Below are 52,059 nucleotides of genomic sequence, written 5' to 3'. Positions count from 1 at the left end.
ACCCCAGGTGGTAGCAGGGGTGGGTGTACCCAGCCAGTAAGGATGGCTTGGGCCTGGTCCTGTGTAGTGTCTCTCTGGCCCCCATAGTGTGACCGCTGTGGTCTGTTCCAAGGAAGTGTTGGGGTGTGATCTGGGGTCTGAGCTCACCCCAGCAAGGGTCAGAGGAGAGCCACACACACACTCTGGCCACCGTGAATCACTGATTTTATTACAAACCTTGCCTTGGTCCTGCCCTGCTTCCTGCCTGGCCCAAGGCTGCCCTGAAGCCGAGGCAGGCTCTGCCTGACACGCACTCACACCTGCACACAGATGTAGACACCCAGAAGTGCACAGACAGGACGCCAGATGCACCACTATGGAAAGGCACTTCTGCCCACACACAAGCATGCACACAATCATCCCCGGAACTCGGGAATCTAGACAGGAGGGGACCTCCCCTCCTCTCTGCCCTCGACCTGCTCCAGACCCAAGAAGTCACTGGTGGGTGGGCAAAGAGGAGCCCTGATGTATCTGCATGCCCACAGACTCAAGTCTTTGTGAACTGTTGGGTGGGCCAGTCTAGCCCATCTTGGACGTCCAGGGGAGCCCACTATCCCATAGGGTCAGGCCTAGGGGTCAGATGCCCCAGGGCTGGTTCAGGTGTCAGGAGGGTCAAGGGACAAGAGCTCAGCCTATCTCTTCTGCCAAAACTCCTTCCAGTGCTCCTGGGACTCTCTGTAAAAGTGAAACACAGCTGTTCCCTCTGGAACTCTGCAGGTATGCCTGCAGTCCCCGGGCTTCAGGACTGGTATGGCGCCAGGCTGGGACACCCATGCTCTGCAGAGCCGATAGAGGCCCAACAGGAAGGCTAGGGCCGTGGTGTCCAGCAACAACTCCACGTCGTCCTCCTGCATGCTCACGGCCCCCACCTCCCTTGGTTCCTGCCCCCTCCTGGGGGAACCCAAGCTCGCAGGCCAGCTCAGACTGCCCTTTGGAAGAGCCCCTCCTCTCCTCATCCCTGGGCTCCCAGTGACTGGGTGTCCCTTTGGAAGTCCTGGCTGGGCACAGCATAGGTCATCACCCAGGGCCAGGCTTCAGGGGACTGTGCTCCGGGAGAAGTCCCAGGATTGAAGAGACAGGGAGCCCAGCCCTCAGGCCGACACCCGCAGGTCCTCACTGGGGTGAGTTCCTGTCGCCCAGGGTGACTGGGGGAAGAAGAGCTGGCGTTCCGAGTGCATGGACACTGTCATGATGACTGGGTGGTGCCAGTACTGCTCCAGCAGAGCACCCCCAGGGTGCCCAGAAGCAGCAGCCCCCAGGAGGTAGTCTGGAGATGGTTCCAGCAGGAGCAGACCGGGCAGACCAGGCCATGTCGGTGGCATTGGAGCAGAAGGAGGCCAGCAGGTCTCTGAAGGAGGCACACAGCTCCACCAGCCACCCCCCTCCTCCTCAAACGATGGCAGGGACGGCTAGCTCTGGTGGCGCTTCCAGGGCCCAGGCCCTGCGTCAGACGCTTGGGCCGTGGTTCCACCCTGTGTCCAAGAAGGGAACCTCAGAAGGCCCCTGCCTGCCACCCAGGTGGCTCCCTGCCTGATCCAACCAGCAGCCACCCCCCACTCCCAGCCCAGCCAGGTCTCCCCACCCAGGATCTGGCAGCTCTCTGATCTTTGTCTCTGGAATATCTGGACATTCATGTCCCTTGGCCACAGAGGCACAGCCCAGCCTGACAGACTTTGAGGACTGTCCACATCTTGGCCTGAATTACTTCTTGTGCCTGGGGTGTGGCCTGCTGGGGCCCAGCACCCCCCCTCTGCCGAGGCTTGGGCTGGTACCTGCTGCAACCCAGCCTGCCTGTGCCCTGTTGGGTGTGCCCAAGCAGGCTGCTCCAGTGTGCTCTGGGAACATGCACGTCAGGGCCAGCCAACTAGCTTTTGGGGGTCCCTGGAAGCAGGGGTGGAGGCCCCCATGTGCCTGGCAGTACTGAGTGCCTACAGTGGCCACCCCAGTGTCCTGCAGTCATGCCAAGCCCTCACAGGTAAGCCAGGAGGGGGACTGCATGTTATAGGAGGCCAGGGAGGTCCAATTCTCTTAGGAACAGAAACCCCTGTTCTGAAGGGTCCAGAGAGGGGACTGGAGGCACAAGAAGTGGGCACAAGAGGTGCCCTTGCAGATGCCAGAGGCCTCTGTCACCGCAGGAGATCAGGTGCAGCCCTGAGGCACACACAGGTGCTTACACTCACACATGTCTGCTCACACTCACCAAGAGTGCTGCCCAGCATGGGAGCCCTCGGTCAGCAGGCCACACAACAGAGGATGAGCTGGAACTCTGCTTCCTATGGCTGCACACCCTTCCTGCCCTGGTCCTTCACGTCTGAGTGTGTGAGAGAGGACCAGGCCAACCCCTCTGCCCTGCCTGGCTCCATGCTTACAGCGTGGCCAACACATGGCTCGCATCGTGTGTATTCTGAATGGTTATTGGCGCCGGGACACACGCTCTTGGGGGCGTTCCCCCAGGTGCTGTGCCCACGGTGTCTGTAGTGTTCCTTTGGCTTCTGTTTAGCAAACACTGTACACCACAGTGCGTGCAGTGTCCTTTGCTCCAGGCCAAGTCCACCCAAAAGACGACCTACCCTGATTGCCACCAAGGGCCCGCCCTGACCCCCAGGAGCCAAGTGCAGGGAGTGGAGCCCGTGCCAAGCATCTTCAGTCTGGGGACTTCCTGTGCAGGAGCCTCCATTCCTCATCAATGGTGTGGTATATGACCAAGATGGTGATAGCTTCAGAGCTTCCGTAGGTCACTGAGCAGGATGTGGCTCTAGGTGACAGCTGGGCAGCTGCCTCTTTAACAAGCTGCTGGGTGTGGGGTGGGGCTTCATGGGCGGGGCCCAGCCAGCAGGGGCAGCCATACCTGCTTTGGACTGGAAGCTGAATTCGACAGGAGGTAGAGATGTGGGGCCCCTCTGCCAGGTAAATCTTTCTCAGCCTGAGCTATGCAGCGCAGGCCTGGGCCCCTGACCCTGGCTGGGGTGAGGGGTAGCCATTTTTGGAGGGAGAGGAGAGGCCCTTGTTGGGCTGGTACCCTCTATCACACTGGCCCCTCAGACTCTGTCTGGCTCTCAGAGGTTTGGGCCCCTCCCCTCCTGGCCCACTCTCCTGCCAGGCCTGGAGGAAGGCCCGCTCATCCCGGCTTGCCTGGCTCAGGCCTCCAGCCCTGACTATAGGTGTCTGTGGCCGAGGGACCCTGGGTGGGGCCTCACCCTCTCCCAAGCTGAGGTTACCACCAACCACACTGAGATGACAGGTCACATGCTAAAACCATATACCGCCTACTAAAAGCACAGCACAGGATAGGGCACCCACAGTGTGGTTGTGCAAGGCGGAAGGCCAGACGACAGGAGCCCTGTCCGGTCTCTACAAGGGGAGCCTGCATTTCCCCAGGTTGACCAGTGGTCTCTGCATTCCAAATGGCCAGCGCTGCATCATGGTCCCAGTTGGAGGGGTGGGTTCCAGCCCTGCTGCCACCTCATCAGGGCAAGCTCTGGGTTCCTGACATTTCACCTCAAAGGACTTGGGTTGGGATGAGGAAGGGAGCCCTACTCCCATGGGGTCCAGATTGCATAGCCTTGACTCTAAGGCACATTGAGGTCCTTGGTCCCATGGCTCTGGAAGCAGGCAGAGGCTGGGGTGTGACAACTCGGGAGAAGGAAGTCAAGCTGGGGAAGGGCCGGCCCTGGACTGGCCTGGGCTGGTGCTGATCACAGCTCTGTCATTCACCAGGTTCATGGCATTACGCAAATTACTCCACCTCTGAGCCTATTTCCTCAATGTAACGTGGGGCTGAAGTTTCTCTTCCAGCCCAGGGATGGACTAACTAATGCAGCTGGTGCGGCCCCCAGACTCAGCACAGGCCTGGGGTTTCTCAGGCCCCAGTCCTGATCCTTTGGAGGGTTGGGCCTGTGTGAGGGTGCCATTTCCATATTCCTTCCCAGCAGCCGGGGAGGAAAGGTGAAGGGCCCCAGGCTCTCTGGGGGTTGTTGACGTTGAATCAACTTGTGTCTTCCAGCATTGCAGGGGCTGCAGAAGGGAACACCGAAGAGGAGCTGGGCTGGGAGCAGGAGCATGCCTTCAATGACTCAAATTGGGCTGTGAGGGTCCTTGACATCACAGGAAGGGACTTCAGGACCGGTCAAAGTGAGGCACAGAAGGATTTTATTGACAGAAAGCAAGAGATAGGGCAGTGTGGGCCGCTGGAGAGGAACCATGTTGTGTAAACACTCTGCTGTGTGAATTTAAACAGTCCTTCATGGAGTCATATTGGGGGTCTGATTGAGAGCGTGACAGTGACATACAGAGCATAACAGAATCCTAAAATAGGAGTCACAGGAGTTATCTTTTGGACCCGCTTTTCCTTACGCAGGGGAGGTCACCAGGACTGTGCGTGGGCGAGGGTGGGTTTTAAACCTCGCCCCCTTCCCACCTGCTCCTTCTTCCACCCCAACCCACCACCTGCCGCCCCTGCCCCACCGAGCTGCGCCCCAGGGCCAGGGAGGGGCCGTGGGAGCGGAAGTCCAGCCTGGGCCCAGTGTCCATGGGCATAAAGAGCCCATTCACGGGCTGGGTGGGAAGCTCTGGCAGGAGACACTGGAGCTATTTTTATGAGGACGGCAGTCCCCGCGGTCGGGGCGGGCCGGCTGGCCCGTGGCCCTCGCGGGCCCCGCGGGAGGGGCTGGGGCGGGCGAGGCCGGGCTGACTGGCAGGGTGGCTCGGAGGACGCGGCACTCGGGAGTTAGTCTGGACCCCGGGCCGGGGGTCCCTCTCCAACTGGGCCTGTGTGGAGGGTAGCGCGTGGTGGGGGCCGGCGGCCACTCGCTGACTCCTGGTCTTCTGCGGGACAACGTCCGCGCCGGGCGACGCCTGGGAGGAGCCGGGAGGAAAGATTCTGGCGGCCCCGGGGCGCGGCCCAGCCCCACGGCGCTGTCCACCAGTGCGCACGCGCCCGTCGCCCACCTCGGAAGCCGGAGACCTAACCTAGCGGGGCGGGGGTGACATAGAGACACGGGCGCCGTCCTCCAAGCTGCCTAGAGTGGTCGCTATGGCGAACCGCGTACCGGAAGCGGAAACGGGGTCAGGGCCCGCCTCGCGAGCGGCCATCTTGGAAGCTGAGGCGGCGGCGGCGCTGCGGCGGGTGCTGTGCGCTCGGTCCCGGCGCGGTGCGGCTCTGCGGCGTGGGCCCTTTTCTTCCGCACCCTGCTCCGGCCTCGACCACGGCGAGCCTGAGCGCGGCGGCGGCCCACCTGCGGCGACGGGGAGAGGTGAGGGCGCGCGGGCTGCTCGGTGGCCTCGGGCCGCTCGTCCGCCCCGCCGGAGCCGGCCACAGGTCCGGACGGGGGGCGCGGGGCCTCGGGGTCACCGCACGGCCCTTCCCGGTTCGCGTCCGCCGCCCGCGGGGCCCCGGAGCCGAGGTCGGTTACGGCGGGGCGCCCGGGGTCCGGGCCGCGGGTGGTCCACCGTCCGGCTGGGCGACTTGGTTGACCATACGTCAGGGTCTCCCGGGAAGAGGCCTCCGGTTTGGGACGCTGGCGGGTACTTGGAGGCGGAGCTCGCGTTGACGTTGGTTTGTAAACGTGTCTGGAGAGTCGTGAGCTTGGAGGGCGGCTGTCGTTGAGCCCGCCGCCGCTTCACTCCCAACAGTTAGAACCTCAGCTCCTTGGCAGCTCCCAGCAGAGCGTGCCAGCATCGTGCCCTGGGCGTGGGGGAGCCGAGGTGCGGCTTGAGGGTGGGCCTGCGCTCACCCTGTGCCCGGCCTCCCTGCCCCTCTGCACCATCCCCACCGGTGACCTTCCGGCCGCCGCCTCAGTGAATACCACTTAGCAGGTGTGCGGGTAACTCCTTCAGTTCCCTACGTCTTGTCAGAGTCAGGTAGAAGGCTGGTAAAGAGCAACCCAGGGGGCAGGCAGCTAATAAGTATGGGACAGTTCGCACATTTATCTGTAGGCAGTGGTACAGAGCTCTGTTCAGTCCAGGTGGTCTGGTATAATGTGGCTTTACAAGAGAGGGACTTCAGGGTTTTACCTAATTGAAAAGTTCACTTCCTACACTTCAGGCATGTTAGATCTGGGTGCCTGGAACTTGTAGTTGGTGATCTGCACAACTTGGCCTTGTGGACTTCTGCAGCAGCTCTTTTCTCAGGCTGTCTTCGTCAACCCCTGGATTTTCCTTTCCAGCTTATGTAGCAGTCTGGAAAAAGACTGAGTGGAAGTCCTGGGCCTGGGTATGTCATGTGCTCAGTCAGACCAAGATCTCGTGCCACACTATCACCTGAGTTTTATGCACTCATGTGAGAGGCTAGAGGAGAAAGGAACGGGGAAAATGGATGTCGGTCAGGCACCACCTTGGCATAGTGACCCCCCCCCAGCCTTGAAGGTGATTCAGGTTGCTTTCTGTCAGTTTTTGTGTTAATCTATATATATTTTAATTTGTGCCACATTTGTGTTTTTTTCTGTGTGCACTCTTTCCTTTATGTGACACACCTGGGTGCTTTGTGGGAACTTGGTTGGAAGGGAGCCTGAAGCACATACACTTCTTACTATGTTTTCGTGTTTCCACTTCTCTGTGGGACTTTCTCTGTCCTTGCCCTGACTTATTTTGGTGGAGAGAATTGAGAGACAGCTGCCTGCTGTCCCAGGGGATGGAGACCATTGTCCTGAGTGAGGCAGAGGAGGGTAGTTGGGGAAACTGAGTAGTTGAATCATAAATATGACTAAAACTCATGCATCTAAAAGCAAGTACGGGGCTCAGGGGTAAAGCACTTGCTTAGTATGCACAAGGCCCTGAGCTCATCTCCACACTGCAAAAATGAATGAATGAATAAATAAAGGCAAGTCTGAGAGAGAAGTTTTTCTTGTGACTAACTTGGCGGGATCTGCTTTGTTCATTTTGTATGGCTGACCACTGTCATTAAGGGTCTGACCCAGCTACTCAGCTGAGTCTAGACAGAGTTTGTATTTGAGCTACCCAGTTAATTATTTTGTTCATGGTGGAGTGTTAATCACAGGAACGAACATTTCCATCTTGGGTGGTGGACCTGCTTGTGGATTGTCAGGTTTCTCACCAGGTGCTGGTGTGAAGTAGGCTTTCTATTCTAGGGCATCCCATTCCAGGCCTGGGAACAGCGCTGTGTGGAAGCACTCCTTTCCTAGAAGGACTCTACCCTTCTCTTGGTGCTGACACTCTTGGGGAAGGTCAAGCAATGGAGCCTGTCCTCCCCTTTGCTGATGCCTAAAAGGCCTCTACTGGGTGTGGTTTGGGCTGTGGAGGCTGATGGTGAAGGATGGGGTGGTGCATTTGTCTAGAGCAACTGGGCTTGTGAGGGGCATGTGGTGAATGAAATGAGTAGGGCCTAGGTGTATTTTCAGTCCTTCAGACTGGGCTGGGAAGCAGCCATGAGAATGGGTGGGTGTGTCAGGCTGTATCAGGAGCCTTGAGAGGTAGGAGAACTGTCTGGGCTACTTCAAGGGATTGGCAGACAGGGGAGCTGTTGGTGTTTGTCTGCTTGGCTGTGGGGAATACTGAAGGACCTTTGTAGGGAGGTGATGATCAAAAATATTGACATAAGTGCCTCAGATGGATTGAAATGGGGGAGACTAGAACCTTTGTGACTGACAGGAAGAGTAATGAGGTCCAGCATTGGGGTTAGTGTAGTAGGAACAGAAAAGAAGTGAATAAGGGTTACAAGGATTGGGGACCCCCATTGGAAGCTGGGTGGGCATTTGTGCTGAGGCCATGTCCATGGAGTAGTGCAGTGGTGCTTTGGCTGAGCCCTGCTTTTGCAGGCTCTGAGGGTACAGAGGAGCTAGCAGGTGGGGAGGCAGATACAATAGTTTGTGGTGGTGGTGCTCTGGAAAAGTCAGCCAGGCCAGGGACCAAGAGTCTGGAGACCTCTAGATAAGATGACACGTAGGCAGACCCTGAAGAGGATGAAGGAGCACGCAGCCCTCCAGGGGGAACCATACCTGCACGTCCCCAAACCTGAGTTGACTTCTGGTTTGTACTCCCTGGGAGATTAGGATGGACATCACTGGTTGTTATTGATGTCCTCTGGTGTCTGGGTTATTAAAGTCTTTGACCTGTGAGCACTTAGGAGAGATGACTTGGGGACACAGTGGCAGTTTTTGTTAGTGGCAGGAGGAGGAGGAGGGGGCGAGTCTGAGCAGTGTAACGAGGTATAGCCATGGCTCTCTGACTGCCCTCCTCCAACCTTTCCTAGTCTATCCGTGCGCATCTCCTGCTTCTTCCTGTCCTCTTCATCCGGTGTATCCCCATGTATCCCCTCTGTCATATTTGAGCCAGTGGTTACCATACTTTATTTTTAGCTGAAAAAAAATTTTTTATCTTAATTTATGAGAAACTCCAGTGTAGAAAAGAGAATGAATAAGAGCTGTTCTGATGTCTATGTCAGTAGGGAGCCTTGTATACCTCATTGCTGCCCTCTCCTCACCTCAGGAGCATGACTGAGGGGTTCCAGGGTCCATGATCCACTCTGTTGTGTTGTGGCCTCGTTCCCCACGCACAAAGGTGCCATCCTGTATGTTCCATGCTCCAGAGTGACATTTCCCACAGAAGACCCAATCTGCTTAAGGCTGGGATCTAAAACCCTTCTGGGGTTCTGCTTGGCAGCCTGGCCCACCTGTCCTCGCCTTGCCTCACCAGCTAGTCTTGTCCCCCAATGTTTTGCTGTGCTTAGGTATCCAACACAATGATCAGTGCAGTCCCCTAGGCATGCCTTCCCGCTTACACAGTGAGTGCTTCAGAGTCTTTTCAAAGTCCTCGTCTCATGAACCTCAGAGCTTCTCTTTTCCTGTCTCTTATGACCAGTGGTAAATGTTAGATCTTTGGACTGACAGGCTTATAGGGTGGGAGTTTGGGGCTGGTCTGTGATGCTTGCCAGTTTTCCTTGATATGAATACTCTCCATTATTGAGGCCTTGCTGAGAAGAGTTGGAATATGTGCCTGGCTACTCTTTGGAGCTAGTCCAGGCTGGCTTCACCACATTTACCTACAACCTGTTAAGTGAGTTGTCTTTACTCACATAAGTTCTTAGAGGACAGGCGTGAGCCTTCATGGCTCTCCTTGTCTTTTGCATCTGTTGGGTGCTCAGTAGTACATGTTGGAGAACAGACGGAAAGAGAATGAGGGTTAGGGGCCCAGAAGGATGACCCACTGTGTAAAAGAATACAAGGTGCATGACTGCTGAAGCGCCTGAAGGTGGGGAGAGCCAGCGTGTATCTCTTCTCTCTGTAAACAGGAGTGCTTTTTTTAATAGATGAGCAGCAGCAGCAGCAAGAGAGCCCCAACGACAGCAACCCAAAGACTGAAGCAGGACTACCTTCGGATCAAGAAAGACCCGGTGCCTTACATCTGCGCCGAGCCCCTCCCTTCCAATATTCTCGAATGGTAAGACTGTGTGTGTCACCCCTGTGCCCTGCTGCTCCACACGGGCTCTCCACTAGCCCAACTAGAGGGCCTGGTGCTCCTGGGCATGGCTGGGGAGAGGCACTGCTGCACCCTTAGCTGTAGTGGACACCAAGAGACCTGAGGACACTCTCTGGTCTTCTTCCCAGCTGGTGGCATGCCAGGGATACTATAGGGTCCTGCTTGGCTTAGGCCGGAGCTAGAAAGCTGTCCCAGGGCAGGCTTCAGGTGTGCAGGATGCCTGATGATCATGTGTACCTACAGGCAGCGCTTGGAGGAGAGCCTGTATTTCTAGACTCTCCTGTACTTTGCTTTTGAATTTACTTGGGAGTATTTGTGACAGGGTCCTGACACTCCAGGTGCCCCTGATCTTTGGACTTATAGAGGGCCTGTGGAAAGCATCCATTCCACCATACCACCCCCCCTCTTTTTTTTTTAAATAAACTTAAAAAAAAATATTTTTTAGTTGTAGTTGGACACAATATCTTTATTTTTATTTATTTTTATGTGGTGCTGAGGATTGAACCCAGGGCCTTTCACGTGCTAGGTGAGTGCCCTACCGCTGAGCAACAACCCCAGCCCCCACCATTACCTCTTTGGCCGAATTAAAAGGAACTACACACCTCTACTGAAATGTCATGGCTAGCTCAGCTGGCAATTTTATGAGACGTGAAATATAAGGCTGAGGTGTTAGAAAGCACTTTCTCTTTGTTTGGATCTTTTGTTTTGATCTTCAAAAAATACTTTTTAAAAAATCTGAAGCAAAAAGATTTTAACTGAGTTACAAAGAAGCATTATGCAGGTTGTACAGGATCCCCTCCCAGGATCACCGAGGAGGCCTAGCACTGGCAGGTGGGGCTCCTGCTGGGGAGGTCAAGCCCCTCATCATGGGGGGCTTCCAGTGGCAGTGTAGTACTCCTCTGCTCCCAGGACATAGCTAGCAGATATGGGGGCTGTTCCATGGTGGCTTACCTCTTCCCTGATTCATGGGAACATCCTTATTGTGTCGGAATCCTTCCCCACACGAATCTATGGGTCAGGGATTCCCAGGACCACCTAGATTTTTTTGATGTGCTAGGAGGACTCATCATTTAGATTTTTTTTTTTTTTTAAAGATAGGAGAGAGAGAGAGAGAGAATTTTTTTTAATATTTATTTTTTAGTTTTTGGCGGACACAACATCTTTTGTTTGTATGTGGTGCTGAGGATCGAACCTGGGCTGCACGCATGCCAGGCGAGCGCGCTACCGCTTGAGCCACATCCCCAGCCCATCATTTAGATTTATTACAGTGAAAAGATGGCAGAATCAGCAGAGGGAAGAGGTGGGTAGGAAGAGCATGGCAGCTAGGTCCCTTTCCTGGGTGTGCATACAGGATGCCCTGAACTCCTGGCAATGAGATATGGAATGTCAACCAGGGAGACTCCTCAGAGATGCAGCACCCAGGCTTTCATTGGGTGGTGGTCACATAGGCACCCTCTGCCTGGTACCCACTCAAATTCCAGATTCCTAGGAGGAGAGCAGGATTCAGTGTGAACTATACCATCTATGCCCATGTTGTCAGTTGGGGTGGTGGGAACCGCCCAGGACGGGTGGCTCAAGCCTGCTGTGAGAGCTTCGTATGGCACCATGGGCGTCTCTCCTGTTGCTGAGAGAAGAATTATTGGGCTTTTCCTGACAAGGATTATGATGAGGGGTTTAGGGCTGTGGCTCAGCGATAGTGTGTTCGCCTAGTACATATGAGGCACTGAGTTCGATCCTCTGCACCACATAAAAATAAATAAAAAGGTATTGTGTCCAACTACAACTAGGGGGAAAAAAAAAAGGATTACAATGAGCTGAAGCCTGTAGGTCCTGCCCTCTAAGCATAGTAGACTGCTGGCTCCAAGGAGAGATGTGCTCATCAGCACTTCCTGGTTTTCTCAGATTGGCACAGTGCCTGGGAGCAGTACTAATTAGGCCATGTTTCTGGTGCACTGTGTCCTTAGCTTTAAGCCCTTTGATTGGTCCCTAGTCCCCTGGCATACATAAGGTGACAGTCGGCCCTGTGTGTCCGCAGGTTCTATATTCATGGGTTTAGCCAACAAATAAAGTTTGAAAATATTCAGATGATAAAAGTTGTGTCTGTATTGAATGTGTACAGACTTTTTTCCTAAACAGTACAGTATAACAGCCATTCTCAAGGCACTTGCAGTGTTTTAGACATTGTAAGAACTCTAGAGATGATCTGAAGTGTTTATGGGGGGAGGTATGTGTTGGTTCTGTGCAAGTACTTTACCATCTTATAGGAGGCGCTTGAGCAGCTGTTGTGGGCTTTGATGTCCCCCCACATGGGGGATTACGTCCTGGAACCTTGCATACAAGAAACCACTGTAAATCTTAGCAGCTAGCCCAGGTCGAGTGGCCTCATTGCTGTTGATGCCACGTGCTCGTGTCCTGGTGGGAGAGGTATCTGGAGTCCCAAGTGTCAGCAGGTGCTGGCTGCTGGTCGCTTTCACCTGCTTCATGATTTTCTGGTTGGTTGTTTTGTGTGAGAACTGGTAAAGCCCAGACACCTTGCTGCCTTTCTAAAGCCATCATCTGTTTTATTTGCATGGGAGAATGTAGTCTCTTCACTGGCACTTCTGGTTTGGGTTGAACTCTGTGTGAGTACCGTGGCTTTGGGGCAGTCAATCACGAGTTGTCCCTCTTGCTCAAGAAAGTTGTGCTGAGATAGTTTCCTTTTCTTTAAGATCATCCATGTCAGGTGGGCAACACAGAAAGCTAGTCTCACATCACCAGCTGTGCCCTGTCTAGACTGTGTGGTTGATATAAAAAATGTAAATTCTATATTTCTGTTTCTGTTTTTAAATAACTGAATCCTTTAATGGCAGTAATACAATTATTGGATTATCAAGTACATTGGACCCAATACTTTTATTTTATTTACTTTTATATGGTGCAGAGGTTCTAACCCAGGGCCTCGTACGTGCTAGGCGAGCACTCTATCATTGAGCCACAACCTCAGTCCCTCAAGTACGTTTTAATGTATTATAAGATTAAGTTTTTAAAATCTTCAGTTGATTATAGTTCGCTAACTCCTTGTCTGTTGCCTGATGGAAGCAGAAATGCTTCAGGGAACTTGGAACATGCAGCCTCTGCTGTGCACAGTAGCCATGCCTGTGATGCCAGTCACTCAGGAGGCTGAGGCAGGAGGAGTGCAAGGTCAAGGCCATCCGTAGCAACTTAGACATTATCTCAAGTCAGGGCTGGGGAGGTAGCTCAGTGGTAGAGTGTCCCTGGGTGCTCCTTGGGTTCAGTTCCCAGTTCTGTGGAAGAAACAATCGTGCAGCCTCTGAGCTCCTGCTGCAAAGTGTCTGAAGTGCCTGCAGCACAAGTGGCTGAGGACCTGGAGCTGTGGGACACAATATCTTTATTTATTTATTTTTATGTGGTGCTGAGGATCGAACCCAGTGCCTCACACGTGTTAGGCATGAGCTCTACCACTGAGCTACAGCTCCAGCCCAGACCCAAGTAACTTTCTCCTCTTTTCCAGGCACTATGTTGTCCGCGGCCCTGAGATGACCCCTTACGAAGGTGAGTGAGTGTTTTTTGAATGGACCTGCCTGTTGAACATCGATTTCTGTAGAGGATAGTCCTTCTAATTTGTATGTATAGTGGTTAAAGTGCACCTACTTGGAACGTGTCCTGGTATTCCTCCAAGCCCTAGAAGTGTGCGTGCAGTTTGGTTTTGCTGGTGTGTCTAAGTCTCCAGGGACTGACTGTTAGCATTCATGTTCTACCAGCCTCTAGCACAGTTGGAGGTGCGAAAACCAGGTTGGGATAAACAGTAAAACGTGACCATATTTTTATGTTTCTAAGGCCAGGGGCAGTATCTTCAAAGAGGCCTAGTCTGCTAGGCATTTTCAGTGTGATCTTCAGAACAATCTCTGAGCTAAATGGGGCCCCCTCTTGTGGCTTCAGGAGGACATAGGACCTGCCTGACTCCTTAGCTCTCCTAACTGCTACCAGGCCTCACCCAGTGGCCTGACCCCTTAGGTTACCAGATACCATTTAGGGTCCTTGGTTGTTCACAAAGAAGTCAGGAGCTGTCAGCCAGCAAGTCTCTGGGAGCCTGTGGGGAGAATTGTGGCAGCCTTGGGTTTGGACCAGGTCTCTGCAGGCATACCCAGGGCAGAATACTGCTCAAGGTGGGCATTTCCTTGGCTTCTCAGCCATGAGGCTGACTCTATATGACCAGAGTAGTAGGCTTTTGTCTGCCCACACATGGAGGTTTTGCATAAGACTCCAAGAGTAGAGAGGAATTGGAGAAGCACTGCTATGGCTGGCTATGGTTCAGCAGTGTGGCCCTCATTTGGATTCTAGCACCAAAAGAAGAAAGAAAAAACTGCTGCTTTGGATGGTCAAGGGAGAGCTGTGGGTAGCTAAGAATTGAAAGACAACTCTCAAAGGTGGTTTGGCTGATGTTTTGCTGGCCTTACAGTGGATTCCCTTTGGCCCAGGAGTCCCGTTCTAAGATTACAGGGAAGCACATCTAGAGTGGCGTTCCTGCAGGGTGGGCATGTTGTGACAAGGCTGTGTACAGTGGCATGAGCTGGAGGATGTGGCCCATGTGTTTGAGAAGTCCCCTCAAGAGTCCCTAGAGATGTGGTGAAAGGCTTAAAAAGAGTTGGTCCAGATAAAATGGAAATACTTAGGGAGTACATGTGTATTGCTAACAAACTTGAAGAACATATACCAAAATGAATGAGCAGTGGGTAACTCAAGCAAGTGGATTATGCTGGTCTGTAAGTTATTTTAATCCTTTTTCTTTTCATATTTTCCAAATAAATAGTAAACATTTATTAATTTTGTAACAAATCCCACACCCTCCACAGGACCAGCCAAGGTTGTCTCTGGTGAGGACCGGGGCTTGAGAAGAGGGTGTTTAGGGTGGGGCCTTGGGGGCAGCCAGATCCCTGCCTGCCCTAACCTGTCAATTGTGCTTCCATATTTTTGTATGGCCCTGCCCAATTCTGGGGTCCTTCACTCCAGTCTTCCTAGTCCCTTGTCCCTGTTCAGCTCTCTGTGGGGCTGTTCCCAGGCTGTCAGTGTGTTAAGCCCTTTTGGCAGTTGCAACCTCATCCTCTGCTGACACCAGTCTCACAGGGTCTTGAAGGAGCCCCTCTGAGGTGCCACAGCCAGGGGCTGTGCTGGTATCTGACACCATTGACTGGTTCCTTCCTGGCACTATGAGCTCTAACTTCCTGATATTCTGGCCTACCCTGCCTGCCCAGGGGCTCCTCTGTGGCGGTCCTGTTCCTGGCGCTTTCAGGCACACCCGTGCTGCCAGTCCTGTGGAAGTGTTGCTAAAGAATTTTCACTAAATAATCTGGAATTCACACAATCCTGTCAGAGTCCCAACAGAGTTTTAGATAGACTTATCATAAAATTTACATGAAAAGGCAAAGGACCTAGAGTTGCTAAAAGTCACATTTTAAAAGCACGGTCAAGTGGAAGAGCCACAGGTCTGCAGACCTGTTCTGCTGCTCCAGCAATGATGACCAGGTGCCCAGATGGGAGAGACAGCGTGGAGCCAAGTGGGGAGCCAGAGCAGTGCTGCACTGCCTGGCCAATGGGTGTTGATGCAGGTGTGGAGTCGGCACTGTGGGGGCTTCTGGACAACCCTGTGTGGGTCTGTTTCCCCAGGGCTTGGCCAAGCTTCACTGTGGCCCACTCCTAATGGACCTTGGGGAAGCTTGTTCCTTGTGCTTCTGCAGAGCAGGCTAGGGTGGTGGAGGAGCTCTTATAGACTCTAGTTATGTCCTTGAAGGAGCTGCACTTTGATCTCTGAAGGAGGATCTGGCTTCTTTGGATAGTTTGATGAAAGTGCCCTTCTGGTACCTCCTCATACTTCCAGAATGAAATCTCCTGGGGCTCCTGCAAATGCTAATAACCCCACTGTCAGTTTAATCTTCCGCAGTTTAAAATACATGTTTTTGTACACAGAGAAATGCATACTTCTGTTTTTTTTTTTTTTTTTTTCTTCATGGTGAGGAGCTTGGTGTGTATGCTGTTCTGTGGCTTGCTGTTCAGTTTGCACTAGTTCACATCTCATACAGGTTCCTGCTCTGCTTGGTTCTTGCCCAGTGTTCGTTCACCTGACCCTTCTCTTGAAAGGCAGGTGGGTGCTGCCCACTTTTCACTTCTGCAGACAAGTGCTGATGTGTGTGGTTCTCTTGCCCTTAGTACATAACAAAGCAGGACCACCAGCCAGTGGAAGTCTGTGTGCACAGCAAGACGGGAAGGTGCCTATCTCTACCACCCTCTTTAAGCTAAAAATGGCCCTCTTCCTTGCTGTCTCAGTCACATGGTTCCTGATCAGCCCTGAGCTGAGGGAGTTTCACATACATGTTGGCTGCTCCTCCCTTCTCTTTGGAAAAGTGCCTGTTGAAAGCTTGCTCATTTCCTGATTGAGCTTCTCTTGTTGCACGTGTGTGCTCTGATCTCCAGTTTGGTGAGCTTGCCTCACAGATGACCCTTGCCCATGTTGTCCCTGCACTGTTGGCTCCACAACTGTTCCCTTGTCCTTGAATGCTGGCCCCAGGGCGGTGCCCAGAGAGGAAGTCACTACATCCCATGCTCAGGCACTTGTCACTTTGTGGAGTGGCAAAGAGTCAAGAAGTACAGCTCACATCTTGGGTGGGGCATTGCACCCTACTCAGCATGGCATTGGAGCACAGGAGACCTGTGGCTATTTGGGGACAAGGGTGTCCAGGGTTGTTGAGGTAGGACTATGCTCTGGGCAGCAGGGAGTTTGGGAGAGGGGAAAGAGCCCAGTACTTCTCAAGCCTGATGGTCACACACACCCCTGCGTGTGTTGTCAGGGAGTCCTGTCCAGTGCACATTCTGCTCAGGCGTCTCCAGCCAACTCCTGAATGCAGCAGGGAAGAGGGGTATGAGGCCTGGAGTGACGGGGCTGGGGTTGCCCTGAGGTCATGGTGAAGGGTCACAGGCAGGGGATGCAGAGCTTGTCTGGCATGTTGGGCTCTGGATTGATTGAAGGGGGGCACCTTGCTTATAGAGTGGATGCAATATTAGGGGCACAGTGGGGTCCTAGATTTTAGTCAGAATAGCTGATGGGATGTAGTAGATAGACATTTGGGGGAAATGTTTTCTATCTTGGATGTGTACATTTGGGGCAGTGTGGTGTAGATGGTCATTACCATTCTGGAGCTTGGGGAGGGAGGGAGTCCCTGGGTCCAGGGTTGAGAGCTACTGGGGAGCCATCAAGGGAGTCATAAGGGGCAGCCACATGTGGGAGGAACTAAGCCTTGTAGGGCTTCAAGGACACAGAGTCCGTAGTGATCCCTGTTAAGACCATGCTGCTGAAGTGGTGAGATGCCATGGGGACCTGTGGGTAGGCTTGAGGTCAGGCTTGGTGCACCATGGTGAGGGCCAAAGCATGGAGGCAGAGGGTTTGGTGAAAAACATTGCAGATGGGTCTCCAGGGGCTTACATGAGAGTGAGGGAACAGTTGGCAGAAATTGGAGGAGGGTGGGCTCAGGTGTTTTTCTTTGTCACCCCCACTCCCCTCAGTACTTGATTGAACCAGGCTTTCTTTCTTTTTTGGCGTGCGGGGCGGGATGGGTACTGGGGATTGAACCCAGAGGCACTTAACCACTGAGCCATATCCCCAGCCCTTTTTTATATTTTATTTAGAGACAGGGCTCTATGATTTGCTTAGGACCTTGCTAAGTTGCTGAGGCTGGCCTTGAACTTGAGATCCTGCCTCAGCCTCCCAGGCTGCTGGGATTACAGGTGTGCGCCGTCAACCAGATTTTCATGCATGCTGGGCTTTGCCACTGAGATCCATTCCCAGACCCCAACCTTTTTTTTTTATATATATATATATGTCCATTTCTGACCTGGGTCTGCTTGCTTCTCAGACAACCTGATGGTCCTCTGCTCCCATGAGGCACCATATTGGTGCTGAATTTATCTTGGATACCTGATTAACACATTGTACTGCAGCCCAGAACTCCTGGGCTCAAGTAGTCCTGCCTCAGCCTCCTGAGTAGCTGGGACAAATGTGTACCACTGTGCCAGGCTCCACCCCTTTTAACAAAATCTTAAGATGGGATCTTATTAAGTTACCCAGGCTGGCTTCTAACTCTTGATTCTCCTATCTCAGCCTCTCAAGTAGCTGGGATTACAAGTTTAGGCCACCACACTCAGTTCAAGTGTACTTTTCTTTAGGAAGGGTTTGCTAACCTCTGAATGGTTGGGCTGGAAGAAATGGGCACTGTAAGAGCCGGAGAGTTGCTGGATTGGGACCTGGAATAGGGGAGGATTGAGCTGTGTGCAGCTCCTGAGGCACTGCAGGCTGGCAGACACCTGCATGTTCTCTTCTATCTACTCTGCTCTCAGGGGAACATGGATGGTCCCAGGAGAGGAGAGGTGTGCCATAGCCATAGTGGGGCTCACAGTGGTCATGAGTTCCCAGGGAGTGTTCTGGAGATGGGGAATGGGGTGAGGTGCTCGGTCAGACTGATAAGGTGCTAGGGGAGCCTGGGCACTGGAGAATGCCAGTGGTGCTGAAGCTGTGAGCCAGGACGGGGACAGGGCAGTGGCGACTGCGTGTGGTGGAAATCAATGGAGAGGGACTGGGGCTAGATCTCCTTGTGCTTGGTGATGACAGGGCTCTTTCCTTTCTGTTTCAATACAGGTGGCTATTATCATGGAAAGCTAATTTTTCCCAGAGAATTTCCTTTTAAGCCTCCTAGTATTTACATGATAACTCCCAATGGAAGGTTTAAGTGCAACACGAGGTAAGCTTCCAGGGGGCAGTGTTTGAGCCATGGCTGACAGGGAGTGCACTTCTGCTCATAGAGCACCTTTCTTGCAGGCTGTGTCTCTCTATCACGGATTTCCACCCAGACACGTGGAACCCAGCGTGGTCTGTCTCCACCATCCTGACCGGGCTCCTGAGCTTCATGGTGGAGAAGGGCCCCACCCTGGGCAGTATAGAGACCTCGGACTTCACGGTGAGGTGTAGCAGCGCCTCACTCCAGGCCTCTGGTGGCACCTTGGCCTTCCCTCTTGTCTATGGTTATTTGTGTTCCTCAGATGCACAGCCACTTTTTCGTCAGCAGGTGGAAGCTATGCGCGGTTCTATGGTGTCCTCATTCCTGGCCACTTCGTGGAACTGCTCTGCTCTGTGCTTGCTGATGGAGTCTCTTGGCCTTAAGCAATTGAGCATCACTATGGCTCCAGCTCTTCTTAGAGGGTCTGGGGGACTCTGGACTGGGAGTACACTGTGTGTTCATTATTAGCTTGCATTTCCATTTTTAAAACGGGAGTCAAGTTTAATGTTATTAATTATAATGAGAAGACACACAAATCTTTGTAAGACCTTGACTCGGGAGAGCAGACTCTTAGGCACTTTCTCCAGCAAGAAGAGCAGCCCTTGGGTAGAGTGCTTCCCTCGCATGCACACAGCCCTGGGTCCAATTTAAAAAAAAAAAAAAAAAAAAAAAAGGCAGCCCTTAACTCTAGAACGGTCTGTTTTTAGAATTTTGAAAGAATTAAAATTAGCTTTCTGAGTGACATTTTCCTTCTTTCTCTTCCTAGAAAAGACAACTGGCTGTACAGAGTCTAGTGTTTAATTTAAAAGATAAAGTCTTTTGTGAATTGTTCCCTGAAGTTGTGGAGGTAAGAAAGTGAAAGCTGAGCTCAGTTTTGTCTTTCCTTTTGTAAAAGCATTTTCAAATTCGAGTCTTCCAAAGAGAAGATATGTGTTCCTGCAGATGTCACAGGTGTCACACAGGCTCAAAAGGTCAACTGCTGGACATGCCTCCAGACACATACCCTGGGGACACAGGGTTAGGCCCCCTCCAGGATCTTCAAGGCAGGAGAGGCAGAAGAAGCCCAGAGAGGAATGGGTGGGGGTGGTGTTGGGTCTGGGCTTGCTAGTCAGAGTGGCTACCCCCAGGAGGGCCAGGAGTGGTGAGGAGGCTCATCTGTTGCTTATTGCTTTGAAGGCTGAGCCTCCTCTGCCATGTGGGGCTGGGTGCTCTCTGGTTGTGGCATTGCAGCAGAGAATGTGGCAGTAAACAGAGGTAGCTTGCTGCCTGGTGGTTGAGGCCTTGGTATCTCTAACCTGGCTGAGGCACAAGGTAGTGATTTTGGCAGCCTGCTTGGTCCCCTCACCTGTAAAATGGGACCAGGAGCCATACCCACCTCAGGGTGTCAGGATTTGGCCATAGAATGGAGTCCTTCATTCTCAGTGACGGCCCTGGGCTCCTTGGAATTGAAGAACTGGTTTGTTCAGACCAGCCATGGTTTCCTGTGTTTCTCTCTTAGGAAATTAAACAAAAACAGAAAGCACAAGATGAACTCAGTAGCAGGCCACAGACTCTGCCCTTGCCAGATGTGGTTCCTGATGGGGAGATGCACCATGGCCAGAATGGGGTCCAGCTTCTCAATGGGCATGCACCGGGGGCCGGGCCCCACCTTGCAGGGCTCCAGCAGGCCAACCGGCACCATGGACTCCTGGGCGGTGCCCTGGCGAACTTGTTTGTCATAGTGGGTTTTGCAGCCTTTGCCTACACGGTCAAGTACGTGCTGAGGAGCATCGCACAGGAATGAGAGGCACCAGAGCCAGGACCCTGTTGCTGCAGATGCAAGTGCCAGAGCTCAACACAGGCGGGCTGGACATGCTGCTGATCCAGGGCGGGCCCGCCGGACTCCTGGGTTTCTCTTTTTAAAAACCTTAAAAGGAAAGCAAAAACCAAAATGTGTGATTTGGAGGAGACACGAGATCCTCAGCTCCCTCTGCTCACCTGGTGTGGTGTGTGTCGGGGCCAGTGTCTACAAGGGCCGCTCACGTTTGGTTTTATAGCTTATCTCCTGTATTGTCTTTTGGACCTGTTTAGTAAACCTGTTTTTCATTTTATTAGATTTGGTCACTTAAAAATATAAAACTCAATGCCTATCAAACACTCTGCGTGTGTTCTTGGCAGAGCTCTGGACTCTTCAGCAGGAAAGGGCTGGAGCTGGGGTAGGGCCTGCATTGTGGCACCATCCCAAGTGGTAGAGCCAGTCGGCGGGCCAGCGACAGCATGGACAGGGACCCAGGAGAGAGGAGATTTGACTCATCATAAAAACATATTTATGGTCAGTTGGAGTGAATCAAATTTTTTCTGGAAAGTGCTCCTTCATTTTTCTGTCCAGGTAGAAGAGTTTGCTTGCTCTGTGGCCACTAGGTGTCACCCTTTACTTGGAGCAGCCTCTGAAAATGGCAGGCAGCTAGCTTGTGGCCCGCCTAGTTGGACCACCAGCTTCTCTGGGTGCTGTGGGGCGGGAGGGTGGTTGCTGGGTGTCTGCAGAATCTTTTCTCTGAATTTCTCGTGTCCAGTTGGCAGAAACTTGTCTTACTGAGCCACTAGGTGGAGACCCTTGGTCCCAGGGTGGGTTCTGTGCACTGTTGGACTCTTCCACTTGGTCCAAGTACTTTCTTTCACCTTAGAGGTAGGCTGTACTGTCTTTACTAGTTGAGCACATCATTGGCTCTTCTGGGTCACATAAAGGAAGCTGCCCTTGGAGGACACGTGGATTCACTGTCAAAGCTGGCATGGTCTCCGTGTTGGGACCTGTGTCGCCTGAAGGGGCCCATGCCTTCCCTTTTCAACATTTGTGTCTAATGACTGCAGCTGCACTCAGTGTTTTGAAGATGCATCACACTGGGAAAACTGACATCTGTGGGGCACTGACGGAGCCAGTGGTGCTGTTCAGTGGCGGATGTGGCCTCCCATCCATCAGTCACCACTGGGTCCCCACTGAGGCCCACAAACCAGACTCATCCCAGAGACAAGTGGCAGAGCTGCAAGCACAGCCTGCATGCTCGACTCTGGCTTTGTTTGTGGTCGGTGGATTTAAAATTGCTCTGTATTTCACCGCTTGTGTGTGTCTGACCCACCTCTTTGGGGAAAAAATCTTTCATTATGCTTCTGTTCCTGAATTTCATGCTGTCTTCATCTGTGTTGGTGGAGACTCCTGTCCTTGCTGAGTGGCTCAGGCCTACAGGTGGGGTCTTTGGGGTCACACCTGCCTGGCCTGGGGACAGTGAGTGTTGCCACCTGAGGGTGAGTCTTGGAGGCAATGTGGTGCTGCTGGGACCCTGGCCCACCTGGCCTGGACCCTGGCCAGGAGCTATCTGTGCATGGCCACAGTGGGTGGAGCATACTTCCTCCTTTGCTGAGAGCCAGCCAACACTTGGTCCATGGCCTGCTTTAAGGGCACTTCTATAACCACTGGCGTCCATTCCAAATCCTTGATGTTTCCTGGGGCTGTTGGGAGGCTGAATGTAACCAGATTTAGAGTTTACCCAACACCTTATTTACTGTATGTGAAATCTCAACTTTTAACAGCCCTTAGTGGTGGAGACAGACCCTGTGGTGCCCATGGCTTGTTGCCTGCATTGGCTTCAATAAAAGATGACCTTTGTCCTGTTGGACCAAGTGTGTCTCCCTTCTTTCGTGTTGCCCTTTCTGGAAGGAGTCTGGGTGCCCTTGACTATCCCCCACCGCTCTCAAGGAAGACCTTCCTTGTGCAGAAGGAAGAAGAGTCCCTCACAGAGCTTACTATCCATGGACACTGGAAGCAGCACTCCAGTGGCCTCCTACTGTTCCCCTGGGAAAATTCTCCAGCCTTTGGGGATTTCATCACAGAGCTCAGACTGTGAGAGGGAGCATCCTCCCTCTGCATCCAGCTGGTGGGCAGCCAGCAGGGAGCCCTGTGTTTCTCTAGGGCTTGGGGAGCCTGGGTTTGAGGCTGAGCCCCTTTCCTAGGGCAGCCTGAAGTTGGAGCCCAGATCTGTGGCGCATGGAGTCCAGAACCAGTGCAGTGACAGCAGGGAGTGGGTTATAGTGCATGTGATCCCGTGAAGGAGGGAGGATCCTTTTGGTGTCTTGAGGTGATTTTGAAGGAGGGGATGCTGAAGCCAGAGAGCTGGTGACTTGTATGGGGCCTGTCCCTGAGTTCTGGGCTCCTGGGAGTGGAGTCTGCCCTAGTACCTCACTGCTACAGGCCTATATCTGGCCACCCACCCTTTCCCCTCTGCCATGGGGAACCTCTGTGAGACAGAGCTGGGATTCACTGCCAGTGCACTCTGCTTTCACGCAAAAGGTGAGTCCCGTAGGAGGTAGGTGGCCCAGAAGAGCAGGGTCTGACCTGTGGAGAGGTCTGGCAGCCCTGGGTGGGGACTCCAGAATTGAGGATTTGCCAACTCCACACCTGGGTCCTGAGCATGCTGGGTGCAAAGCACATCTAGGGGCCATGTGCTGGGATTCCAGGGTGGGGCTGTACTGAACCCACCCCCACCATCATGGCCACTATTCACCAGTGGACAGGAGGGCTGATGTTGCTTCCTGAAGGGTGGAGGCCTTAGCATTGTACTTGGGAGATGCCAGATTGGCCTCTGCTGTCCCTGAAGGTCGCCCTTCTGTCTGAGAGTAGGAGGGTGAGAGTGTGCACTTCCCTGACACCTCCCTACCTAGCTCTGCAAGGGGTGGGGCTGTGAGGCTGGGTCTCCTGTCTTGTCCACCTTCACCTTCTCTGGGTCAGTAAGTTAGGGAGGTTGGAGTGTCCTGTGCTAGGCAGGGACCAGGACCAAGACCAGGACCTCTAGGGCCAGGGTGGAGCCACTGTTCCTGGTGGACCAGCCTCACAGGTCCCCCTCACTGACTGAACCCAAAGGGCCTGTGGGCGTGGTCTGGCCCCAGAGACCTGCTGCCACAGCCTGGAGGTGGTCAGAAAGGACCCCTCTCCCCCACAAGCCTGGTGGAAGGAAATCTTGCTGGCCAGAGGTCTTTGGAGGGAAGGACTCACCCTTGTGCTGAACTCTCTGCTCATGCTTTGCACCCAGTGGGCAAGCAGTAAGGGTCAGGCCTACATCCACAAAGGGTGTGGGGCTGAGCAACTGGGACCTCCAGCCTCTGTACTCCTGCCCTGAGGCCAGTGGGTCCCTCCCTGTGGGCCTATCCCCACTGGAGGAGGGTCCCTATACTGGGAATGTCTGGGGGGAGGGAAAGTCCCACCAGCCAGTTATTCCCTTAGTTCCAGGGGCGGGGGGTGTGGGGTGGTGGGTGGGGGTGTGGTGGGGTGGGGAGCTGTGTCTGGAGCTCCTCCAGGACCTGAGTAAGGGGCTGGGGTTCTGTACCCAAGGTCACTCTTGACCTGGCCCTGAGGGGTGGGTGTGAGAGATGCCAGAGGTTAGTGTGAACAACCTCCCCTCCTTAGCTGGGATGGAGACCCTCCCGAGGAGGGATGAGGGGCAGGCTGGGGCTATTTCCAAAGGACTAGACAGCCTGAGAGGCAAGGCCCAAAGCCTCAATAGCCCCCAGCTCCTTAGGAGGGCAGGAGTCCACGGTCAGTTTGGGTCCCGCCCCCTGCACCGCCCCGCCCCGCCCCATCCCACCCCGCCGTCGGGGCGCTGGGGCGCCGGGCAAACTGTTTCAACGTGAGCCCTCCCCTTGGAGCCCAGAGGCCCAGAGGCTGGGGGAGAGGAGCCCGTCTGGGAGGGCACCGCACGACGCAAGGCGAGTTGGCGTCGGCCTCAAGTGGACACGCTGCTGTTGTGCCCCCGCTCTTGCGCGCCCCGCAGACATGCACCGGCGGCGGCCGGGCGCGCCCCTGGGCCTCGCCCCCGCGCGGGGACTCTGAGTGCCGCCGCCCCCGTGAGAGCTCCTGGCCGCTGGGGTTCGCAGCACTGCTGCCGCCCACATCCAGCCATGCGGCGCTGGGCCTGGGCCGCAGTCCTGGCCCTCCTCTGGCCACAGCTCGCCTTGCTCTGGGGAGTCGGGGCATGGCGGGAGCCCAAGAGGCTGCGGCAGCCTGGCCAGCGCACAGAGGCCCCCAACGCCACAGCTTCTGACAGTGAAGGTCTGCCTGGCTCTCCCAAGGTAGGCACAGGCTGGGCACACGTGGGCCCTGGGCACAGGTGCACAGGGGCGCTTTGGGACTGAGGTCATCGGATGCCCTCCCAGGCTCTGCCACAGAGGTCCCTTGGTGGGGTCTGCCACAGCCCCGACTGGGGCCCCCTCAATCCCCACAGGCCCGGAGAGGGGTTGGGGAAGAGAGGCACTCACCAAGAGCCCAGGTGAGGGAGGACTGGGGGGAGATACAATTAACTCTTTGCAGCCACAGGCCCTGGACTTTGGGCAACCTGCTGCCATTAGTTGTAATTGCTAATTCAGGCAGGGGTGGGGGTAGAGAGCATGGCGCCCCACAGCCTCTAAGGTTGGAGACTCCAGATTCCTGAGCTTCCTGTGGATTCTGTGTGGTCAGCATCCACCTGCAAAATGCCCTGTCCTGGGATGTCCCTGGAGAAGGAGACCCTGGCACTGGCAGAGGGTCTCAGTGCACAAACCTCAGGTGATGCTGCCATTAGTGGCAGTTATCTGCTTGCTCAGGGCTGTTCCTCTAGGGAAAGGGCAGGGGGCAGTCTGGGAACTGATCAGTAGGAAGGACCTCTGTGGGACAGCTACCCAAATGTCCTTACTCGTCCTGGTGGAGGTGGGCTTGTTCACTGCCTACTCCCTGCAGCATCTGCCCTTGTGGCTCAGTGCTGAGGCCCCGGGACCACTGACCCATACAAGGCATTGAGGGGACAAGCAGATTCTGGATGTTTCAGGATTAGGGGTGCATTCTCTCCCTGGGTGGGTAATCTCATCCTGCCTGCTTCTCCAAATCCCCCAGGATGGAGTCCTCTGATCTACCGGAAGGGACACCAGTTAGCAGACAGGACCTGCTTTGGTTGGGTTGGGTCTAGGTCCACATCAGGACTGGACCCTGCCTTGGGTCAGGACCCCTTGGCCCACTCGCCTGGTTTGGTGGCAGCTCCCCTGGAGTGGCCAGGCCAATAGTGCCATGCTTCTGTCCATGTCATGTACTCTTGCTGGTCTCACCCATCGTCCCCGAGACAGGACTCGTTCTCACTGGCCATCCTCTCTCTAGTCCACAGTCTTCTCTTTGACACCCCCCCACCTCCCCACACACACACATACCATGTCCAGGACCAGGCTCACTGTCAGGGACACATTAGGCTGGTGAGAGGACCCCCAGCCCTGTGTGTACCCAGGTGTGCCCTTCCACATGGTAACAGGGCCAAAGGTGTCTGGGCCCTGCCATAAAGGCCAAGACTGGGCATCATGCCCTGGCTTCCATAGAGGACCTGTCCCTGTCCTGCCTGTGTCCCACCACCAGGACATCAGGTTCTAGTCCCTGGGGTGACCCATCCTACTGGTCAAGGCAGTTTCCTATGTTCCTGAGTTCCCCCAGTGACCTGTGGTTCCCAGCTCTTTGTGGGGCGCAGTAGGACAGGCAGGAGCCACTGGGGTCTGGTGGTCATTTCCTAGCCTTGCCCCCCTGGCTCTTTAGTCGCTGGAGCCCTCAGGGCCTGAGTTCTCGGATGCTCACAAGACGTGGTTGAACTTTGTCCGACGGCCAGAAGATGGTTCTTCCAAGAAACGCTGTCGCTGTCAAGGCCAAGACAAGAAGTTGGTGAGCCCCTGGGCTGCCGCGGGGCCAGCCTTCCCAGGATCCTCCAGAGGGTTTAAACCCAGGGCAGGGGTGGCACTGGCTCCTACCGGGACCCTCACTTTCTCCTGCCTCCCCAGCGAGGCCTCTTGGGTCCCCCGGGGCCCCCTGGACCTCCAGGACCCCCAGGGCCCCCCGGTGTGGAAGTCGCCCCAGCAGCCCTGCTTCAGGAGTTCAAGGACATGCTGAAGGGTGAGGCTAACCCTAACCCTCTCCAGGCCCAGAAAGCCCCCACATGGCCCTCAGGGGCCTCACCCAGGTTGCCTCCTCCCTGCAGAGGCCACAGAACGGCGGTTCTCAGCATGGCCAGACCCGCCACTGTCCCGTGGGGCTGGCCCATGGCTGATGGTTGAGGCCTTTCACTGCCGGCTGAAGGGCCCCGTGCTGGTAGACAAGAAGACACTGGTGGAGCTGCAGGGTTTCCAGGCTGTGAGTGGGGATGTGGGCCCAGGACAGGTCCTGACATCTCTGGGGCACCCACTGCAAGTTCTCATTCACTAAGAGGGGGTCTATGGGGACAGGAAGCAGCGTGGGGCCCCTACAGGTGAGATGGGCCCACGGACATGACTGGGCAGTGTCTGAGCACAGGTACACATTGGCGATCTGGGGAGCCCATGCAGAGGGTGGGGGTGGCCTTGGTCAAGGTTAGGACCCCCAGTATGCCCAGACTATTCCTTATACCAGGACTCTGGCAGGGCCAGGGTAACCTGGGAGCAGGGAAGCCCTCTGTGTGGGGTTCTTGGGTTCCCATCCACTCTTTGGGGCCTAGGTTCTGTGCCCTGAAACTCAGATGGAGGTAGACACAGGGGTCAGCCATGTTCTCCCATGAGAATGAGACCCGCTTGGTTCAGTGGCTGTCGCCAATAGCGTCTCCCCCTGGTGAGGTGTGCAGGGTGAGGGTCCAGGCCCTGCAGCCAGCCGCTCACTCACTGCCCCTTACAGCCCACTGCCCAGGGTGCTTTCCTGCGGGGGTCTGGCCTGAGCTTGGCCTCGGGCCGATTCACAGCCCCAGTCTCTGCCATCTTCCAGTTTTCCGCCAGCCTACACGTGGGTGAGCCAAGCTGGGCCATGTGTTTGAGGGTGGGGATGGGTTAGGCCTCAGGGGTGGACACCTGACACTGTGGGGCCATCGGAGATGCTACTGCCCCATTTGGGGCCCTGTGTTCTGGGGCCACACATCCACCCTCCCCCAGCCCCTTGGGGTCTGCCCTTGGGCTGTGTGTCTTGAAGCCCCTCTCCTACCACTGTCTCCACAGACCATAGTGAGCTGCAGGGCAGGGCCCGGCTGCGGGCCCGGGACACTGTGCGTGTCCTCATCTGCATCGAGTCCCTGTGTCACCGCCACACGTGAGTGTGCCAGTCCCTGGGTCCACCTTTGGGGCCAGGACCACAGGCAAGCATCATGAGTGTATCTGAGCCTTCACTCTGGCTCTGCCCAGGTCCCTGGAGGCCATCTCAGGCCTGGAGAGCAACAGCAGGGTCTTCACGGCACAGTTGCAAGGGCTGCTGCAGCTGCAGGTGAGGGTGGCATGCTGACTCAGGTCATAGCCACTTGGGGTCTGCCCTTGGGTTGTGTGTCTTGAAGCCCTTTCCCTACCACTGTCTGCACAGACCATAGGGAGACGGTGGCTGGGTGCAGGGCCAGGGGCTGACAGCCCAGTGGGAGTCACTCAGGACCCTGGACCTAGCGCCCGGGAGGGCACTGCCTGGTGGGTCAGCTCTTAGGTGCATAGGTGGTCCTTCATCTGGGCTGGGCCTTGGCCCCAGGTGCTCTTCCTGTGTTGGAGAGGCTGTGGGACCAGGGTACCCACAGGCAGTGATGCCCATCGTGGTGCCTGCAGGCTGGGCAGTATGCCTCCGTGTTTGTGGACAACGGCTCCGGGGTGGTCCTCACCATCCAGAGTGGCTCCAGCTTCTCTGGGCTGCTTCTGGGTACCTGAGGGTGCAGAGGGAGCACCCTGTCAGGACCTGTGATTGCCCCTCTGAGGAAGGAGGCGAGAAGACCCCCAGTGGATTCCTGTGGTCACAGCAATAAAAGCCCCAGTACTCTGTTGCCCCGGGGTACTGCCTGGTTATTTCATTGGTGGAGGTGGGCGGGTGGCCGTTGTCTGCCTGGTGGTGTGCGTGCAGCCCTGGAGGATAGAGTGTAGACCTGGGGGCTAATGAGGTCCCTACCACATAGCGCCCAGGCTCTCCTGCCTCTGGGGGAGGTTGCAGCAGCAGCCAGGCCTCCTGGCAGTTTCCACATGTGCTAGGGGCAGTGTTGACTCTGAGGGACCAGGACAGACGTCCATGTGGGTCCCAGCCCATGGCCTGGAACCCCCTCTCCTAGGATCTGTGCCGCCTTAGAAGGCAACCTGTTTGGCCTCAGGGCCCCGGAAGCCTCATCTTGGGGAGCAGGCCATGTGGAATGACAGGCAGCTAGCTCTGGAGGCTGCCTCCTGTGGGGGAGAGGAAGAGCATTCAGGCCTGTGCAGGCCATGGGTGGGACTGTTCACGTGTGTGCAGACCACACCACGAGCACCTGTGGGCCCACGTGTGCTTAGCCACAGGTGTGGGCTGCGTCAGGCTGCCCAGCTGAGACAGGAGAGGGACAAGCGGCAGGCATCCACTTCTTGCCACCTTCCCCAGCGATGGCCTCCACATCCCAAAGGCCAGGGGCTGTGGAAGTAGGTAGGGTGGGCTTGGCAGAGCAGCCTTCCACCGCGGCCCTTGAGGCAGGAGCTGCTGGCCAAGGCCCTGACTCTCTGTGGTAGGTTTGGGTTTGAGGTCACCTGTGGCTACACCATTTTGGCTCTGGCAAACCCAGACCTCAGGATGCCTGGGCTGGAGTCAAACTACCCAGGTATGCCTTCTGGTTGGCACCCAGGCCCTCAGCAGGTGGCAGTGGGCCCCTAGCCTCTGACTCCTCCCCCTGGAATCATCCCCCAGAGTCAGGGTGGGAGGTAGCCAGCAGGCAGAGGGATGTGTCTGCAGGCTCTGGGCAGGGTGTGGGGTGCAGCAGTAGGCAGGAAGAGGCTGTGCCCAAGGCTATGGCCCCTCCTCGGGGACTTGACTCATCTGGGAAGACAGGGGAGGGCCCTTCCCTGAAGCCTGATCTGCAGTGGGAAGGCTGGTCCAGCCAGGCATGGAAGCAGTACCAAGCAGGCTTGTCCACTGACCCATCCCCACCTCTCTCCCTGATCCCCCCAGAGTGGCGTCAGGGGCTGGGCCTGTTTGCAGGGGTCTCTGCTTCACTGCGGCAGTTGCCGCCAGGTTTGGCAGGATATCCCTGACAACCTGCAAGGGCCAGTGTGGAGCACCCCTGGGTCCCCCATCCAGGAGGCTGAGAAGGGAGGGCTACCTGGGGGGCCCAGGCTTCGGGCAGGTGACTTTCCCTACCCCAAATTCCCAATTCCTGAGGTCCTGATGAGTCGCAGGGGCCCAGGCTAGGTGAAGAAGTCCAGACTTGGGAGCCCCCTGCAATTCTGTCACGACCCTTGCTGGTGCAGCCCACCTCACTGGGCCCAGGTGGAGCTCGGGGGTTTCCCTGCAGCCCCAGTCCCACTGGCCATAGAGAGAAAGGCCACATTGGAAGGACTATGAGCAGATGGGTGGAGGCACTGAGGACCCAAGTCCTGGCGGAGGCAGAACAAGACTTGAGAGGACGGCCTGGGCATATGCTGTCCTCATGTCATGTCTGCAGTGCCATGAGACGCAGGAGCCCTGGGACGCAGATACCCCACTCACATCTGATTTCCAGGGGCTCCTGCCGGCCCAGCCCTGAATCGCTAGTCCACACCTCCCTTCTCTGCCCCGCTAGGAGCGGCAGCCCCACCCTGGGCAGAGTGAGCTAGGGCCAGAGGCAGCCTCCCAGGACAGTGGGCTTGCCATGGCCTGGCGGCACCTGGTGGGGTCTCCACCACCCTTCTCTGGGCTGTGGGTCCTCTTGACCAAGGATTGTGGTGTTCAAGATGGAGCCCTAGAGACTTGGACCTGGGGTCCCACAGAGAGAGGCAGACAGAGAGACCAGGAAATGAGAGACACCAAGAGCGAGGCCAGCGCTGCAGAGCCCCACACTCGGGCAGGTGGCCAGCTGAGGTGGGCCCCTCCCGGTGCCCGGCTCCACCTGCAGCCACCTCGGTGTGACAGCCAGGGACCCCAGACCCGGACCAAGAATGGCCTGTGCCTCTCCAGTCAGTGTCCCGGGTGCTCGAGTTGATGGCTGAGTGTTCACACGGATGACATCAGGAACCTGAGGGTGTGTCCCAGTGTCCCCACACAGGTGCCCCTGAATGTCTGGAGTTTCTGTGGAGGGAGTGTGTGTGGGGTCTCTGTTTCCAGGGGTCTCTGCTCTGAAGCTAGGGCTTGCTTCAGGGCCAGAATTACCAGGCCCCTGTGCTACAGTCGTGGGGCAGGTTTCAGATGAGTCACCGAGCTCAGAAGTGGCCCTTGGCACCCAGTCTTACCGACTTATGGATAGAGATGGCTGGTGGCCCCAGGAAGAGAGGTTGCTATCTAGAGCCTCAATCTGGCCCACCGTCATGGCTGCCCAGGGCATTTGGTGCTCCCTGGCTGGGGAAGCTTGGTGAAAGGGTCAAAGGCGAGGGGCTTCTTACCCCCAACAAGGGGCTCCTGGCACCCTGTCTTGGGGAGAAGCCCCTTGGGTGGCAGCAGGAACCTCGGGTCATCCATGGCCTCCATCCTGTTCACTGACTGGGCTCCCAGGTTAGGCTGCTGCCGCAGGCAGGATTCCATCGCTGGGACTTCAGCCGCCTGAGGTCTTCTGCAGCCTGGCACTTGGGCTGGAGAGCATTGTTGGTGTGGGCCACATGCCCCTGGCCTGCCAGCACAGTGTCACTATGGGCATGCCTGCCCGCTGTGCACCTGGTGGTTGTTTGGGTGGGCCTGGTGTGGAGTCTGGGGACAAAGGGTCTTTGTTTGGGAGGATTTAGGGCACTGCCCCTCCTGTGGGGCAGTGACTCACGGGTTCTTCCGGTGTGATAACATCAGTTTTGCAACAGCGGGCATGTCATACGCATGGCCCGCCTGGCCCGGTGGGGCTCCTGCCTTCACCTGTACCCACAGCCCTGAGACTGCCCTGCTGGGACATGGGTGTGCAAGGTGGCAGCCAGGGCAGAGCAAACGAGAAGTCAGGGGTTGGAGGCCCAGCAACTCCTTTCCACAGTGAAGTGTCTCCATGAGCTCCACTCAGTCCCCTAGGCCTGTGTCCACCCTAGCCCCAAACCCTTCCCTGAAGGCCCCCAGGCCTGCAGACCCACATCAACCCCAAGGGCTCCCTCAGCGGCAGGATGTACTGAGGCCTGACTCTTGGAAATACTTCCAGACGGCTGTGTGTGGATCTTTCTCTGGGGCTGGGAAGCCTGACTGGGACATGGTTGGAGGGTGAGTCGTTGACCCTCTGTCACCGCCCACAGGGACTTGAGCTGGCGTGGCCATCCATCATGTCACTTCCTCTGGGGATCAGAGGTGGTGGCTGGGAGTGTGGGGCCCCTCGGGGGAGGCTGGGCCAGCCGAGACCTTCAGACGCCACTGTAGGGAGGGCTAGGGCTTGGGTCACCTCCCTCTCTGGTCAGAGGCTGGGTCAGGCTCCAGATTAGTGGGAGGTGGAGCTGGACATGGGCTCTGCTTGGGCTCCTGCCCCACCAGACCTTGGCTCAGAGGGTGGGCTCTGCTTATAGTGTTCACTCTGGAGAATGGAGATGGCCACTGTCCAGGCTCCTACAGGCACACTCCACAGCTCCTGGCTGTTCCCCAGCTTCATGCTGCACTCAGCTCCAGGGGCAGCTAAGATGGGACAGGGCTCCCAGTGCTGCTGACGAACTCTGGCTGTGGACCTCCTTTGTGGCCCCACTGGAGCCAGGTGCCAGCCTCAGCCCATGGAGATGCTGCTGGCCAGGCCAGTGTCGAGCCTGAGTCTGGCAGGAAGCAGGACGGGAGAGTTCAGGGAACCCGGCCTTCTGGATTCTTCTGCACCTGCCTTCCCTGACTTCTCCCCATAGTGCCCTGGGCCTCAGCCACCCTCCTTGTAAGCCCACCCCCTGTGGGGATCCCCAGGGAGGAAGGGATGAGGGGGTCCAGAGAGTCATGCCATACTGAAGGAATTCCAGGCATATGGGGTAACGCACAGGCCCCAGGAAGCAGTGGGACGTCCCAGGATGGTTTCAGCGTTGGGTGGTGTGATTGGTGTGGGGAGCCGAGAGGAGGACACACTTGTGGAAACAGAGCTGAGGGGGGCTGGCAGTGCCAAAGGAGAGGGAACAGTGCCCACAGAGGCCAGTTGATGGTCGGGGGGAGGGGAGCAGGGCTGCTGGGGCTTCAGGGTCCCAGGAACAGAGATCCCTGGGAGGCTGGGCTATGGTCCCTCAAAAGCACTTTGTTTGCTTGAGGATGCTAGAATTTTTTTTTTTCCCCTCACAATTTTGCCTCCTTTGGGCTATTCTGAAAAGGTCTGGGTGGATGGGTGCCTTGGGAGGACCCACTCTGCATGCAGGTGCCTCCATGCCAACATGGGGGGCAGAAAAGGAGTGCTGTCCTCTGAGCCCCCAGGTGTCCCAGTGCTCAACTGCGCACCCTGCCTTGCAAGCCTAAGTATCTCAAGCCCCTTGCCTCCTAAGGCCCTGACGCTATGTCCCCATCTCCAGGACCAGGACAACAGGTGGCTATGGCCACTCCATCTGTGCCAGGCTTCAGTCTTAGGTCCCAAGTCCTGATACTGCACTGATACAATGTGAATGTGGGGCATCAACTAAAGTAGGCTTTGTTCTGCTTTGACAAACTTGGTGTTCCAAGTTGGATTCAAGACCCTCACCCTTGCAGGTCAAAACCTGCTGCACACTGGCAACTCCATGTGGTTAGTCCGAATCCTAAAGCTCACAGCCCTGCCCACAGGAATGCACAGGCCCAGGGCCTGGCCTCAGGAATCTTCCCTAAATATTCCCTGAACAATGCACGTGTGGACGTCTCGGGCATATGATGCCCGTGGTGCTCTCTGGAGTACTGCAGAGGAGAGTGCAGCCCTGGCTCAAGTCCTGGCCCTGCCCCAGGCCATGTGGTCCTTGGAGTCTGCAGTCTCTCCAGGCTCCTTTTCTTCCCCTGAACAGTGGAGATAGGCCAGCAGCTGCTCAACTGATTCTAGGGTCCAGACGAGAGACCCCAGGTGAAAACGGCAAGTAGTTATCTGGGTCCTGCGTTACCAACACCCTTGGGGATCTTGCACCCCCTCAGTGGGCAGGGCCCTTCTGCTGCACTGATTCTTCCAGTCCCATCTAGGAATGATGTACAGGCCAAGTGTTCATCCTGGCTTCAGGGGCCTGCTGGACACTGCCGGCTCTACCTCCTCTCAACCCTGCAGCCTGGGACAGTCTGGCCCCATGCTCTGGGGTGGGAGATAAGTCTTCAGATTGCTGGCCACAGACCCCCTTCACCACCTTTCAACAAAATAACCCAATCCTGTGCCTGAAATTCACAGCTCGAGAACTCCAAACAGGTTGGAGGCTGCAGTGGCTCCAACCATCTGTCACCTCATGAAACAACCAGTTTTCATTTTTGTGTGTGTGGAGCCCAGGGCCTTGCACACGTTAGTCAAGTGCTTCAACACTGAGCCATATCCCAGCCCCAGCTTTTCATACTCAATGGGTCTAAAAACAGGGACGGATGAGGGATGTTGAAAATATGGTGGTTCCTGTGGCCAGTGTGCCAGTGTGTAAGTCCTGGTCAACACTCCAAGGGCTGGGATTCCTCAGAATGGTGCCAAGTCTGGGCAACCAGGAATCTGAAGGCCTGTGTGGGAACCTTAGACGGAAAGTCTGTTCAGAAACAGACACACAACTGACCTGTGTGAAAACTTTAAAAACAGACAGCTTAAAATTCTTCTGTGTTTAACATACAGGGGCCTAGTCATCCACTCAAGTTACTTGACAGATTAACCCACAAACTCCAAGTTCTGAAATAAAAATATTTTTCTTAAATAACAGTAAAAAGAGACCTGCACACCGTCTGTGTGGAACTCTCATTGACACAAATGTACAATACTTACAAACAGGTCACAGGCAACCACTGAATTGTATTTACCATGAACTCACTCAAGAAACAGATCAAAATGCCATTAAAGCTAATTGATGTTAAACCAATTCAAATCTGACATGTGACAGCCACAACTGACAAGACACAAGAGTGTGACCTATCCAAATAATGCAGTGACAGCTTTGGATGGTGACAGTTGGGCCGCAGGTGAGGGGAGCTGCTGGCCCCAGGGGCCAGGGAGGTTCCTCCTGCCCTCACCCAATGGGAAGCAGCAGCTAGGCTGGGCAAATGCAGGCCAAGACCAGGGGTAGGAGGAGCTGCATTATGCAGCACCTCCAGGAGTCTCCGAATCCCCAAGATGTTCTTGGTTAGGACCACAAACGTGGCCACAAAAGCGCACAACTTGGGCGTGCGGTTGGGGTGAAGGGGGCTAGGTGTTGTTTGCTGCCGCCTGGCATCCACTGTCACCGCATAAGCCAGGTACTTCTAGAGGGCCTGGCAGATCAGTTTGTGTCCCTGGGACTCAGGGGATGCCCTCCTTCCGCTGACAGCACTGCGAAGGTGGCGCCGACCAGTCATAGACATAGGAGAGGCGCAGCTGCACCTCGCGCTTGCAGAGCCGGCCTTCGCGTAGCAGCATCTGCTGCTTCTCTAGCATGTCCTCCGGGCTCTGCTTGTGTGTCACCAGATACTGGTTGCTGCAGCCGCGCGACTTGTACTCGGTGTCGAAGCGCGGGTCGTGCTCCCGCTGTACATCCACCGGTGCCAGCCAGGCGCCCAGAGACACGTCCTCACTATGCCACGCGCGCAGATACTCGCGGCTGAGGCGCAGGTAATGGACCAGGTCCGCCGAGAGCACGTAGCCCCCGCCCAGCGCGTAGGGGAGATAGTAGTCACAGAGTTGCCACGCAGCCTCGCGCCAGCGACCTCCGGGCTTGACGCGCCCGCGACCCGAGAAGAAACCCCAGTAGAGGCGGCGGCGGCGCGCGGGCTCGCGCGCGCGGAGCTCGGCCAGCAGCGCGTCCAGCCGAGCAAACGAGTCGTCGTCTGCCTTGAGCACGAACTCGAAGGCCACGTGTTCGTCTAGCCAGGCCAGCATGGCCAGCACCTTGGCGGTGAGGTTCTCGTAGGCGTCGCGGAGTGCGGGCAGCAGCAGCAAGTCTCCGTGCCGCTCCTGCTCACGCTCCAGGGCGCGCCGCTGCTCCGCGCCCAGACCGCCCGTGCCCACGGCGAAGCGCGCCCACACGTCGCCGGTGCCGCCGCGCCGCACCGTCGACAGCCACGTGCTGCGCACAGCGGTACGGCGCTCGGCGGCGCGGGGCGCGCTGGCCACCAGGACGGCCAAAAAGGCGGCGGCGCGGGGCGCCGAGGCGGCGTCGGGAGCGGTTGCCTGGGACGCGCAGCGCGCCAGATACAGCAGCGCGACGCAGCAAAGCGCGAGGCCGCCCAGGCCCAGCGCCGCCCGGCGCCGCCACGCGCGCCGCGGAAGTCTCATCGCGGCAGCAGCCGCGCTGAATGCGCAGGCGTGGCGCCGAGGGGGCGACGCGTGCGCACGACACTCCCGGGCGTGTGGGCCTCCCTTGGGTGCTCCACCGGGCGGCGGGCCGTGGGCGGAAGTCGCCCTGAGGCAGCGAGTTCGGTAGTGCTTAGGTCCGGCCTTTTACCGGGGTGGGGAGGGCGGAGCCAGGACACTCATCACGTGTTCCCGCATGCTACTCTCATTGGCTGCCTCGGAACGTCCGCGCGGGTGCTTCCGCCCGGGGGAAAGATGGCGGCGCCCGCGTCCCCGACGGCCCGATGGCTGGCCCGCCTCTTCCCGGAAGAAAGATGGCGGCGGCCTGAGCCGAGGTGGCTAGCGGCGGTAGCGCTCCGCTGCGCTCCGGGACCGGCGCGTGCAGGAGGCGGTGAGTGAGGGCTGTGCCGGAAGCGCTCAGCGGCTCGCGAGTGCGCGTCCGGAGGTCGAGGCGCTTTGTCCGCTCCGGGTCTGGGTTCGCGGACTGAGGTGGCTTGGCCGGCGTCCTCGGGCCCGCGGGAAGCCGAGGCTGGGCTCGGCTGCCCCGACTCCTGCCGCCTCCGTGCACGTCCACCCGGCGGCGGGGCTCGGAGCCTGGAGCCGAGCGCAGAGCCCCGACTGTGGCTCGGTCTCTGGATCCTTGTTGCGCATGAGTGCGGCCGCAGCCGGCCCCAGAACTGCAGCCCCGTCCGTCCGGGGGAGCGCGCCGCGCCCCCGCACTGCTGTCCCTTCCACACCAGTGGCACAGTCACGCGGGACCGAGGAACCGGGGCCAGGAGGGGCGCAGAGCGATCAGTAAAACGTTGTAGAACGTGCCGTCTTGGAAGTTTATCTGAGTGTGGCCCCATCTCTTGGAAGAGTCCAGGCAGATGTTAACGTTTTGGGACGCGGTTGACAGACCCTCTTAGGTGCTTCCAGCTTCTGTGGGTGGGAAGGAGTCCTCGTGGGGAAGTGACGCATGGAGCCCTGCTCCTTAGGAAGTCCCATTCCGGACTGGAGAGGCTAGGAAGTGAGCTTCCGACTGGTTCAGTCCTGGTGCTGCTTTCACGTTAAGATGAGTAGCTGCTGAGAACCCAGGAGAAATTTCACTGGATGGACTCCTGATATTTGTGATTATTTGAGTTACTTTTCACTAAATGTTGTGTAAGTACCAGTTTCCTTATGATTCATCAAAATACATAGGATCAAGCTGGGTGTGGTGGTGCAGGCCTGTAATTCCAGGGGGCTGAGGCAGTTTGAGAACAGCCTGGGCAACTTACCTTGTCTCAAAATAAAATGAAAAGGGCTGGGGATGTAGCTCAGTGGTAGAACACCCTGGATTCAACCCTCAGTTCCAAAAAAATGTAGGCTTGAGAACTGACTTGATGGTGTCAGGGAGCAGAGCTCAGCTCCTGGCACCTGGGTGTGTCTCTATCAGTGGTTAATGAAGTCAACACCAGAAGACAGCTGTCTTGGTCCTTGCCCCAGGAAGCAGCAGGGCAGGCTTGAGTTCTCTCCTTGGAGACCCCAGGTCCCTTCAGCTTGTGGCTCTTGGCAGGCTGCATGCCACCACCACCCACCACCTTGAGAGCAGCATCTCTGCTGTTGATGTCTCCAGAGGCAGCACTTGCTGAGTGTCTGGTGTGTGCAGAGAGCGTGGTAGTTCTAGGAGACAGAGGCTGCGTAAGGTACCCCACTAGGATCCACAGAACTGTAGAGCAGGAGATGCCACAATGCACAGAGGTACCTGGAAGGGCTAGCAGGGGTTGGCCAGGTGGACAGATTTCATGGGCACATGAAACACCTTCCTGGTGTTCCCCAATAGATGTGAATGAGGATGTGTGTATTGGGTCACACGTGCATAGAGGGATGTGTATCTGCACGTGTGTACAGGGGCCGGTCATTACAGTGTGAAGGGAGTAGGGGCTGGATCCCTCCTGGGTGAGGGGGAGAGTTTGCCAGCACTCTGCATTAGGGTCCCCATGTGTGGGGTGGTGAGCTTCATGGTGTTCAGTGAAACACTTGAGGTCAGAAAGGTCAGGTGACTTAGCCACGGTAATGGAGCTCTAGAGTGTTCAAGTCAGAACCTGGACAGTGAGTGATTAGCCCCCAGGTACATGTCGGAGGAGGAGGGGTAGAGTCAGGCTGTGTCGGCAGGTTGTACCGTTGTCATGGGGTAGTTGACCGCTTTCAGCAAGAGACGGCTGGAAACCCGGGGATTGAACCCAGGGGTGCTTCGCCACTGAGCCACATCCCCAGCCCTTTTTATTTTTTGAGACAGGGTCTTGCTTAGTTGCTTAGGGCCTTGCTAAGTTGCTGAGGCTGGCTTTGAACTTGTGATCCTCCTGCCACAGCCTCCCAGGCCATTGGGATTATAGGCGTGAGCCACATGCCTGGCTGAGACCTAGGGTCCTTAAAAAAGCAGGGAGGAGGTTAGGGCTGTAGCTCAATGACAGTGTTTGCCTACCCCTGGGTTCCATTAGCACTGCAAAGTTCCATCAGCACTCGTGGTCCTGATCCTGTGAATGAGGACCTCTGCCTCTGGCTGTAAGATGAGCATGTTTGCTGAAGTGTTTGCTGAGTTGCACTAAATGGTGGATCTCTGTTTTTTTCTAGACCATTAACTGCTTTTCAAGGTCTGGAGGCTCTGGGCCCTGGGCCTCAACCCGTGCCTCAGCCCTTGGTGGTGCCTGGGGCTTTGCTCGGATCCACGGCCTTCTGCAGCTCCCCTGTGTCCAGCTCCTGGCCTGCACATTACCAGCTGTCCGCCCTTTCTGGCTCACAGCGATGGTGTCCAGGCAGGCTCCCCTCTGTGGCCTGGCTGCACACTGCCTCTGGTTCCTGGGCGTTATCCTTCTGATGGACGCATCTGCTCGACCCGCCAACCACTCTTCCACTCGGGAGAGGGCAGTCAACAGGGAGGAGAACGAGATCCTGCCCCCAGACCACCTGAATGGGGTGAAGCTGGAGATGGACGGGCACCTTAACAAGGACTTCCACCAGGAGGTCTTCCTGGGGAAAGACATGGACGGGTTTGACGAGGATGCGGAGCCACGGAGGAGCCGGAGAAAGCTGATGGTTATCTTCTCCAAGTAGGTGCCCACACATGCCATGTTTACCCAGGAGGTCCAGCCTGGCTGCTCATTGTGGGAGACAATGGGGGGCCCCTGAGGACATCCTGTAAGGATCAGCACTACAAGCATGGGCTCATCAGGTCTGTAGTGCTGGGCTGAGGGTGGAGCTGCTGGCCCTGAGCTGTGTCTCAAGCCTGGGTCAGCAAGAGGTTCAGGGGCCAGAGGTGAGCTGTCTGAGGACTCTGAACCAGGAGACTCCCTGGGGGCTATATGTTAGCCCATGCGCGCGCGCACACACTTACTCTTCCTCTCACACACACTCTCACACCTACCTTTTCTGCTGGCCACTACTGTGGTCAAGGGCATGGTGGGGTGGGGTCACAGAAGGTTGCACTTCTAGCTAGATGGGGTAGCCACGCAGTGGCCACAGTCACAGAACATGCACATGGCTCCTGTTGCTTCCTCTGTTCCTATCGCCTGTCCCCAAGCCCTGGGTCTCTTCCTCCTTTGACAGGGTCTTTGCTCTGAGTCCTGCAGGTGTGCAGGCATTTGTGTGGCCACCTGCTGCACAGTGTGCTTGGTGAACCCTCACGAGTGCAAGCCACAGGGTCTGGATGGTTCTGCTGCTGTGCCTGAGGGAGGTCTGTTCCTAGGATGGACTTTGCCACCAGTGGCCGCTGCGGACCACACCACCCACCTCTCTAAGCCCTGGTTTTCCGCATCCCCATGGGGAGGATGGTGTCGCTCTTCCTGGCAGGCCGGCAGCGGCCTCTGGAGCCTTGAAGGCCAGTGGTGGTCATTCATCATCTGACAGGGGTTCTGGGGGCCGTGTCTGATCTCCCCCTCCTGCTCTTCCACAGGGTGGATGTGAACACTGACCGGAGGATCAGTGCCAAGGAGATGCAGCGCTGGATCATGGAGAAGACGGCCGAGCACTTCCAGGAGGCCGTTAAGGAGAACAAGATGCACTTCCGGGCCGTGGACCCTGATGGCGATGGTACCTTGGGGCCTGGTGGATAGGGCTCCCGGCAAGGGACCAGAAGATCAAGGAAGCCAGAGGCAGGGGCCCCTGAGCATGGCAGGGGGCACCATAGGGACACAGAGGGGCTGCCAGCTAGTTTGTTTTCACAGTGGCTGGCATTCACTGAAGATGTAGGGTGCACAGAGGAGCAAGTGGTCCTCAGGTTTCCTTGAAAGAAACTCAGCTGTCAGGAGTTTGGGGCTCCTGCCCTGCGTACGGCCAGGCTGTGCCTCAGTTGGCCCTGTGTGGTGGAGACCCCCGCTGGCCCTGCTGGTGAAAAGGCAGGTCCAGGGTGGGCCAGGCACTGGGTGCTCCACCCCTTGACCACCGCCTTGGGGGCCTGCTGAGAGCAGGTGGCCCAGGTCTTCCGCCCTGCAGCTCACTGTGGCCAAAGGACCTCTCACAGATGTCCTGCAATAACCCAGAGTCTCCTCCACAGTGTTTCCTGCCAAGTGTCCTCACAGACCTCCTCTTTTAGGCCGCGTCTCCTGGGATGAGTACAAAGTGAAGTTTCTGGTAAGCAAAGGCCACAGTGAGAAAGAGGTTGCTGATGCAATCAGGAACCACGAGGAGCTCAAGGTGGACGAGGAGAGTGAGTGCTGGGCCCTGGGCAGTGGGGCAGTGGGTCACCTGGCTGGGTGTGTGTGGCCAGGTGTGGTTAGAGGGCACCTGAGCCTCACAGGTCTGTACAGGATGCCTGGCAGACCTTGCAAGGCCTGGGCCTGGGGATCTGCTCCAGTTGTATAGGGGAGGACTGTCTCATGGACATGCCCTGTGCCTGTGCGTGTGGTGTCCTCTGGACAGTGTGGGTAAGAGGGAAACGGGGGGCTGTGTAGAGATCCACACACCCTGAGGCACCCGCAGGGAGGGTGGCGAGTGGTGGGTGGGTGCTCTGGGTGCATAACTGGCAGGCACACTGACACCTCAGTGCCGTGGCTTACTCACAGTTGAGGCAGATCTCTGTACTCGGGAGGCAGGGAGAGCTGGCCCCGTGATGGGAGGCTCCCGTGGAGAGAGCAGCCTGGGCCACGATCCCAGGCACAGTGGCAGGCACGTGGGGCAGGGCCTGGCAGAGACCTCCACAGAGCAGCAGGGCAGGCAGGAGCAGGCAGCATTCTGTCCCTTCCGGGGGACCCCACCTCAGTCAGGTGTGGGGTGTGGGTCGCAGGCCGACGACGAATCCTCAGCCTGGTGTCAGCCGTGCCACACCAGGGGGCAGGGGCAGGGGCAGGGCCCGGCTCCAGGGGACTGTGGGGAGGACTGTCTCATGGACATGCCCTGTGAAGCAGGATGAGGGGACTGGACCCATCTGGCTCTGTGCCCTCGCCCCTGTCATGCTGGACTCCCTCGGCCCACATCTGGCTCCACATAGGTTAGGCCCATGGTGTCCTCTTGGTCCACCTTGTCCCCGTGAGGGCTGGTGCCTGTGGGCCCTGCATGCCACCCTTCAGCTGGGTGTGTGGCTCCCTGGCGGGGCGGGGCCCAGAGGGCCGCGGGGAAGCCTGGGAGCCGGGAGCCCTCCTGCTGCCCGTGTGCAGGCCCTACCATGGTGATACGTTGCTCCTGTCTTTCTCTTTTCTCTCTGGTTTCTTTTTTTTTTTTTGCAGATGGGTTCAAACTCCTGGGCCCCAGCAGTCCTCTTGCCTCAGCCCCCCATGCTGGGCTGGCAGGCCCCATTGCCCAGCCCAGCTCTGTCCCCAAGGTGGGATTGGGATGTTTGGGTTTCCCTCCTCCCTGGTCGCCTGTCTCTGCTGCCCCTGGAGTTCCCCTTCGGGGGGCCCTGGGTCTGTCCTCCTGCCTAGCAGTTGGGAGCTGCTTTGGCTGGCCCTGTCTTCCGCCTCATCTTCCTTTGGGGGCTGGTCATCTCGGGGCCCCTTCACTCGGTGTGTCTGTCCTCTGGAGGACATGTCCTTCCCGCACCTGCGCAGTCCCTGTCTGCCCTTGGTCTCAGGAGCCCTGTGTCAGGATTCCTGGCATCTTGGGTGCCTGTGTGCCCCTAGGGTCCCAGCCCATGCTCCAGCCTGTACGTCGACTTTCTCCACCTCAGCCTGCTCCAGGTTCCTTGCTTGGCGCTCCCCTCTGGGGGATCCGAGGGATGGGGAGGCCTGGGGTCCTTGTCTTCTCCCTCGTGTGGCTCCCAGGGCACCTCGGTGCACTGCTGAGTCCTGGGCTGTGTTTCTGACGGACACTTCACGTCCCTCCATGTCTTGTCATGGCTTCCTGTCAAGGGAACCCCCAGATCCGGAAGTTCACACCCAGATCCTCTTCCCACAGAGGTCCTATCCACAGGTGCCAGGGAGTGTGTCCTGGGGGTTGGCCGGCAGGTGTTAGGGTAGTTCAGTGGGACAGTGCTATCTTGTGGAGTGATCCTGCCCAGAGAGAGGGTCTTGGGATGGGCCTGTCCCATTGGGGTCTCGGGGTCGACCCCGCCCTGCCATCCATGGAGCAGGCAGGGAAGGGGGCGGCCTGTGTTCACCAAGCCCCGTGCCTCCCACCTCCCTAAATTTTTTTCATTTAATTTTTGGTTTGTTGAGATGGGGTCTCGGTCACCCAGGCTGCCTGGACTCCGGGGCTCAGGCAGTCTTCTTGACCCAAGTCTCTGCCATAGCTGGAACTCTTGGTCTGTGCCACCACCCCTGGCTCCCATCTTTTTTCGGAGTCTGTCCTGTGAATGAGGCCACCACAGGGTGGCCTGTTGAGCAGAAAGCACTGAGCTGCGAAGGTCACCCCCAGCTGCCACAGCTAGGAGGGCTCCGGGTTCTGGAGGGGATTCTCTAGCCGGGATCAGGCCTTGGGCTGAGTCAGGACCCAGGTGAAGCCTCGCTGCAGGCACCAGGACGTGGTCACTGACCATAGTGGGTCCCAGGAGGATGAGGGTATCCTGTTTTGCCTGGGGACGTGTGGGGATGTCCCAGACATAGGTAGCTGCCGCTTCAGAGAGCGAGGACCGTGTACACAAGGTCTTTGTGGGCCCAGCCGGGAGGGCCCCTGGGAAGCTCTGCTCACCACCTCAGTCATTTCTAGAAACTGGGTTTTCTGCAGCGCCCTGTTTGCTGGGTGAGGCTGCACGTGCAGTGAGTAGGGAGCAGGGTGATGCCGTCTTTCCTGCAGAGCGCGGGGGTGAGTCAGCTCGCTGTGTGATTTCCACTTCTGCCTAGGAATAAACAGCCGGAGTGTGCGGGGCCAGGGGTCAGGGCCTCGGGGGTCTGGGCTGTGTCAGAGGGTCCTGTGCTTCGCCTCGTAGGCCCTGCCCTCCCAGGTGGGCCAGTACTGGGCCTCAGCTCAGTGTGTCCTGCCTGCTGCTCTCTTGGAGCCTTCTGGCCTTGGTGCCAGGATGCTCACAGGCCTGCCTCTCTCAGCACAGGAAGTCCTGGAGAACCTCAGAGACCGCTGGTATCAGGCAGACAATCCCCCCGCAGACCTGCTGCTGACGGAGGATGAGTTCCTGTCGTTCCTTCACCCTGAGCACAGCCGGGGCATGCTCAAGTTCATGGTCAAGGAGATCATCCGGGACTTGGGTAAGGCCCATCCTATGGCTGGGCTGTATCCGGCCCAGCAGGCCTCAGGCCTGGGGGTGACCAGTGGACTTGGAGTGCCTGTGCTTCCCGAGTGGCCAGGTTTCCCTACTCTGCTGTCCAGAGGCCGGGAAGGAGGGTAGGCCAGGCCTGGCCAGGTTCTGGAGCAGGTCCATAAGAAGTACCTGTGGGTTCAGGCCAACGTCACAAGCTGAACGTCTGTGGCACAGTCTGCTGCATTTGCCACACAAGGTGTCTTGCAAGTGTCCCCCTCCCTGCCCCGTGTCTGCAGACCAGGACGGCGACAAGCAGCTCTCTCTGCCTGAGTTCATCTCGCTGCCTGTGGGCACCGTGGAAAACCAGCAGGGCCAGGACATGGACGACAGCTGGGTGAAAGACAGGAAGAGAGAGTTTGAGGAGCTGATCGACTCCAATCACGACGGGATTGTGACCATGGAGGAGCTGGAGGTGAGTGAGGACACGGAACAGGGTGTGTCCGAGGACAGCCCTGGGGACAGGGCTGTATCCTGCCCGCCCACAGCAGTGACTGGGGGGAGGACGGCCACTGTGGTGGCCGTGGACCTGGGTCAGGCTGGCTGTGGCGTGTCCTTGGTTGTGCCTAGCACTTTCCAGGAGGGCCCACCCAGGGTGGGCGTTGGCCTTTCTGCCCCGACAGGTCAGACAGAAACTCCCAGGAAGACCATCGGGCCTGCTCCTGACTTGGCGGCTCGGCTCCGTCCTTGGGAGGTGTTGGGATTCGGTCTTTTCCTGGTTTTCTTTTTTTAGTGTTAAGTAGCTGTCACTGCGGTATATTGTCCCAGTCGCTTTCTGTTTGTTGGTGGTGCTGGGATGGGCCCTGGCCTCAGGGACAAGGGTTCTGTCCCTTTGCACACCTTGCCCTGTGTCAGGGCTCCAGGACCCTTTCTCAGGGCCCAGAAGGAAGCACACATTGGACCCAGTTCTGGGCTGGCATGCGGGTGGGGGGTCACAGGGCAGGGCCTGCCCTCTGCTGTGTGGGTGGGAGTGTTGTCCCTGGAGTCCTGCATGGTGGCTGCCTGGTGGTTTCCCCGTGTGCGAGAGGCATGGGGTTCTCTGGTGGTGGAGCAGGGCTGGCTGCGGTTCAGCCCTTCATCGGCCCTGGGTTCTACGGCCGGCCGGGCCCTCCCTGCCTCGTGGCCACATCAGTGTGTTTGGTACGACCCATTGCAGGCCCCAGGCAGGTGTTTCAGGGCCCCCAGCTGCTGCTTGTGTTCTTCCCATCCATCATCATCTCCCTTCTGGAACATTCCAGAACATGCCCACATCCCTGTCCTGCAGCCAGGGGGCATTTTAATCGAGGAGCCACACTTTGAGTGGTCACAACAATAAAGCCTTGTGCCTCTCCCCTGAGACCCAATGTGCCACTCTTTAGCTTGTCACGGTGTCCGTGTCTAGGTGTGTGGGGGAGGACCAGCTGGGTTGGGCCACTCCGGGTGTGGGGAGTGGACTGCTGACGATGCCAGTACTTGCCACAGAACTACATGGACCCCATGAACGAGTACAACGCCCTCAACGAGGCCAAGCAGATGATCGCCATTGCGGACGAGAACCAGAACCACCACCTGGAGCCCGAGGAGGTGCTCAAGTACAGCGAGTTCTTCACGGGCAGCAAGCTCATGGACTACGCCCGCAACGTGCACGAGGAGTTCTGAGAGGCCCTGACTTGGGCCCAGCTCGCTTCTGGCCCTGGGGGGGGGTCGTCCCACCTGCAGGGGTCACCACCAGCCACAGTGTGCTGCCCAGAACCTTCCTTCCTGCGGGCCATGCACAGCCCTGGCTCGGTTCCCAACCACAGCGTGGCCCAGGTTCATTAAAGATCTGCTCACTGTCCTGTGTGTCCCTGTGCAGTGCGGGTCCAGCGGGTGGCCAGTCCCCGGGCCAGACTGAGCTGAGCGTGCCCAGCACGGCCCTGCCCTCTGGGCCTCCATGGCTCCGTCTCTTCTGAGAACTGCCGAGTTCTGCTGAAGGTGCTGACGCGGTCAGCACTGGGCCCCTCGCGGGCTGCCCACACGTGGGAAATAGGGAACCTCCTGCCGTTTCCTGGAAAACTGAAAGGACAGAATCAGCTCTGCTGGCAGTGGTCGGCAGTCAGGAAGGCCCCGCTTCCTGGCGAGGGCTGGGTGGGTCACTGGGCGGGCCCGGGGCCTGTCGGACCACAGGGACCGCATGCAGCCTGAGAAAACGCCAGCATTCCTCTCACAAGGACCGTTAATGTAAAACAAGTTGGTTTTTCTCATGCTCCCTCCTTTTGGTGGAAAAACTGAGCACGACAGCTGGGAGTGTCTCAGGCCAGGCGGTTCCACTGGAGTCTTTCTTTGTCTCTATCTTTTTTTTTTTTTGAAGACGTTGGTCGACCTTTACTTTATTCATTTATTTATATGTGGTGCTGAGACTCGAACCCAGTGCTAGGTAAGTGTTTGACCACTCAGCCCCAGCCCCAGCCCTCGCTAGAAGTTTTTGAGGTGGGCATCTGGTTAACGTGAGGGGTTCCTAGCTTTTGTTAAACAGTTGATTGTACTAAAGATGGAAGAGGGCAGCCTGCAGAAAATGGGACAGCTGTGACCAGCGGGGACTGTGCCCATGGAGCTGGTGGGTGGCTTCAGTGAGTCAGTTTTGTGTGGAGGTCAGCAGCAGAGCACGGTGGGGCGGGGGTGGAGAGCAGGATGAGTGCCTTAGGATGGCTGATGTGCCACCTGCCTCTGGCCATCCTGGGCCCACCCTGCATTCCCGTGTGACTGGTCATCTTCCACCAGGACCTGCTTCTGTGCAGTATGGGGGGACCCTGGCAGCTGTGAGGGAGGGTGTGTTAGCATCTGGATTGGTTTGTAGACCAGAAGAAAGACTTCAGATCCCAGGAAAGTCTCCACGGGCTCTGCCTTCTGTAACGTCTCCCAAATGGCAATGCCCACCCTGCTGGGGTGTGACCACGTTGGGCTGGCCTGTAGCCTGTCCTTACCAGCCAGTGCTACTGGGCCCCCTCAGCTCATGGCCCTGGGCTGGGGCAGCATCTGAGAACTGGCCCGTGGGCAGTGCAGCAGCCAAGGTGTGAGCTGACGGCAGGCTGGATGCTGTGGTGTGCGCACCTGTTCTTTCTGAGGCCCCCGGGTCAGCCGTTGGTGACCCAGCTGCTCTGGGTACCCCTGTGACTGCCATGCTCAGGGGAGGGGGGGACGCATGCACACACTGCCCTGGGTCATGGACATGAGGCTGTGCTCGGGTCCTTCGGCTCACACCTGTGGTCTCCCTTGCAGACCTCAGGATCCTAGTCCAGGTGACAGAGTGGAGGCGGTTCCTGACAGTGCCTCTGCAGACCTGGGACTTCCCACCCAAGGCCCTGGGACCTGCACAGGCAGTGCCACCGTCACTACAGGCAGGACAACTTCAAGCAGGGGAGGCTGCTTCCCAGTGAACCTGCTGGAGGGTGGGCAGCCAGCATCCAGGTTTCAGTGCACCTCGTCACCTGTGGCAGGTGCCAGCCCATTGGCCAGTCATGCACAGCCACGGGCAGAAGAGACCAGCCTTGCCAGAGGGGCAGGCAGAGGAGGAAGGCTGCTTCAAAGTGGAAGAGGTGCACATCAAGACCCCCAGCTCACTCTCGCTGCTCATGGGCCACAGGTTTAAAGAGGAGGACCTTCCTTCCTCCGAGACCCCACTGCACTTAGAGGCTGGGGGGGTGGTCTCTCCTTCCACTTCCTTCCAACCGCGGTCTGGTCCCCACTTGGCCCCGCCTCCAGGCTGGGAATTTCCTGCAGGTGGGCCAGGCCACTCTCACCTGTGTGGCTTGTGGGTGGGGGATTTCCAGCCCCTCCCCTCTGCTCATCCTGCAGGGGTGGGGAACTCCATTTGCAGCTTTTAAAATTAACTCGGGAATAGATAATCCTGTCATGGCACAGTTTAATAGGTACAGAAGGGACAGAGAGAGCCTTCCCCGTCCTTACCCCACCCATTTTCTTCAAGGCAACAGTGGTATCAGAGGGTGTCCAAATCTAAGAAAAGAAAGCATCTGCTGGGTGTGGGGCCATGCTGTAATCCCAGTGACTGGAGGCCGAGGCAGAGTGTTCAAGTTCCTACATAAAAGGCCAGTCTGGGCAACTTAGGAAGACCCTGTCTCCAAAATAAATAAATAAAGGACTGGGGATGTAGCTCAGTGGTAGAGCACTTAGCATGCACGAGGTTCTTGGTCCAATCCCTGGTACTGCAAAAAATTAAAACAGTCAAGCACAGTGCCCAACCTATAATCCCAGCTACTTGGGAAACTGGGGCAGAAAGATTGCAAGTTCAAGGCCAACCTTGCAATTTAGTGAGACTGTCTTGAAACTAAAAGGACTGGGGATGTAGTCAGTGGTAAAGTGCCTCTGGGTTTGATTCCTCTTTATCACAAATGACATATGCACATGTATGTGTCCCTGTTGCACCCATGTGTACATGGGGTGCACCTGTGTGTGCTCTTCCCTTTACATGACCAGGTGGCTGCATGCACACTCTGCCCTGGGTCATGGACACTAGGCTGCTCTCAGGAATGAATGCCCCAGGAGTTCCTGTCTCTCTGGGTGGCCCTGTCCTGTGAGTGGGTTTCTGATCTCGCGACTAAAAGGCTCAGGGGTCACTCTAGTTAAACTGGGCTAACTGGGCTGCACGAAATAACCACACAAGAGACACAAATACCTTTTTCTTTGGGGTTGCTGTGATGGCTCCTCTGACCTTGAGGGTCCACAAGAAGAAAGAGCAAGAGCACCCGCTGACCCCTTTTATTGAGGAGAAGCTATTCAAATGAGGCAGGGGATCAGGTTTCAGGGGGCTGAGTCTATCTTCATGATGTCCACTGTCAGCAGGTTGACTGACACCTGGGTAGGCCACACCCAAGGGCACAGTAAGAGGAGGGGACACACACAAGGCCCTTCCATGGAAGATTCTATCCTAAACGGGGCAAGGGGCTATATTACGAAGGAACAGGTGAGCGTAGCTTCACCCACGGGGCTGTAGCAAGACACACCCATGCCCGAGACAGCGACCCTTGCACCCAAGAAGGGTGGGGAAAGCTCTGCCACGTTTCTGCGACTGAGCGCCTCAGCTCCCAGCCGGGGAGTGTGACCAGTCACGTGTGAGGTTGGTCTCCCACGGCCTGTAATCAGCTCTCTGGAAGACAGGGTTGTCCAGGCCATCAGCAAGGACGAGTGTCGGCAGGGATGCAGGGACACACGCGTGTGCACGCCAACGGGCACGCACCTGCTTACACACTTTCTTCCCGCCCCTCCCCACCCTCCCCCGCAGCCCTTATAGCCACATCCTGCAAGGAAAAACCCCAGACTCCTGTGAACGCAGAGATGCGGACGTGCCTGGGGGCTTGGGGGCCTGCTGCCCTTCTGCTCCTTGGGCTCCTGCTTGAAGTCAGGGCTGCACTGAACTGTGTCGGAAACACCTATCCCAATGGCCAAAGGTGCTGCCAAGAGTGCCAGCCAGGTGAGTGGCCTCCAGGTGGGGAACACCCAGAGGAGAGGTGACAGGGACACAGGCATGGTGTCCTGGGAGGAGCAACGGGGTGCTGCTCTGGAGGACCTGGCCTGAGTGGGGCCTGTCCTGAGAAGGAAGGCACGGGTCTGTGCAGCCCAGAGAAGTGGCCTGTGAGTGCCCACGGGCCAGCCTGGGTCAGCCGCCAATGTGCTGAGCTCTGCTGCAGGTAGTGGGATGGTGAGCCGCTGTGAGGGACCCAGGGATACCGTGTGCCTCCCCTGCGACCCGGACTCCTACAATGAGGCAGTCAACTACGAGGCCTGCAAGCCCTGTACCCAGTGCAACCAGAGTAAGCCCCACCCACCCGGGCCCCAGCCAGCAGGGGGGCAGCCACAACCAGCACCACATTCCCAGGAGCTGCAGAAATGAGCCCTGCATCCCAGACCCCCTCTTGGGGCGGAGGCTCTGCTCTGCTCTGGCTGTGGCTTGCCTGGAGCCACGTGGAGCTCCTACCCTGTGGCCTTACCTCAGCCCAGGAGCCACCAGGGTCCAGCTCAGGTGCTGCAGGCTAACAGGTGGAAGGAGGGTGGGGAAGAGAGCCAGAGCGGCCCCAGGGCCCTCACCAGGGTCTGGTGACTCAGAGGAACCGAGGGGCCAGGGAGACCTGGGGCTTCGGGTTTGCAGAGGGGGCCTGGGATGAGGCTGGAGAGGAGGCCAGCTCCCCCTTCCTGGGGCACTGTCTGCAGCCTGGGCAGGCCCAGCCTCCTCCACAGCCTCCACCTGCTCCCCCAGGAAGTGGGAGTGAGCTCAAGAAGAAATGCACACCCACGCAGGACACTGTCTGCCGCTGTAGGCCAGGCACTCAGCCCCTGGATGGCTTTAAGCCTGGAGTCGGTGAGCCTCGTGGTGGCCCTGGCCTGGGGTGGGAGTGTCTGTGCATGTCCAGTGCGTGTGAGGCGGTACCCTCAAGCCACAGGCCTTGGTAAGGGTGTGAATGAGCCATGTTTCACATCACACAGTCGGTCCCCAGTCTCCCCCTCTGGGCTGGGCCAGAAGGCTCACATCAAGAATGGGGTTCCCCGTCAGCTCCCTGGTAAGGGTCAGTGGGCAGAGCGCACAGGGGTCTTCCAGAGGCCTTCCACCCACCCGCTTGCCAGGGGGGTGAGCACCAGCCCCACAGGCCCCGACGCTAGGAACCTCCAGGGTCAGAGCTCAAAGACCCCCGCCCGGGGTCTTTGCTGCAGACTGTGCCCCCTGCCCTCCTGGCCACTTCTCACCAGGCGACAACAAGGCCTGCAAGCCCTGGACCGAGTGAGTGGGGTGGGGGCAGGGGTGGGTCTGGGGCTCAGGGTGGGGGGGCGCTGGGCTCCCACGGAGGGCTGGGCCAGGTCAGGGAGCAGGAAGCCCTGGCTGGGGAGCTCCTGGGGCCTGTCCCCAACAGCAGGGTCCCTGCGGGTAGAGTGGAGGCCTGTGGGATCATAACTCGGGGCCCCAGGAGTGTGAGGCCCCCGTCCTCCAGGGTTCTACTCCAGGAGCTGGAAGAGGCGTGCTGTGTGGGTTTGGGGTGCAGAGGTGGCAGGGAGCTGGGGAAAATGGGGACCAGGGGTTGGGGGTCATGGGGATGGAGGGTAGGTGCAGCAAGGCGTGTGGCCTGAGGAAGGGGGTAGGCGCTACCTCCAAGACCTTTGGCCTAGAGTCAGAGGCTCTTGAGGTCATGCCGTGTGGAGCCCATCACCATCTGGCCTGACTGACCGACTCCCCCTCCCCCAGCTGCACCTTGACTGGGAGGCGCACCCTAAAACCGGGCAGCATGAGCTCAGACACCCTCTGCGAGAACAGGACTTCCCCAGGCACACTACCCTGGGAGACCCAGGGCCCCACAGCCAGGCCCACCACTGCCCTGCCCACTGCAGCCCTGCCTGGAACTTCTCTAGGGCCCTCCACGCCCCCATCAGAGGCCCCCAGGGGTAAGGGGCCTTGCCCAGGAGGGGAGTCGGGATGGAGAGTGGGGTGGGGGTGCCCCCTCACTGACATTCCTTGCAGGCCTCCCGCTGGCTGCTGTCCTGGGCCTGGGCTTGAGCCTCCTGGCTCCCCTGGCTGTCCTGCTGGCCCTGCACCTGCACGGAAGGGCCTGGAGGTCATCCGGTGAGTGTCCACTGTGACCAGCCCAGGCCCCTCCTGGAGGAGAGAGACACCCCACCTCCAGCCACCTCCCTCTTCTCCCTAGGGGGAAACAGCTTCCGGACCCCCATTCAAGAGGAACAGCCCGACGCACACTCCACCCTGGCCAAGATTTGAGAGCGTCTTGGGGGTGGGCTTTGTGGGGCAGCGCCCCAGGCACAGGCCACCCACCTGTGCCCTCCACACCGTTCTAGGTGCTGGGCCGGCTCTGGGCTCTCCTACGTATGTTGTGCATACTACCTGCCCAACGGCACCCCAATAAACACATCAGCTACTGTGGCTGCACCCCCCTCTAGCTGGGGAGGGATCTCCGCCAAGCTCAGGGTGGGGGTCCGCTCAGAGGCTCCTCTGAGTGGGCAGGGCATGCTCCAGTTTGAGGGTGAGAAGTGGGCGGCGACTGAAAGTGTCCTAGTGGAGTCCTGGGGTCTTGGGAGGCACTGGAGATGGCAGAGTGGAGCCCTGGGGGCTTGGGCCTGAGAGCTGCACAGAGGCCTCTGTTCCAAGGGACCCACACCGTAGGCTGATTGGGGGGAACCCTGACAGAGAGAAGGACCCTCGTGCCCCGGTCAACACAGGGGCCCTGCAAGCCCCAGCCTCCTTTCAGCTTCTGCGGCTCTGGGGAAAGCCTGGGGTGTAGTTGTTCTCCAGCCTCTAAGCCCCACCCCTCTACCTGGTGGGCAGTGGCCATGGGAGTCCCTGGTGGGAGGACTTTGCCTGGGGAGTCCCTGGTGGTAGCTGGCCACAGTCCCCATGTCCCTGCAGGGGCACCCCATGGGGCAGCCACTTTGTAAAACTAGAGGCTTCTGCTTGGACCAAACTCTATCCTGAGACCTGGCTGCTCTGCTCCTGGGCTTTTACCCCCCAGAAACAAGTGCCCTGGAATGTGAACCAGTGTCCACAGGCACCTCATGTAAAAATTATCCCCAGGTGGAAAAGCCCCAAAGTCCACCGACAGCAGAGTAAGCAGGCGACTGAAGACAGCTCAGACGGCCTCCCAGGCCACACCAGCGCCATGCTGAGAGACAGGAGGCCGTGACCCCCTTGGGGTTCAAGATCCCAGAGCCACCCTCCGCTGCTCAGGGGTCCTAGGGCCAGCTCTGGGACCACAGCCGCCTGATAAGATGCTCAATGGCCTAAAGACAGAAGCCACATGGGAGGGTCCTCATCCCAGGGGGGAAACGGCTGGCAGGTGTGGCCGAACACATGAGCAAATCCACAAGTCGGGAGAGGGGCTGG

General features: G+C 57.4%; 5 protein-coding genes across 10 annotated transcripts; 4 read left to right on the top strand and 1 right to left on the bottom strand.

Moving 5' to 3' along the window:
* The first annotated feature begins 2,842 nt into the window (after nucleotides 1–2,842).
* On the top strand, nucleotides 2,843–21,943 carry Ube2j2 (ubiquitin conjugating enzyme E2 J2). 2 transcript variants are annotated; one of them, XM_078025002.1, is made up of 8 exons: nucleotides 2,843–2,946; nucleotides 4,043–4,170; nucleotides 9,302–9,432; nucleotides 12,983–13,023; nucleotides 18,155–18,257; nucleotides 18,335–18,473; nucleotides 19,060–19,140; nucleotides 19,792–21,943. In XM_078025002.1, the coding sequence occupies exons 3-8, from the start codon at nucleotides 9,302–9,304 to the stop codon at nucleotides 20,074–20,076; spliced, it is 780 nt and encodes a 259-aa protein (XP_077881128.1). In that variant the 5' UTR covers nucleotides 2,843–2,946; nucleotides 4,043–4,170; the 3' UTR covers nucleotides 20,077–21,943. The 2 variants fall into 2 exon arrangements, with proteins under 2 accessions (XP_077881128.1, XP_077881129.1); XM_078025003.1 differs by lacking the exons at nucleotides 2,843–2,946; nucleotides 4,043–4,170 and adding an exon at nucleotides 5,107–5,291.
* Nucleotides 21,944–23,875: 1,932 nt separating this feature from the next.
* On the top strand, nucleotides 23,876–28,078 carry C1qtnf12 (C1q and TNF related 12). 4 transcript variants are annotated; one of them, XM_078024977.1, is made up of 8 exons: nucleotides 23,877–24,389; nucleotides 25,867–25,989; nucleotides 26,106–26,217; nucleotides 26,303–26,454; nucleotides 26,968–27,076; nucleotides 27,282–27,372; nucleotides 27,465–27,543; nucleotides 27,793–28,078. In XM_078024977.1, exons 1-8 carry the CDS (start codon nucleotides 24,219–24,221, stop codon nucleotides 27,997–27,999), a joined length of 1,044 nt encoding a protein of 347 aa, XP_077881103.1. In that variant the 5' UTR covers nucleotides 23,877–24,218; the 3' UTR covers nucleotides 28,000–28,078. The 4 variants fall into 4 exon arrangements, with proteins under 4 accessions (XP_077881104.1, XP_077881103.1, XP_040143672.2 ...); XM_005339266.4 differs by having other exon boundaries at nucleotides 23,879–24,389; nucleotides 27,867–28,078; XM_078024978.1 differs by lacking the exon at nucleotides 26,968–27,076 and having other exon boundaries at nucleotides 23,876–24,389.
* A 5,890-nt stretch (nucleotides 28,079–33,968) lies between these two features.
* On the bottom strand, nucleotides 33,969–35,730 carry B3galt6 (beta-1,3-galactosyltransferase 6). Its single transcript, XM_005339265.5, has one exon. The coding sequence runs from the start codon at nucleotides 35,543–35,545 to the stop codon at nucleotides 34,574–34,576; it is 972 nt and encodes a 323-aa protein (XP_005339322.1). The 5' UTR covers nucleotides 35,546–35,730; the 3' UTR covers nucleotides 33,969–34,573.
* An 88-nt stretch (nucleotides 35,731–35,818) lies between these two features.
* Sdf4 (stromal cell derived factor 4) lies at nucleotides 35,819–45,021 on the top strand. Of its 2 annotated transcripts, none has more exons than XM_005339264.4 (7): nucleotides 35,819–35,954; nucleotides 38,159–38,634; nucleotides 39,477–39,613; nucleotides 40,116–40,229; nucleotides 42,997–43,155; nucleotides 43,445–43,620; nucleotides 44,667–45,021. In XM_005339264.4, exons 2-7 carry the CDS (start codon nucleotides 38,330–38,332, stop codon nucleotides 44,841–44,843), a joined length of 1,068 nt encoding a protein of 355 aa, XP_005339321.1. In that variant the 5' UTR covers nucleotides 35,819–35,954; nucleotides 38,159–38,329; the 3' UTR covers nucleotides 44,844–45,021. The 2 variants fall into 2 exon arrangements, with proteins under 2 accessions (XP_005339321.1, XP_013220177.1); XM_013364723.4 differs by lacking the exon at nucleotides 35,819–35,954 and adding an exon at nucleotides 36,688–36,706.
* Nucleotides 45,022–45,145: 124 nt separating this feature from the next.
* On the top strand, nucleotides 45,146–51,102 carry Tnfrsf4 (TNF receptor superfamily member 4). The gene is given in 8 exon segments (XM_078024993.1): nucleotides 45,146–46,759; nucleotides 48,463–48,651; nucleotides 48,869–48,991; nucleotides 49,435–49,536; nucleotides 49,887–49,953; nucleotides 50,413–50,609; nucleotides 50,686–50,770; nucleotides 50,772–51,102. Coding segments are annotated over 8 exon segments (1,326 nt in total). The 5' UTR covers nucleotides 45,146–46,365; the 3' UTR covers nucleotides 50,941–51,102.
* The last annotated feature ends 957 nt before the right edge of the window (nucleotides 51,103–52,059 follow it).

This window comes from Ictidomys tridecemlineatus, chromosome 11 (assembly GCF_052094955.1).
Source record: "Ictidomys tridecemlineatus isolate mIctTri1 chromosome 11, mIctTri1.hap1, whole genome shotgun sequence".
Taxonomy (NCBI): domain Eukaryota; kingdom Metazoa; phylum Chordata; class Mammalia; order Rodentia; family Sciuridae; genus Ictidomys; species Ictidomys tridecemlineatus.
This window is presented reverse-complemented; position numbering and strand designations above follow the sequence as displayed.

What these genes read in the sequence shown, in the direction of transcription:
- C1qtnf12 (XM_078024977.1), top strand. Translation starts at nt 24,219, where the DNA reads ATGCGGCGCTGGGCCTGGGCCGCAGTCCTGGCCCTCCTCTGGCCACAG. An exon ending in AAGGCCAAGACAAGAAGTTG is followed by an intron (nt 25,990 to 26,105) that starts GTGAGCCCCTGG and finishes CTGCCTCCCCAG; the next exon opens with CGAGGCCTCTTGGGTCCCCC. An exon ending in AGCTGCAGGGTTTCCAGGCT is followed by an intron (nt 26,455 to 26,967) that starts GTGAGTGGGGAT and finishes TGCCCCTTACAG; the next exon opens with CCCACTGCCCAGGGTGCTTT.
- Sdf4 (XM_005339264.4), top strand. Translation starts at nt 38,330, where the DNA reads ATGGTGTCCAGGCAGGCTCCCCTCTGTGGCCTGGCTGCACACTGCCTC. An exon ending in CTGATGGTTATCTTCTCCAA is followed by an intron (nt 38,635 to 39,476) that starts GTAGGTGCCCAC and finishes GCTCTTCCACAG; the next exon opens with GGTGGATGTGAACACTGACC. An exon ending in TGACCATGGAGGAGCTGGAG is followed by an intron (nt 43,621 to 44,666) that starts GTGAGTGAGGAC and finishes TACTTGCCACAG; the next exon opens with AACTACATGGACCCCATGAA.
- Ube2j2 (XM_078025002.1), top strand. Translation starts at nt 9,302, where the DNA reads ATGAGCAGCAGCAGCAGCAAGAGAGCCCCAACGACAGCAACCCAAAGA. An exon ending in TAGAGACCTCGGACTTCACG is followed by an intron (nt 18,474 to 19,059) that starts GTGAGGTGTAGC and finishes TTCTCTTCCTAG; the next exon opens with AAAAGACAACTGGCTGTACA. An exon ending in TGTTCCCTGAAGTTGTGGAG is followed by an intron (nt 19,141 to 19,791) that starts GTAAGAAAGTGA and finishes TTTCTCTCTTAG; the next exon opens with GAAATTAAACAAAAACAGAA.
- B3galt6 (XM_005339265.5), bottom strand. Translation starts at nt 35,545, where the DNA reads ATGAGACTTCCGCGGCGCGCGTGGCGGCGCCGGGCGGCGCTGGGCCTG.